At 37.3% G+C, this 72,089-nt stretch overlaps 3 protein-coding genes and 1 pseudogene across 4 annotated transcripts; 2 read left to right on the top strand and 2 right to left on the bottom strand.

Annotated features, from left to right (window-relative positions):
- Positions 1–18,863: 18,863 nt before the first annotated feature.
- Positions 18,864–34,776, bottom strand: LOC114281918 (zinc finger CCCH domain-containing protein 52). The gene is made up of 3 exons (XM_028224505.2): positions 34,451–34,776; positions 30,556–30,616; positions 18,864–19,785 (listed from the first exon to the last, which is right to left on the bottom strand). The coding sequence occupies exons 1-3, from the start codon at positions 34,521–34,523 to the stop codon at positions 19,038–19,040; spliced, it is 882 nt and encodes a 293-aa protein (XP_028080306.2). The 5' UTR covers positions 34,524–34,776; the 3' UTR covers positions 18,864–19,037.
- A 10,681-nt stretch (positions 34,777–45,457) lies between these two features.
- On the bottom strand, positions 45,458–45,766 carry LOC145803427 (uncharacterized). The gene has a single exon (XM_082896698.1). The coding sequence runs from the start codon at positions 45,764–45,766 to the stop codon at positions 45,458–45,460; it is 309 nt and encodes a 102-aa protein (XP_082752824.1).
- Positions 45,767–52,478: 6,712 nt separating this feature from the next.
- LOC114281917 (uncharacterized) lies at positions 52,479–56,527 on the top strand (annotated as a pseudogene). Its single transcript, XR_014346048.1, has 4 exons — positions 52,479–52,698; positions 52,803–53,336; positions 55,492–55,557; positions 55,653–56,527. The product of XR_014346048.1 is annotated as an uncharacterized LOC114281917 (transcript).
- Positions 56,528–59,177: 2,650 nt separating this feature from the next.
- On the top strand, positions 59,178–59,756 carry LOC114281893 (uncharacterized). The gene has a single exon (XM_028224485.2). It carries the CDS (start codon positions 59,178–59,180, stop codon positions 59,754–59,756), a length of 579 nt encoding a protein of 192 aa, XP_028080286.1.
- The last annotated feature ends 12,333 nt before the right edge of the window (positions 59,757–72,089 follow it).

Below are 72,089 nucleotides of genomic sequence, written 5' to 3'. Positions count from 1 at the left end.
GCACTCCTCCGTATGACGTCGCCTTATCACCTGAAAACACAAACGTGAGCTAGCCGGCGGGTGTGTGCCGGAAACCTCTCCGATGCCTAAGTCAGCAAACTTGACAAATAGACAAAGCTCCGTGTATTTAGAAAAAAAAAGTTGTGTGTTACCTCCTCAAAGGTGATGTTTGTGAGCTTTTATAGGTTTTTGCGTGGCACAATCCTAATAGGACTTTTACTCCTCCAGGCAGAGTCCTCTTAGGATTCATACTCCTGAAAGATAATGCTTATCCTTCAACACCCCCCTCACTGCTTAAACCAAGTGAGATGGTTCTATTACGGCCGAATTCCAATACGACCGATGTAAACCCGACTATGCATAGCCGTAGAATAAGCCGAACTAATTCTTCCTTTTACTTCTCTTACGTCGGCTTCTCATGCACTGCACATGGCACGGTTTAGACCGAACTAACGATTCGCAACCGGTATAACTCCAAGACCGGTCTAACTTCAAGTTGCTTCCAGACCGAAGTAACTTTACACGTATCTTGGGCCGGAGTAATTCTGTACCTCTCTTGGGCCGGAGTAACTTTTACGGCCTTTTTTACTCAGCCCTTTGTATTGTGGGCCACTATGACCATCTTATAGCTCGGCCCAATTTTCACCAAAATTACCCTCTCAATTGCCCCTTAATTCCATCTGCACAGCATGATTGGGATTACCTGTCAATCAGCCGAGCTGAAGTTTTTAAGCCTTTCCAGCCGAGCTAAAAAACCCTTTAGCCTCTCCAGCCGAGCTAAAAAACTCTTTAGCCTTCCGGCCGAGCTTATTTTACTCCGGGCTCTGCTTGTCCAGTCAAAACGTCTCTTCAATCACAGCGACTGTAACGCTTCCCATTCTAATCACACGTGGCACGCTCTGATTGACTGAGGACGGCTGTCATGCCGTCTTCGTACTTCGTGTTTTTTGAACAGTCCCGCCCAATTTTTGGGCTTTCAAACAAAAACAAGCCTTGAGGCCAAAATCCCTCTACTTTTGCCCTTCATCTTCTGCCTTTCCTTCGCGTTTCTTCATTGTTCTTCGTTTTCTGAAAGAGCTCGTCGACTGCTGTCTGTTGTTTCCAACTCCAGTCCTTGCCTATTCAACTGGTTAGTATTGCTCATCTATTTTGTTTTCGTATCTCGCTTTCTATGTTTTTGCGAAACATATTTGTACATTTTTGTTTTGTTTCTGTACTTTTATGAAAAAAACTTTAACAGTAAAACACATGAGTATATGATACATCCTGTAGAAAACTAGCTTTTGATCCAGAATCTTGTCCCAACCGAACTAGGAGACTGTTTGTGCTATATATGTTGATCAATTCAGACAATAACCGAACTAGAACTCATAGAAATAACAGTAGTTTCAGCAAGTTACCAACTCCTGATTCACTTTAGCCGAGATAAGCTCACCGAACGAAGTTTGAACTTAGTAGACTAGGAACCTCGGCCTTCGACCGAGCTAAGCCTTTGGGGCTAAGCCAGCTTTCTTAGTTTCTAAACCAAACTCAGAAAGCTGCCCCTAGAGGCTCAACCGAAGTAACAAAACTCATAGTTCAAACCGAGATAACCAACCTTACTAGGTTTGCACTTAGTAAACTGAGACACCTGAACACCAACCGATTTAGGCCTTTGGGGCTAAACCAGCTTTCTTAGTTTTTTAGACCGAACTCAGAAAGCTTCCCCTAGACGATGAACCGGTCTAACAAAAATTGTTTCCAAAGCCAGTATGCCGAGACGCTTGCCAAGGTCTGGCTAATAAAAACCCTGCTCAAACCGAGCTACCAAGCATTTTGCTGAACCGAGATAGAACCTGTCCACAAAGCCAAAGTAGGGCTCTTTTACCTTGCTTTTAATTTGTAGCACAGTCCAATGATCTGTGCTTAAACCATTTGTTTTCTACTTTGCAGACTTAGGTTGTCCAGGCACTCCTCCGTGCGCTCAACCGAGCTACTGAGCACAACTTTTGCACCGATCTAATTTATTAATAATTTATACAATAAATGGGGAAGTATAGGTATCTAGTAGACACTCCGGGCGGCCTAGCCGAATTCAGAAAAGACTTCAATATACCTGATGACGTCCACCTGATTTTAGCTGAAAAAGATGTCATTCCTTGGGACAATGAAGGCTTTGTTCCTTTCACCCTTTTGTCCATAATCGAGACCGGACTACGATTTCCAGTCCAACCCTTGATGTGTGAGTTTCTTAGAAAAACCAGACTATGCCCAACCCAACTATCCACCAACTCCTACTGCATCATAATGGGAATAGCCGAACTGAACCGCCAAGCCGGACTCAACCTTGGCCTGGCCGAAGTCTTCCACCAATACTCCATTGGTTCAAAAGAAGATGGGTGGGTCTATTATTTAAGAATACGCCGTCGCCGAGAGAAGATAATAAAACATACACTGGATAAAGACTTAAACGACAACAACTTTTTCTGGGTGTCTGGGAATTTTGAGGATCATCAAGCCCAAATTCCTGGCCGACGTATAAACTGGAAAAAAGGAGAACCCGGTATACTTACTTCGGTTTTCTTGCTTGCTTTATTATATTTCGGTTTTTCAATCTTTCAGCCGAACTAACAGTTGTCTTCTTTCACAGATTCCACCCACCTCCATTCATTATACAGCTACCCAAATCTAGCTACTTTGTGCGCCGCACTACGGTATCCAGAACGTAGTTGGGCCAAACTGCTAAAGTTCGAGCCGACCTACAGATACAGCGGTCGCCGAAAAGCCAGAGTGACTGATTTTCTACTTGAAGACGCACCAGAACCGGATCCAACCTTACCGGAAATCAGACTAATCCCACTAACTGCTGAAGAGGAAATGGCCAAAAGAAACAGAGTCAGGGCCCTCTTGACTGAGACCAACAGGGGCGAAGTACCACCATCAAGTCAAACCCAAGAAATGGTGGTGGCCCTTCCTACGCAACAACCGTCCTCATTCCACCGAACCAAGCGCGCCCGGACTACCGAAACTGAACAACGCTTGGTTGATGAAGACGAAACTGCTCTTCCAACGAGCACGCTACCGAGCCCCCAACCGGAACCTTCTGACCGAACTACTACTAGCTGGGTACCAAAACTTACCTTCAATAACCGAGATATCCAAGACTCTGGCTCGATTGTTGCTGATAAGGATCACCAGTTGGCCTTCAACCTGGCCAAGAGTGTGTGCCTCCCCAAAGATATGGAGCACCACCAAAAGCAACTAAACACCGAACTAAAGGCCATCCGGTCTTCAACAAAATCCATGATCCTGGTAAGTAGCTCTGTCCGTTTTTCTGTCTAATTTTTCCAACTTTCACTTCAGCTCAAAGGGAGTCTATGTTTTGTCAGGCCATTCAGAAAAATAACATCACTCACAGGAAAGTGTTAGAGCTCAGGAAAACAACAAGGCAAGTCGTGGCAGAAGCCGAAGCGAAGACGGCCGAGCTAGAGGAGGCCAGAAAGCAAATGGCCAAGCTACGAGCTGAGAACGGCCGACTAGCCGGACTGGTTAGTTCGGCCGAAGCAGAAAAGCAGAAGGCTGCCATTGGGCTAAAGGATAAGTATCTGCATGAGCTGGCAAAGCTCGAAAAGAAGAAAGATACCGAGATAACCCAGCTGAAAGAGAGCGCAAAAGGAGCCGTAAAGCAAGGCTTCAAGAAGGCAGAGGATGCTTATATCCAGCAGTGCGAAGCCGCCAAGGAACTCTTCTTTAAGTGCGGCTGGAGGGCAGCTGTTGAGAAGCTCGGTCACGATCCACAGACCGAGGTTTTTAACCCTCCAACCTACTTCATACCGAACTCCCTGGTGGAGTATGCTGATGCCATTCAGCAGCAATTTCTTGAAGGCTCAGACTCTGACGAAGACTCTGCCTCTGAGGATATTCCGGTTGTCAATGTGGACCAGTTAGTTCGGCTGGAGCCCATGGTGGAAGACCTAACTATTGAACTACCAGGTGAAACCGTGGTTCCGACCGAAACCATCCTTGTGACCGAGAGCGAGCTCCTGCCTGAAACCGGTCTTCGTGTTGATGCCGATGCTGCGTTTGATGCCGAAATTGATGATCTTTTCAACTGATTGTCTTTTTGCCTTTCTTCTTTTTTTTTTTGTTACTTTTTGCTTTTGTAACCGGGCTATGGCCCCTCCTTTGTATTTGCCTTTTGATGAATGAAAATTTGCTTGAACTCTTACTTCGGTTGATCTGTACGTTTGTACTTGTTTATGATATTTCCATGATCTTTTTATTTTCAACTGTTATCTCGGTTTTAGCTATTCAATCTAACTACGCTTACTAGCCAACCACTCTTTAGCCGACATAAGTAGTTCGGCTGAGGAGTACAAAGAGTTAAAAGCCAGCGAATCCACTCTTCAGCCATACTCTTACTTCGGCTGAAGAGTATAAAGAGTTGGTTTAATCCAGCCAACCACTCTTCAGCCATACCTTTACTTCGGCTGAAGAGTACAGAGAGTTGGTTTAATCCAGCCAACCACTCTTCAGCCTTGTTCTTACTTCGGCTGAAGAGTATAAAGAGTTGGTTTAATCCAGCCAACCACTCTTTAGCCGATGTACTTACTGCGGCTAAAGAGTACTCAAAGTTGGTTTAATCCAGCCAACCACTCTTCAGCCATGTTCTTACTTCGGCTGAAGAGTATAAAGAGTTGGTTTAATCCAGCCAACCACTCTTTAGCCGATGTACTTACTGCGGCTAAAGAGTACTCAGAGTTGGTTTAATCCAGCCAACCACTCTTTAGCCGATGTACTTACTTCGGCTAAAGAGTACTCAAAGTTGGTTTAATCCAGCCAACCACTCTTCAGTCATACCCTTACTTCGGCTGAAGAGTACAAAGAGCTTCAGCCATACCCTTATGTCGGCTGAAGAGTACAAAGAGTTGGTTTAATCCAGCCAACCACTCTTCAGCCATACCCTTACTTCGGCTGAAGAATATAAAGAGTTGGTTTATTCTAGCCAACCTCTAAGTTAGTTTTTCCAGTCAACTTAGAAGAAAATGTTTGGTTATTCCGACCAAACGTCCTGCAGCCTGGATCCTTATCCTGGGCTTAGGAGGGGTGTTGGTTTATTCCAGCCAATCTCTAAGTTAGTTTTTCCAGCCAACTTAGAATAAAATATTTGGTTATTCCGACCAAACGTCCTGCAGCCTGGATCCTTATCCTGGGCTTAAGAGGGGTGTTGGTTTAATCCAGCCAACCTCTAAGTTAGTTTTTTTTTTTTTCGCTAACTTAGAATATAATGTTTGGTTATTCCGACCAAACGTCCTGCAGCCTGGATCCTTATCCTGGGCTTAGGAAGGGTGTTGGTTTAATCCAGCCAACCTCTAAGTTAGTTTTTTTTTTTTTTTTGGCTAACTTAGAATAGAGTGTTTGCAATGTACCTAAACTTCACTAAAGCTAACTTTTACAGAAAACAACTCATGCTGAAAAGAATCGCTTGTTTTATTGAGGAAAGAAAAAATTACACATGTTTGAAAGAGAAAAGCTAAAAGTAAAATAACTTGAGATTGGCCGTGTTCCATGGCCTAGGGATTGCTTTGCCGTCCTTGTCTTCTAGGTGGTATGCCCCTTTGCCTGCTAACCCAACCACTTTGTAAGGACCTTCCCAGTTTGGCCCTAACCTGCCATCTCCTAGTATCAAGGTGTTTCCCATTACTTTGCGCAGTACCCAATCTCCAATCTTGAATTGTCTTGGATGCACCGTTTTGTTGTATTTTCTGGATAACTCTTGTTGGTATGAGTCAATGTGAACCAGTGCTCTTTCTCTTCTTTTTTCCGCAAGGTCGAGTTCTAATGCTATGGCTTCTCCATTCAGGTCTGGATCAAAATTTTTGCTTCGAATTGTGGGGAGGCCAACTTCCAGTGGGATTACAGCTTCCATTCCGTAGGCTAAGGAGAATGGTGTTTCTCCTGTCGATCGTCGAGGTGTGGTGCGGTAAGCCCATAAAACATGAGGAAGTTCTTCCGCCCATCTGCCTTTGGCGTTCTCCAACCTTTTCTTCAATCCATCCAAGACGACTTTATTTGATACTTCTGCTTGGCCATTTGCTTGAGGATATGCCGGTGTAGAATTGTAGAACTCTATCTTGTACTCTTCACAAAAGCCTCTGAAGATTCTGCCGTCGAACTGAGTGCCATTGTCTGAGATTAGGGCTTTTGGTATGCCAAACCGAGTGATGATATTCTGCCAAACGAACTTCTTCACATCTTTTTCTTTGATTGATGCCAATGCTTCTGCTTCCACCCACTTTGTGAAGTAGTCTGTTGCTGCGAGAAAGAACTTCCTGTTGCCGGGTGCTGTTGGAAGTGGTCCTACTATGTCCAAGCCCCACATTGCGAAAGGCCGTGGGCTAGTTAATGGTAGGAGTTCTCTAGCTGGTTGATGTATTTGGTGTGCGAATTTCTGGCATTTCTCGCACTTTTTTACATATTTCTCTGAGTCTGCCTGCATGTATGGCCACCAGTATCCTTGCAAAATGGCCCTGTAAGCTAGCGATCTTCCTCCTTGATGGCTTCCGCACACCCCTTCGTGTATTTCGAACAAGAATGCTTCCACTTTGCTGGGATGAACACACTTTAGGTAAGGTCTTGAGAATGACTTTTTGTATAATGCCAAGGATGGGGAGAGCCAAAATCGCTGCGACTTTGCTCTTATTCTGTTGGCTTCTTTTTTCTCTTCTGGTAAGATGCCTTCTTTTAAGAACAGGATGATGGGATCCATCCAAGAAGGGCCTAGTTCTGCGCAACATACCTCTTCTACTTCAGGGTCTTCAATACTTGGTCTAGGTAGGTAGTCGATCAGTAGTGGATGAGAGATGGAGGTATCTGCCATTGAGGCGAAGCCTGCTAGTTCGTCTGCTCTGCTGTTTTCCTCCCTGCCAATTTGTTCTGTCCTTACTACTTCAAATTTCTTGATCTCCGTTCTGACCAATTCTTGGTACTTGGCCATCCTATCATCCTTTGCTTCATAGTCGCCAGAAATTTGGTTTACCACCAGCTATGAGTCGCTGTAGACCATTAGTTCGGTGGCCTTCATGTAGTATACTGATTTGAGTCCTGCGAGAAGCGCTTCATACTCTGCTTCATTGTTTGATGCTGGGAAGCCAAGTTTGATTGCTTGCTCTACAACCAGGCCGTTTGGTGAGATGAGGACTATGCTGAGTCCTGCACCATGCCGGTTGGATGCTCCATCCACAAAGAGTTTCCACATCTCACCAACGAACAACTTCCAGCAAGTGGAGGGGTCAGATGATGTCGTAGGGTCAAGAATGTTGCTGGTGTTTTCTTCAAGGTCCATGCTTGCTGTCTGCCCCTCGTTATCTGATTGTACCAAGTCTTTATTTGTTGGTGAGTCTTGGTTTGGTGTAGCTTGGTTTGCTTCTTCCTTGCTGTCTTTAGTCTGGTCTGCCATGGAGTCTGACTGAGTACCTTTTACTAGGGGTTGCGCTATTCCGGCGTCAACTTCCATCCCTAATTCGGTTGCATCAGTTAGGTCGACTGGGCAGATATGATGACTTCCAGGAGTAAACTCTGCGACAAAGTCTGCCAAAGATTGGGCCTTTACTGTGGTCTTGGGTTGGAACTTGATGTCGAATTGTCCCAACTCTACCGCCCACTTCAAGATTCGCCCAGAAAAGTTCGCCCTCTCAAACAAAGCTTTTAGTGAAAAAGCTGTGAGGACAACTATAGTGTGGGCATGAAACTAGTGTGCCAATTTCCTGGAGGCCATCATTAAGGCCAATGCTAATTTTTCCAAGGGTAAGTACCTTGTTTTGGCCCCTAGCAATGTCTTGCTGACATAATAGATGGGCAGATGCTGGATTCCTTCTGCACGAACCAACACTGCACTAATTGCGTGCTGAGAGACTGCCAGGTACAAGAAGAGTTCTTCACCTGGTACTGGGGTAACAAGCAGTGGTGGGGAAGACATATATTCCTTCAAGCTTTACAGAGCTTGGTCGCATTCTTCGTCCCACTCAAACTTGGCCTTTAAGGCATGAAAAAATGGTCGTAATCTGTCTGACGACCGGCTGATAAATCGGTTGAGCGCAGCCGCCATGCCGGTGAGATACTGCACTTCTTTTACTGAGTTTGGTCTCACCAAATCCTGGATTGCTTTGATCTGAGAGGGGTCTGCTTCTATACCTCGGTTGGTCACAAGGAAGCCTAGGAATTTGCCAGATCCTACTCCGAATGCGCACTTGGATGCATTGAGGCGCAACTTGTGTTCCTTCAGGATTTCAAACATCTCTCCTAGGTCCTTGAGATGGTCATTCTTATCCTTGCTTTTGACCACCATGTCGTCGATGTAAGCCTCCATTGTTCTGCCTAACAATGGTTCAAACATCTTGGTGACCATCCGTTGGAATGTTGCCCCTGCGTTCTTCAGGCCAAAGGGCATGACCTTGTAATAGTATAGTCCTCTTGGAGTTGTAAAAGATGTGACCTCCTGGTCTGGCTCATGCATGGCGATTTGGTGGTAGCCTCTGTATGCATCCAGAAAGCTAAGTCGGTTGTGCCCCGCTGTTAGGTCTACCAGTTGATTTATCCGTGGTAGAGGAAAGCTGTTTTTTGGGCACGCCTTGTTGACTGTTTTGTAGTCGACGCAGACGCGCCACTTGCCATTCTTCTTTGGCACTACGACTGTGTTGGAGATCCATCTTGGGTAGTGCACTTCTCTAATTGCTCCTGCCTCCAGCAGGTTACCTACTTCTTCCGCCACGATTTCGGCATGGTGAAGTGCCGATTTGCGAGTGCGCTGAATGACTAGTCTGGCAGATGGGTGGACATTGAGTTGGTGACAGATGAAGTTTGGATCAATGCCTGGCATGTCGTAGGGCGTCCAGGCGAACACTTCAATGTTAGAGGTTAAGAATTCTAAGACCTCTAATCTCTCAGTGCTGGACAACGATGAACCGAGCAAAAAGAACTTATCCGGGTTCTTTTCATCTATTCTTACCTCTACCAAGTCCTCCACTGCTTTCTGATCAGCCGCTTTGCCAACATCTGTGAATAGCTCATTGCTCTCAGGTTTTTCCACCGAATAAATGTATCCTTTGGCAGCGCGGCTGCCGTTCACCGTGACAAAGCATTGCTTTGACATGATCTGATCTCCATAGACTTCTTCAATTATACCGGTGTCGTTAGGGAACCGCATTACTTGGTGGTAGGATGATGCCACCGATCGCATGGCATGCAGCCACGTTCTGCCCAAAATAATGTTGTAAGTGGAGGGGACCTTCAATACCCAGAACTCCACTTGTTTCGTCACGCTTCCTGCTCTGACTGGAAGAATTATCTTACCGACGGGCCATTCTGGCATGGAGTTGAATCCAATTAGGGGATATACGGCAGGCGCCAAGTCTTTGTCTTGCAGCTTTAATTGTTTAAATGTTTCGTAGTACATGATTTCACATGAACTACCCTGGTCAATCAGAATCCGTTTGACGTCAAAATCCTTGACTCGGAGAGTGACGACTAGGGCATCATTGTGAGGACAGTATATTCGATCTAAGTCTTTATCCGAAAAAGACATGACGTTTGTTGCCTCTGTCTTCCCCTTCTTGATGGCAGGTTGGGCACTTAGCACCTCTCTAAAGTGCTCAGCCTTTTTGATTGATCCCCTGAGCTTGCATACACGCTCAAGTTCAAAGACTCCATGTATCACATTGATAACGCCTTGAGGTGGGGCGTCAATCGGCATCCCATTGGGGTTATTATGGTCCTGGGGGACTGGTTGCGTCCCTCCTTCAATGTATTTATCCAAGTGACCTGCCGCCACCAACTCCTCCAGGTGTTGTCTCAATAGTGTGCAATTTTCAGTGCGGTGCCCCTTTTCTTTATGGAAGGTGCACCACGATCTTTCGTCATAGTCCTTCTGAGCTTCTCCTAGCTTGGCTGGCCACTTGACGAAAGGCTCATCTCTCATCTCGCTCAGAATCCGATATATCGGTTTCTTGAACACCGTGGTTATGGCAGTGCGGATCCTCAACCATCTTTTATCCAGGTCTTCTCCGTTATCTCGTCTGCCACGTCCGTTTCTGTTCTGACGATCTACTGCATTGACCTTTGCTGAGGTTTTCTTTTCTGGTACTACGGTCGCACCAGATTTTGCTTTGGCACGTGCGCCATCCTCTTCTACCCTGATGTGCTAATGCACTCTTTCCATCAGGGCTTCCATGGTGAGGGGTGGCGTCATGGTGATCAAGTCCCTTAGTCTGTTCCCGACTGGAAGGCCTCTTTTATACTGTGCAATGGCGAGATTGATAGGGCAGTCCCCAATCTAATTGAATGTCTCCCAGTAGCGACTGTTGTAGGATCTTAGGGTCTCTTTATCGCCCATGTCGATGGAGAGTAGCTGGTCGATCTCCACCGGGGTTTTAGTGTTTGTTCGGAACCTTGTTACGAACGCCTCTGCCAATTGTGCCCAGGAGGCTATGCTGCCCTCTGGAAGTTTTTCGAACCAAGTCAAGCCTAGGTCGCCAAGGCTTGATGGGAAGAGTATACACATTAAGGCCTCGTTTCGCCTGTACACAGCCATGACTTGGCCAAAGTGGCTCAAGTGTGAGTAGGGGTCCGTCTTCCCTTCATATGTTGTAATAACCTGACCCTCGTCTATGATTCTGGTATACTTTCAGTTCCCTTATTCTGTATATTTATATGCTTATTGTGAAATTCCATGTGGAATTACGGTTAAGTAAGTAAATCTCATGTTTAAAGATGTCTATCTGTTGAACAAGAAAAGTATCTGTTACAAGTAGAATGTTTGAAGCAGAAATTGGAAGCCTTAACGGCTTAATTATCTGAAATTGATTATATATCTGTGATCAGCATAATTTTTAAGTAATATTAAGCATGTTTACGAAATTTCAATTTTGGAATGATTAAACGATTAAGTTTTGTCTTATATGTCATTATTTGTAAATATATACACCCAAATCTCTTGAGCCTTGATTAAAAAAAAAAAGAAAACGTGAGGCATCTTTTGGAGAGAATAAGGGTTGAAAAGAAGGGGAAAGGAGAACAAAGACAAGGTTCAACAAGGAAGGAAATTGAGGTTAAATTAGGAGATCAAGCTTAAGGTATGTTAAATTTAGTATATATGAGAATTATCCTTTCAATTGTGAAGAAGAGTTGTTTATGATTTATGTTTGATGATCTAGGGTTGTAATAGACAATTGTTCATGATTTATGTTTGATTGAAGAGGGTGTTCTCATCATTTGGTTGTTTTACAACCTAATTTAAGTGTGCTATGTGAGGAATTTGAATCCAAGGATGGAATTTTGAAAGGTTGTGATTTGATTAAGCTTCTAAGCATGTTATCTTGTGATACTCAAGTTTGAAGTCATGTATTGGTAATGTTAGATTAAGGATTTAGTTTATGTTTGGATTAATACATGTTTATAGTCTTTATTTACATGTTTTTGAACCACACTTTATCAATTAAAAGGCCTATTTGGAGCCTTATGCAAGCTTACAAAAATGGGGTTTTGTTTGGGAAAATTTCGGACTACACTGCTGGAATCGCCGCACGTGCGGGGATCACTGCCGCACGTGCGGGGCTCACAGCCGCACGTGCGGCCCATGCTGCAAAAATTTGTTTGCTCGGTTTTACGTGCTTAACCCTCTGGTATTTTTAGAATTTGTGTTTGATGTCCCTAAGATGCCTGTAAATTCATTCGAAGTAAACTAAAGCAGGAAAGGAATTAAGAAAGCAAAAGAACTAATGACTAAGTTATGTGTGTGTACAGGGCACACTCCAGGAGGGGCAAGCACTCCGTTGTAGCACTGTGAGTAGTAGTACAAGAATGTACATTTTATATACTATTGACAATTATTGTCACTAATGCTCTGTTCTTTGGAAGTATTATTCAAACATTTATGACAATTGGGAAGCAATGTGAACTTATATGAACGCTGAAAGATTTGCGTACGTCGGTGTGATTTTGGAATCCTTATATTCCGTTAATGACGAATATTAGCCTTTGTTATTTATCAGTATAGTATGTTATTTCTTAAAGAATAAGTGGAACTTATGTTCGTCCTTGAAGAATGATGTTGTGTGAATTTAAGATTATGTTACGAAGGGACCCAAGAACGTTTAGAATCTATGATAGGAATGTAAAGGTTTACCATTAGTATGCAACCCACATAAGGATATGAATCATTCTATTTTGTTAAGTGCATGATAATGACATGATATAACAAGAAAAACTCTGTTTTCTATTAACTTAATGATTATTCATATATGTAGAAGTATTCACATCGTCTCTAGCACAAGGCCCTTACCTAGGGGTAATAATACTGTGGTTCAAATAATTAAGTTACAAGTTTACGTATGTTCTAAGTTTAAGTCTGTTATAAGTTTACGTATGCTCTAAGTCAAGAATGTTACAAGTTTATATATGTGTGACAAGTTCCAATATGTACAAGTTTAAGTGAGGTTACAAGTACAAGTATATACAAGTTTAAATGTGTTACAAGTTTTCAAGTTTAAGTATGTTATAAGTTCATGTATGTTACAAGTCCAAGTATGTTATAAGTCCATGTATGTTATAAATTCAAGTATATTACAAGTATACGCATGTTATAAGTTCAAGTATGTCACAAGTTTAAGTGCGTTACAAGCTTAAGTATGTTACAAGTTTAAGTACGATACAAGCGTAAGTATGTTACAAGCTACGTTACATGCTTATATATGTACAAGTTCAAGTGTACTATAAGTTCACAATGTTGAGGAATTTCTTTATGGAACTAACAAGAATGCTTTTTATTGATTTGCCAGCGCTATTAAAAGGCTAAGTATAAGTAAGTATGAATTCTGATTTCTATTAATGATTCAAGCATAATGCATATGTATGAATTTATTTCCGTTTATGGTATGACATTTATGTATGGTTTGGTCTGTAAGACCTGCTAATTATTGGTATGGAACAAAGTGCTACTTGGAACTAAGTGCTACGTTGTGAGCCACCGCTAGAATCCATGTGAGACACCTCTTGAGTCCATACATATGTGAAAATTATGAGGCTCATGGCCATCTGTATAAGTTGTTATGAAATGAAGCAAAGTGCTACACGGAACTAAGTGCTACGATGTGAGTCACCTCTAGAATCCGTGTGAGACACCTCTTGAGTTCATATATCTATATGTTCAAGGGCTGTAATGCCATTCTGACAAGGGCTTCATGCCATATGTACAAGGGCTATATGCCACCATGTTTAAGGGCTCCATGCCATATGTTCAAGGGCTATATGCCATTATGTTTAAAAGCTTAATGTTAATGTGTTCAAGGGCTTAAAACCATTATGACTCACGATTGGGGCCTAAGGCCATTTAAAATGAAAACAGGAACAGATTAACTACGTGATCTTCGCATTTATTTATGCATTGTTATGTATTATGTTTAAATTGTGCATTTATGTATCATGCTATTCACTGAGCTTGGCTCACCCTATGTTATGTCTGTTTCTGTAGGTAACCAACCAAGTGGTCAGTCCTAAACCATGACGCTTGTCCTCTTTGGTCAACCTTTCCATGTCCAAGCCTAAGAGAAGCGGCTCTTATTTTCATGAAGTTTTGACGAACTTTGGTTTTGCACTTTAGTTGTTGGTCCAAGGTTGAAATGTGTATAATACTTTCTTCCGAAACGTTTTTGGTGTATGCCCAATTATAGAGCTGGGCTTGTATATATGTGCGTATATATCCGATATTCAGGTGTATGTTTTAGATTTTATTTGTCTGTTTAAAGTTTGTGATCCTGGAATGATAGTTGTAGCTCAATGGAGTTTGCTTCTGTTGTCAAATTTTGATATTTAATGCTTCCGTTCAGGCCCCATATATTATATATATAACAGGTTAAGTGTCCGTTTCTGAAGTGGTCATGCCTAAACTTTTAGGGGCGGGTTTGGGGTGTGACATATGTAGTGAATTTGGGCTAAAGGAAGCCTGATGGTAGGGGCGCGTTTTCAATCGCCGAAACAAACGACGAAGTCTGTAGTCTTGCTAATGCTTTGTCCGTTGGTTCGTAGGCAGGGTGCGGTATTGGCATTCCAACCTCGACGCTTCCATGCGTCCGAGGAGCCAACTGCTATAAGGCAGAAACTCTGTGCGGATCCCGTGCCCTGGCATCCTCCTTGCATCGTGCTTTCTCTTCGAGCACGGTTCGTAAGTCGGATGATCTGGGTAATTCCGTCTGTCTAGATCTGGTTTGGTGCGAATGTGAGGGCCAATACGTGCTTCCTTCAGTATATGATCTTTCAGATCTCGTCCTCTCAGACCTGGAGTGACGAGTTCCAGAAGACCAAGATTGAGTATCGCCTGTCCTAAGGCTTCTGCTCTCTCCTTGCGAGGGTGTGGTATTCCTACTACAATTTTCTGAGTGGCGAGGGGTCGTTTTGTTTTTGCGCCCCTCTCCTGTCGCCACTTCTTTTTTCTTCATGTGGCGCTTCAAGGCCTCCATGTCCGCCGCCATCTTCTTTATCAATTCATCTTGCTCCTTCACGCGGTCTTCTAGAGCTTGAGGATCAATCCTCCTCCTTTGCCTATCAGGACTTTGCGAACGAGAGTGATGGGGGCTGTTAGTCTGCCTCCTCCCCCTTGTATCCCTCCTAGGATTTTGCCGTTGGGACTCCAAGTCCGCCATGGGAGGGATAGAAGGTAATCCTTCACGCCTTGTGCCCCCATCTGGAGTTTGTCCATCGATGGCGGAATGTGGCAATTCTTCTATGTGCGCCATTGTTTGTAAAGAGGAGAAGCTTAATCAAGAGGTTTTGTTCTGTCTGTTTTTCCCATAGATGGCGCCAATTGTACGGGAAAGAAATACACTTTCTTGTATAATCCTGTTGACCAAGTCTGCGCTCCTCCGTATGACGTCGCCTTATCACCTAAAAACACAAACGTGAGCTAGCCGGTGGGTGTGTGCCGGAAACCTCTCCGATGCCTAAGTCAGCAAACTTGACAAATAGACAAAGCTCCGTGTATTCAGAAAAGCAAAGTTGTGTGTTACCTCCTCAAAGGTGCTGTTTGTGAGCTTTTATAGGTTTTTGCGTGGCACAATCCTAGTAGGACTTCTACTCCTCCAGGCAGAGTCCTCCTAGGATTCATACTCCTGAAAGATAATGCTTATCCTTCAACACCCCCCTCACTGCTTAAACCAAGTGAGATGGTTCTATTATGGCCGAATTCCAATACGACCGAAGTAAACCCGACTATGCATAGCCGTAGAATAAGCCGAACTAATTCTTCCTTTTACTTCTCTTATGTCGGCTTCTCATGCACTGCACATGGCACGGTTTAGACCGAACTAACGATTCGCGACCAGTATAACTCCAAGACTGGTCTAACTTCAAGTTGCTTCCGGACCGAAGTAACTTTACACGCATCTTGGGCCGGAGTAACTTTTATGGCCTTTTTTACTCAGCCCTTTGTATTGTGGGCCACTATGACCATCTTATAGCTCGGCCCAATTTTCACCAAAATATACTCCCCCATATGTAAATTCTTGTACACTTATGCTTGAATGTGACACTTTAAAAACACTCATAACGAGAAACATTGCCGAGTTGGTAATTGGTGATGTTCACATTAATGTTTCGGAATGGCTATTGAAATGATTATGTATGGAATAGATTGAAATGGATAATGTTATCAAAATATGCTAAGTTTTGCACAAGTGATTGTATCGTAGCCCTAGAACAAATTAGTTGTATTCGGACTCTATACGGCGGTTTAATTTCGCAGGGTGTTGGCCATTGTTTTTGTCGTCCCTTTTGAGGTCCTCGATTGGTGCTACACGGTATATAATCGGGGTAGGCATCCAGGGTAAAGTCTGCAAAGCAACAATGGGGGGAGTACCGAATAATCCGAGTTCAATCATTACGGTTGGGAGGATGAATCTCTTGGGGGATTGTAGTGGTCTACTAACTTTAATTGTACTAAATCTGCCATTATATTACTATTATCCACTTTAAGTGGTTATTTTATGGTTTATCTTTTACTTGTGAATGGATCGGTTATTATATGGTCTCTGGTTGGGCTAGTTATCAAGTTGCTTTTATTCTCAATTGTTGGATTTTTGTCTTACAGACAGCTTAGATCATGTCAGATGCTAGTGGCTAACTTGCCAATCATTGTATTCGTCGGATCAAGTTGATCAGACAACCTTACCGTCTATTAGGCCTGGGTTGTGCTGCATTTATTGTCCTGTGTTTCTAGTCATTGGATGAAACTTAATCCAATGCCCCTTTTTCATTATGCAAATCTTCCATCTAAAGAGTTCGGCCTTTCCTTCCTTTTGTGTTGGTGTTTCATTGATTTGGGCTCGAGCTAATATTTTATCCATCCACAATAGGTATACATAAAGTGTCTAAATTACCATTTTCATTGAATTTAATGACTAAAATATTTTTTTTAGTCGATTTTATTTAATAGAAATAGGGAAATAGTTTAGATTGAAAATAAATCAAAAAGTTTAGGGTTTAAATTGATAAAATTAAAAATTTAACATTTAGTTTGTTATAAAATTCAAACCTTTATGGGTTTTCTTTTTATTTCCCATATATTTTTTTATAAAATTGGGAGATTCTTCGCAAAGTATGCCCTAAAATAAGAAAAAATAGTATTTGTTTGAAAAACATTGCTAATAAAAGCCTAGAGTTAGGAAAGAAAATTTTCAGATGGACTAAATCCATTTTAAACTCCCTTTTCTTTACGTGCATGCGTGTACATATAAATATATATATATATATATATATATACATAAAAAGTTAGAAACGTGAATATTAACACTTTAAATAAATAAAGATATAAATAACAAGTGTTAAAATTATAAATGTGATTAGTCACACTTAAAATTATAACATCAAGGTTGCAAGTATCAAACTTTATACTTACAGTCAAATAAGCTTATTACAATACTGACATCTTTAAATCATTAGTATAACTATTTATATTTTTATACTGAAATTACAAAAATCATCCAATAAAAAAAGATATTTTTATCCAAAAATCCTCTATATATGACTTATAAACCACTAAATCTTTTATATATCCTTATTATATTCTTAGAGGCAGAGAAGTCATATCATCGTCAATCGACCAAAAAATTCATGGGTATACTTTCTTATTGAAAATTAGTTATTCTAATTGACTTTTTAAACTTTTTATAAAGATATGCTGGAAAATGAAGAAAATAATTGACTTTTTAATAGTAATTTTTAAAATTTTTGATTATTTTAATATGTTTTCAAACTTTTCTACTAATTTTTTATAACAAATAAAAATATATATATCATGAGATAAATTTTTCTCTTCCTACTTTTCCTTTAAATTTTACTCTTCCTACTTTTCCTTGAAATTTCGACTCAATTTTGAAAGGAATGTGAGAACTCAACCCACTCCTTACACAACCACTCAATTTATTTCCCTTCACTCCTTACAAAGTAACAAGGCATAGTAATAAATTAACGGCTGTTTGTTTCACTGGATATAATATAGAAGATATATTATGATATGAGATTTAGTCAGGATAATAAGATATAGGTATTGGATAATATATTCTCAATTCATATTTGTTGACTTGATATATAAGATTGGATATATATTATCCATGTTTGTTTTACAAAATATATTGTGGGATATAAATAAGTAATTTTCAAGATTGCCCTCATAATATTATATTATATTATATTCAAAATTTATATTAAATAATATTATATTATATTAAATTCAAAATTTATATTAAATTATATTATATTAAATTCAATTCAATTATATTATATTATATTTTCAAAATTTGTATTAAATTATATTAAATTAAATTAAATAATATTATATTATATTATATTATATTCAAAAAATTTATTAAATTATATTATGTTAGACAAAAAGGTAAATTGGACTTTTTAAATCATATCCCAACAAGGGGATATGATATAATGGGGTGGGGGGAGTGGTGGTATTGTATATCCTCCACTTTTGGAGAATATACAATCCTATAACCCCTTTGAAAAAAAATTACAAACATAAGATATGTGGACCCCACAGGATATAATATCAAATCCCACTCTTTATATCCTAGAATCAAACAGGGCGTAATGTCCTATTTCGTTCATGGAAATGATATGAAATGAAATAAAATCATAATTTCTTAAGTTTTTTTATAGAATAGTCATTCTATTATAAAAAAAAAAGAAGTTAAAAGACGATTTAATTTGTAATGTATTTATTATTTTTCAAGTCTAACCAAACATAAAAACAAAAAATTTAATAAAATAATAATTCCATTTCACTTTATTTCAATAAACCAAACATTAAGGCCTTGTTTGGTTTGTGTTTCTCAAAAAAATTTGAGAAAAATTCTCCACAAATAAGTTTTCAAAAGTAATCAAACCAAACAAATTTTCTCAAAAAAAATTTTCAAAACTTGTTGAGTTTACAAATTTTCCAAACAAATCTCTCTCATACACATCAAATCAATCACTTTTTCCAAAACTCTCTCAAAATAATTTTTCAAAGCATCTTTTGAAAAAAAAACCAAACCAAACAAATTTTCGTACTTTTTATCTCAAAACATGTTTCTCAAATACAAACCAAACAAGGCCTAACTCTTTCCTTCCAAATGGAACTTTTAGTGTGACCCAGCTGACATGCTAAAACAAGCCTGGCATAATATAGCTTCTTCCTTCCTTGGAGTATCCCTCCATCTCCTCAATAGAACACACAAGCAGCTATTAAATTGAACTTACGACCCGATATAACTAGCTTGTTCTTGGTCATAATTCTTTCTCGTTACTTGGGAAACAAGACGCCAAAAAAAAAAAAAAAGAGTAGCAGATAGTACAGTTAAATATTATATAGCTCATATAAGAAACAAAACCAGTGACTGGAAAATGCTACAATGTCAGTCTCAGTTACATTGCCCATGGGTTTCATAGCACAGCTAGATCTCAAAGGTAGTGCTCGCAGCACAAGCGAAACTATGCATAACAACCAGAGAACCAAAACATCTTCATACTCCTGATTTGCGCAACTCGGCAGCTCCATGTGCAAAGTGGCATCTTTCTCCAAATGTGCAGGAGCCCTTTGCAAAATTTTCACACATCTTCGTCTTGTAGTTGCTTGCTGCTGGATGGGATGAGGCTGGGGCTCCAGGGGTCTTTGCATGGCCACCCATTGAACCAACACTCACAATTAACTCTCTTACCATGGAACTTGCTTGCTTGATCTGATCAAATGTACCCTCAAGTTCAATGTTTCTAAGATTTGCGTCTGATTCATGGTCTCGAATAGATAGCTTCACCCCTGTTTGGCGACAGATCTGCTTGGAGTTCACACCACCCTTTCCTATGATTGCTCCAGCAAGAGAAGCATCTACACTAATTTTGGCAGTGGCTGAGTCACCAAAGCCAGTGACAGGAGCTGGTGCAGGTGGCTCTATCCGGCCTGGAAAACGGCTTAGAATAGCTCCCATGGCACGAGAATCATCCTGTGATGGAGCAACAGGCTTGCCAAGTTCCCACTCACCATGGGCAAAATGGCATTTGTCACCAAACTTGCAGCCGTCGGCAGTATTATATTTGTTGCACATTCGGGTTTTCACACCAGATGGGGAAGAACCATCTGGGATGGGAGGAGGTGCAGCCATGTTTCTTGAAACAGGAGCTGGAGCCAGGTTCATCATCTGTGCAACAGCATTATACCCACCAGGCACATAGTGAAGGAAGTGGCAGTTCTCCCCAAATGGACAGCCAGCAGTGCTGCAATCCATAACATGAACCAAAATCAGATCACACACAACAAGACATTGAATCCCATGGACAAACCCCAAGGGTTGGATGAGTTGCTCTGGTTAAGTGAATGAGTAGAAGTAGGCAAGGATCAATTTTGCACATTTAAATATAGAGCAAACTTCACTTTACTCCCTTGTAGTTTGGGCCGGGTGCGGATTACCCCCCTGACATTCGGAAATCACCACATAACCCTCACGTGGTTTGTAGACTAAGACGTACACTAACTTCTGTTAACCGAACGTGTAAATTTACCTTTATACCCCCATCTTTTTCTTCTCTCTTTTAAACCTACAAATATACATATACATATGTATATATATATATATATGTATATACACACAGACAGAAAAGAAGAAGAGAAATTTTTGTTATGTTAAAAAATGCTGCCATAGAACTAGGGAAAACACTCATTTTCAACCTTATGTTTTGTTACTTATGTGACTTATCTACATCTCTGAGTTTGGTCATGTCAATGAAGAGAAGAGCCATTGGAAAGGGTTTTATTTTACAAGGAAAATATGAAGTTTCAAAAAATCAAAGAGAGGACTTGGTTGTGCTGCGTTATGTTTATTGTCATGCACAAATGTTGTTTGGTAATTTTGTTTTGGTTTATTGAAAAAAAAAATTGGAACTTATTTTCAGTAGCTAAAATCACAAAATTGACTTTTTTTGAAGAACTCAAACTCCATTTAGAACACTGTCAATTAAAAAGATAAACAATTAACTACCAAAACAGCAAGAGACAAATTTCTGGTTTACTCTGCCAAAATGTTTTCGAAAAGCAATCAAACAAATAGGTGCTTACTCACTGCTTGTCTCTCTCGCTTAAGAACTTTTGCTACAAATTTGGGTAAAGAAACTGAAATGAACCATCCAATTAGGACAAACAATAGCAACCAAGATGGGTATGGGTTTGGATTTGTATACATGTACTTGGTTTGTATATGATCACAAAAATGGGTTTGAATTTGTGGATTTGTTTACAACAAAAAAGATCTCTCTCCATAGTAGAGACCCATATTGGATTGGCCGAAGATCATGAACACTCTTGATCTAGAGTTGGAGCCCATTGATGGAGATGGAGCATCTTGAATCAAAAAGCATCTTTAGCAGCTTGATATCACCATTTTCTTTGTTGTAAAGGAAGAATGGCAAGCTTTTGTAAATTTAAAGATGTGGGGGGGGAGGGGAGGGGGGGTGTTTTGGTCATAAAACATAGCTTATACTCTCTTCATGGGCATGTGAACCTCATAGCCCGTTAATTTGGATGGAAAAGCTAACTGTGCGTTTTAGTGCACAAACCACGTGAGAGTTATGTGGTAATTTTCGAATGTCGGGGAGTAATCCGCACCCGGCCCAAACCACAGGGGGATAAAGTGAAGTTTGCCCTTAAATATATAGGAACACAATCAAGCTTTGCAAAATGCAAAATTCAATGAAAGCATAAATGAGCAAAATTGATGAGCTCCACAAGTTTGTATGGTTTAGACATGTAAGAAAATAAATTAAGCATCTTTTGGCTGGCTGCAAGACGATGTAGAAGAACATAGACAAAACCAAGCAAATAAGGAAAATGGAGGCAAAAAGCAACCTGATAAAAAAATAAAAAGAAGCATACATCGTTCAAACATCTGATTATAATGGGTGAAAACCTTTCAGCTGCTCGCTTGATGGGCTATTCAAAACCATAATCAGATCAGAGTACAGAACCAAGCAAAAACTGACATTCCCCCAGATAGATAGTAATGGAGCCAAGATTTTGGCTCAGGAGTTGAAACCCAATTGAGATTATTACAATCAACTGAACCAGATTATTATTTGCCAAAGCTACATGTTACTTATATGGTGAAGTTAAACAATCAATTTTTTCACTGATTTTCTTTCTTTCTTTTTTCCTTTTTTTTTTAATTTTTAATTCGACTTTCAATTTTAGTTTCTAAACATGGTGGTCACCATAATTTAAAATGCAATCACTATGCCTCTATAAAAATAAAAATAAAAAAATTAAAGACAAAATTATACCAAGATACACACACGAAAGAAAGGTAAAAAGGGTAGGGACAGAAATGACAGAGAAGAGAGAGACATAAAATAAAATTTATAAGAGAAGATTTTAGTAAAATTAAACAATTAAAGTGACTAATTACATGGATTTTGTTATAAAATTAAAAAAATAAAAATAAAAAGAAGAGAAGAAGAAGAAGAAGAAGAAGAAGAAGAAAGAAAGAAAGAAAGAAAGAAAGAAACAAAAAGGTATAAAAATTTACAGGTTATTCTTGAAACCTAAAAAGAACAAATTTAAAAAAATAAAAAATAAAAATAATTGAGGGGCTTTGGCCCCTCCTAGCCTTAATTAGAGATGGCAATCGGAACCCGGCCCGACGGGAACCCGACCCCCTGACCCCGAATTGAGCGATTATTCCCCGAAAAATACCCCCGACAAGCCGGGGATGGTTTTTAAAAATGTATCCCCGATGATGTTCGGGCCAGTGACGGGGATATATGTTTCAGTCCCGGACCCGGCCCGACCCCGATCCCCGCCCCCGATCCCCACCCCGTATATACCCCGATGTGAAATTACTATTTTGCCCCTCCTTATATATATGTGCGCGTATTAGGGTTTGGTTGAAACACTCTGCTCTCATCTCACACACAAAACACGTTGCTCTCTCTCTCTCTCTCCGCCGTTGCCATTGCCATTGCCAAGAGCTTAGGGTTTCGCCTCCCCCTCTCTCTCTCTCACACAACGAACGACGGCTAACACTCGTATGTCACCGCCAATCCTCCCTCACCGCTGCTTGTTGCTCACCGCCGATCATCCTCCCTCACTGCTGCTCTCTCTCTCTCTCCGCCGTTGCTAAGAACTTTGGGGTTTCGCCTTCCCCTCTCTCTTTCACACAACTAACGACGGTTGCCGCTCCTCCGTCACCGTAGATCCTCCCTCGCCGTTGCTCGTACCTCCCCACCGATCATCCTCCCTCACCGCTGCCTCACCGCTGCCTCACCGCCAATCATCCTCCCTCACCTCTGCTGTTTAGGGTATCTCTTTCTCTCTCTCTCTAGGAATTTCAATCTACTAGCGAGTTCATATTGACAGATTAGCTTGACAAATTATGTTGATAGAATCTCTTAATGGTTGTATTGCCAAGATTACAGATTATGCTATGTTTTTGAAAATATGTATAGATTTTTTAATTTTAAAATAAGTATTGATTATTTGAAATATGTACAAATTCTTTTAATTTTAAAATATGTACAGATTCTATTAAAGGATGTTTTAAATTTTTTTTGATAATTTTGTTGGACAATGGGTCTCATATTTGTAGTTGATTCAAGTTGAAGCAGAGACCATGGAAAGGAGAAGGTTTAAAATATGTACAGATTCCTTCCTCTAATGTTTGAAAAAAAAAAAACTGTAAATTGGGGAATTTGCGAGGTCGGGGATACCCGATCCCCGATCGGGGGTAGGGCTGGGAGGGGGGAGCGATGGGATCCCCGGTGGGGATCGGGGCTGGGGACGGGGAATTTCTCACGATCGGGGATCGGGGCCGGGGAGTGCGGTCCCCGGCCCCGCCCAGCCCCGTTGCCATTCCTAGCCTTAATGTGGCTCCGCCTATGAAGCACGGATACTCCAAAATAGGCCACGTATGCGTATCGGATACGTATCGGATACGGATACGCGCCCGATACGCGAGGATACGTATCGGATACGGGAAATAGAGTATCCGATTTTTTTTTTTAATTTTTGAATTTCGGATACGTCTCGGATACGGGAGGATACGGTCAGGATACGGGCGTGATACGGTATGGATACGGCGGGGGCAAAAAAATAATTTAAAAAACTTAAAATGGGGCCAAAATGTAAAATATGAAAATTAAATCAAATAAAAAACAAAAACAAAAAAAATTATAATCTAACTTACCTTCTAGGTCGAATTTGAGCAGCACCCGCGAAGGAGAGGAGGAGTCCACCGATCTGCCTCTCAGTCGATCTCGAACAGCAGCTCGACGGTCGTCCCTCTCTCTCGATCAGGTTCGTCGATCTCTCTCTCCCTTTCGCTCCCTTTGTTTGTTTGCTTGCATCGATCTCTGTCGATCTGTGTTTCGTCGATCTCTGTATACCATAATCTCGATCTGTTTCGTCCTCTCTCTCGATCGATCTGTTTCGTCCTCTCGATCGATCTGTTTTTTGGTCGATCTGTATCTCGTCGTCTCGTCTCTGTGTTTAATCGAGAGAGAGAGACCATTTTTTGTTTACCCCTGTTTCGTCGTGTCTGTGTTTACATATTTATTTTTTTTTTTTTTTTAATTTTTTTATGTGTAGTTAGTTACTCTGTAAATAAAATCAAATAAATGAAATAAATATATATCCTTCTAAAAATAAATAAATGAAATAAATGAAATAAATAAATAAATAAACTTATGAATTACTTATAAAACAAATAAATAAACTCATAGGAATCTCTCTTTTTTTATCAAGTTGTCTTTTGTTTTAAGTTTTATTTTTATGTATGCTACATTACTAAAAATGCTTGAAGTTTTATTTTATGTATGTTCTATTACTAAAAATTGTTGAAGTTTTATTTTTGTGTATTCTACATTACTAAAAATTGTGGAAAAAAATATTTTTTATGAACGTATCCCCGCCGTATCCGTATCCTACTTTTTCGAATTTTGCCGTATCGCCGTGTCCGTATCGTGTCGTATCCGTATCCCGTATCCGTGCTTCCTAGGGCTCCGCCATTGCAAATAGATAAAACTAGCAAGTTGGCCATGCAAGCATGCAAGGGGAAACAAAAAAAATTGCACATTGCTGTCAGTTTTGCTTTTTCTTTTTCCACAGCAGAATTGATATGCCTTAAATTCACACTGCAGCCACGTCTTTAAACAAGACTAATTACTTAGTTTCAGATCCTTGTTCTATTTTTACTTGTGCATCTCCCCTACAAGCAGGCATGAAATTGAGAATCCAACGCAGTCTTCTGTTTTTTACTTCATTTTGGGCTTATGTGTCTCCCCCAATCAAAGTGATCCCCTCTTTTCGATTTCCATTGATTGGGTTGCCCATTTGTCAGGCCTAGTCTTAGGGATGTTTACTTATTCGATCTTTTAGTTAGTTTTTGTATCCCTCGCTGTATGAGGACATCTTGTCCTCCCTTCGTTATTGTTTTTCTCTTTTCAATAAAATATCTTTTGTTGCTTCTATAAGTAAAATAAAAAAAGAGATGAATTACTTGGTTCAGATCCTCATTCTATTTTGCTTGTGCATCGAACTACAAGGCAGCCTGAAATTGAGAGTCCAAAGCATTCTTCTTTTTTAACTTTTGTTTAGGGGTTGGGAACTTAATCATAGGCTACAGCTAGCATAGCTGAGTTGGTTGAATATAATTGACGGTAAATTACAGTTAGCATCCCTACACTTTCACCAAAATCTCACTTTGACCCCCCACTTTCAACTGTGCATTCAACCACTTACACTTCAAGTCAAATTGCAGTGTCACTATTCCACCAATCTACCATTAATGAGGGTGGCAGAAAAAAAAATTAATTTCTTTTTTTTTAAAAAGGACCAAAGTGAAATTTTGATGAAAGTACGACGACTAAAGTGAGGTTTTGATAAAGTGTAGGGATGCCAATGAGATGGACACAAGGATAATATTGTAACTTAACTTAAAAGGTAAGAGCATCCCTAGCAGTCTCCCTAAACCCACCCCTTACCTATTTTAAGGGATTGAAATCCCAAAATACACCTCCATCAGCTCCCCTAAACAACCCCCTAAATATAAGTGTTGCTAAATATAAGTGTTGCTACAGTGACTCCCTATTTGTGGGGAGTCATTGTAGCTCCCTTATATCTAATAAAAGACGTGCAGGGAAGTCTTTCCGAACGTCCGGGACGTAAGCCCGGATGTCTTGTGATTGCCCTGTAGCTGAAGAAAAAAAACACAAAATTGGCTTGACCGGTAGACCAGCCAGTTGACCTGCCGGTCGACCGGTCTGCTTTCCATGTGCTGCTGCTTTGCTTTCATAATAATTAAAAATATTATTTTAATAAAATAGAGAAAGAATAGGGAGTTTGTTGGGGGAGGTAAATGAAAAAGTGATTCTCAAAATAGGAAATGAATTTTTTAATAATATTTTAGGGTAAAATTTAAGTAAACTGCTGGGATGCTCTAAGGGCTTAACTAACAATAAAAGTTTAGGGATCAAAATGACATTTCGATAAAAATGCAGGCGTGCTAACTATAAGTAACTCTATAATTAATTATGTATGTATAACCATATCATATGCGAAGACACCCGAAAACAAGGTAAAAAAGTCAGGTTGCTGGTGATAACTTTGAAGGTTTTGAACATTATGAGAGAATTATCTCAAGAATGAACAATTGACGATGAGAATCAAATCCAAACAAACTTGCAGGAACTTTTAACCTGGGAACCACACCAAAATATTTTACATCGCTCTGGAAAGGATAGCCATTGATTCCCACCAAAGAAAATCAAGTCCAAGGAGAAAACTTTGCTTGATCTCCTGCAATCACCATAGTGGATTCCTTCCATTCCTTGATATTCCATTGTATCTCAGATGAACATCCAATTTTATGTCTTCGTAGAGAATGAAATATTTTTTATAGATTTTTATTCCCTATGAGGATTAATAAACAATCAAAATTAACAAAAACCAACACTAATTCAATATATTAAGAAATTAAAAACACTCCTTTAAGTTAACTCTTATCATTTATATCTTTTTTATGGATGATCTATTAATTACTTAAAACTAAGCGAAAGGTAATAAGCATTCAACGTCCAACATCTATCAAAAGCCCTAAAAGGGGGGGGGGGGGGGGGGGGGGGGGGGGGGGAACTACTAGTTGGTGTGTCCCTGACATGTTCCTGCCATGTCCCCTAAAAACAAATTAATTAAACTACAACATGTCCCTGTGTTCGACATGGCTATGGCACCTATGTTGGAGTATCGGAGCTTCATAGGCCATACACTTCTAAGGGGGAAAAAAACTACTCTTCTACAGTATCCAGTCCTTTCTTCCAAAGCCAATCCTAACACAGTCTCTTAGTATAGCCTAAAAAATTATAGAGTCCTATGCAATGTCTTTGAAGTGTTACTCCACAAGACAAGCAATACAAGATTAGTTCCTCCAAAGTAGCAATATGTACAAATCTGATAAAGAATCACATTGAACATTTAAACATTTATGGAGGAATTACAACACAATGGCACAGAGAAAAAAATTATAAAAACATGTGGGGTGCAAGTTATTCTGTGGTGACTTGCACCCCTCTATCTTTGTGTAAAAAAAAAAAATTTGTTTCATTGTGAGGTAATTATCCCAACACTTATTAGGTTTTAAAAACACCAAATTAAGCTAACATTAGGTGCAGAAGGTTGTACCCAATGCATGAGGCTCCTGCTTTTGGGAGAGGGAGATAGGCAGCCTTACCCCAACTTTTTCATGAAGAAACTAATTCCCAATAATAATAAAGCTAGACAAGGATTTATCATATACAAAGTAATCGCAACGGTATCTCAGCTTCTTTAAGGCAAAGATAAAGTTCAATTTGTTACATTATTTAGGACTAAAGAGAATCTTTTAAGAGAGCAATAGTATCCCACATTCAACAGAGGAAATGGTGGGAAAAGCAATGAGCAGCAGTGACAAACACGTACTCCAATATGTTGAATGACAGCTTTTGTTTCCCAAAAGAGTTTATGCTAATGGAAGTCCAATTAAACAAATATATATTTCATATTCAAACTAAAAATTACCAAAACAAAATAAATTTTCCATTTAAGTTGAACCTACAAATTACACAAAAATTAAATTTTACATTCGACCTACAAATTACCTAGGAATCACATCTTTTCAAATTTTAAATAGCTATTACAAGTACTTTAATCAACATCATAAGCTTAGTAAATGTCAGAAGGTCCATTCATGTGAAGGTGTTCAATTTCCAAAAACTTGAATTATGCAAAATTAATATAACTTGAACCTCCGACAATTTAACTGTTTATATTTTTATAACTGAGTTAACCTCTATTAACTAACAGTTTTTTTTGAGGAACTAAAATTTATCATGCTGAGTGACTTGATACTTCTATCAATAAATAATTAACAAATTTCTAAGAAACTTGTCTGATTATATTATTACCAGAAAATACACAGGTATGTCATCTATAAATGATTAGCAATGCTTTTTTGTAACTAATAACAAATGGTAATTAGAACAATGCCTTTTTGGGGGTGAAAAAAAGGTTCCTAACCCTAGGAAGTATGTACGTATCCACATGTTGTGTTGAAAATCATGGACTTGTGAGCAAGTTCTCACCTCAATGAAATCAAAGAGAAATTTATTACTAAATAATTTTGTTAATTAATATTTTTTAGATCTCCCATATCACAAGGCTTTTTAAATCTCCTAATATTATTATGTTTTCAGAGGGTCAACATATATATATATATCTCATACACAAAAAAGTAGTATGATTAATAATTAGGGAAAAATCCATTTAACCTCCCTATGGTATAACCCAATAGCACTTAACACCCACCCCCCACCCCTTACATTCAAAAATAGATAATGAACCCCCATGTGGTTTTAGTCATTTTGCATTCTACTTCCTTACCGCCATAAATTGGGTCCAAACTAACAGAATATATACTACACACACATCAATTGAGAGTAGAAATTAAAAGCCTTAATGTTAAAGTCAAAATACACTGATAAGAAGACAAATATACCCTACATCTTCTTCCCCCAAAAAAACATGACTCAAACTTTAACCCTTTCTTCCTCCAAAAACCTAACACTCTTCCACTTCCAGCCACCTCTTACAAGCACCAGCCACCTCTACCACCACTAGACACATCCTCACCACCTCGTCACTCCCAACCACCATTAGACACCATTCCAACCATTCCCTACCACCACTAGATAACTCCCCTGCTTACCCTTACCACCACCAAAGATCTCCCCCGCCACCATTAAAAATTAGTGATTACTTAATGAAAATCACCACCAAAACTGGTTGAAAACTGCTGAATGAATATAGAAAATCCATGATTGCTCAATGGAAAATCAATGAGTGATTTTTTTTATTAGCAAATCAATCATACATGGAACATCAATGAGTTGATCTGTGTTGTTGATATCAACTTCAATGCGTTGATAATATATGTGCAGCAGTGTGATGATTACTTAATGGATTAGTGTATTGAAATAAGGTTAAATTAATTAGGTTAAAAAATAACAATTACGGGTATTTTTGTTAATATGTGATATAATTAGTGAATACTTAAAAATTTTAAAATTATATGTAAAAAGGGGGGGGGGGGGGGGGGAGAGAGAGAGAGAGAAGATAGTAGAAGGGCATTAAGATCATTTTTCATCTTTTGTTAATGGGGTTAGTGTTGCATTTTAATCCAAAAGCATATGGGGCCTCTTTGGATATTTTTGGACAAGGGGGTAAAGTGCTCATGAATCAAACCCCAAGGGGGTGATATAGATTTTTCCCTAATAATTAAAAAGCACAAACGAGACTTCAACAACACAGAACTACATATTTGATGCAAATTGTGCATGGAACTCATAATTGAATGACCATGAACAACCCAATCCACCCCCCTCCCCATCACCACAAAACTACATATTTCATGTAAATTTGCATGGAACTCACAATTGAAGGACCATGAACAAGCTAATCCACCCCCTCCCTCTCCCCAAAATAAAACAAGGGAGAAGTAGCAATTGTGTTTCAAACAATTCTTTTGTTTGTTTGTTTGTTTTTTTTTTTTTTTTGATAGATAACAATTCTAAAAACAATAATAATAAAGAAAGAAAGAAAAAATTAAACCCCAACACGTAAGATGATATAATGTTGCTAATGAACAAAGAATATCAATGCAGGATAATAGTCACACCATTTCAATGTTTAAGAAGGATACATGACTTCATGAAGATTTGCACTGGTAGAGATATTTGCTAGAAGGCATTGATATTTCTAGCCTATCAACGCAATATTATTCTTTAAGCAATGATTTTTATACTAGACAGAAATGGAGGTGACAAACATACTAGGACAGCGACTGTGGTTCTGTATAACATGAAGTCCTAATTAATTCTTTAAATAGTAACTACAATACCATAGTAAGTCCTATGTTGGCCAATTATAGGAGTTTCAATGTTCTTAATCTAATCAATAATGGCTAAATTATAGCATTTATCCAATATATATATATAGGTAAATTATACCAATACCAATCTCCCAAAAGCGTAATAGGATGGCAAATCCATAAGCCAACAAATGGCCAACTAGCTGAAAAATGTTCCAATTATTAGAATGCATACCACATTCCAATACTAATACATAACGGTAAAAATCTATAAGACACCTTCATTCTCAACATCACCATCTTTGAGTCAACTAAAGTCGGGAAAAGGCTATTTCACTGTAGGTTGTTAAAAAAGAACAATCACTTTGGAAAACAAATTGAAAAGATGGCAAAGGCAAAAGGAAAAATAAACTTGTGTAACGGCTTTGATATTCCCAGTTCATTAATGCCATTACATAGCTTTTCTTTGTGACAATAGTAGAGAAGATTCTCAGTACAAAGTATACAATTAATAAATACTATATACTTACCCAAAAAAAAAAAAAATACTATATACATGTTATGATATTATAATTTATATTAGATAGGTAAAGATTTGAACCTGAAAAACTTCATGCAAGGCTTCGATTTGCTTCCTATACCACTTGATAAGGAGTCCATTTCTGTTACAAAACATTAATTACTTTTTCCCAGTTAGAATTTCTGTGGATTCCTTCATTTGTACAATCTAGTGAATTACCTAACAGATGTTATGATTACATCTTACCAGTAAAAACTTCATTAGAAAAAGTTGCTTTAATATATTTGAAGCTATAAAAAAAAATGCAAAATTAAGATCTTTGAACTTCATAGTTATGGAAAAAGAAAAAGATAAGCTAAAGCTAAGTTATTTTCTCCACATGGGTCCACCGATTTCGACAGACACATTTGTTTCGTATTTCAATTTTATTTTTTTTTAATAAATTGTTTCATATTTCAATAAATGGCAGTTTTAGTGGCCCAATTGCTATGAAAAAAATGGTGAGGAATAATTTATATAGTTGCAAAAATAGATGTTTTGAACTCCAAATGTATATGTTAGTATATATGGGTACATATATAACTATACAAGTGAATAAACATATACATACAAGTACAAATGAATTTATATATATGCACATATATACATCTAAAGTGTGTATGCACAAATATGTAGACATGTTTACTTTTTTAACATATGACAATAGAGTATTCACTAAGAAATGACTTGGTTAACATTTTTAACATGAAAAAATAAAACACTTCATGTTGATAAAACTACTTTTTTAAAACATTTCATGTTGATGAAACTCTTTCTCACTTGTGAAAGCTTATATCAAAATGATAAAACTATATAAAAATGATAAGTGTATTTTCTACTTTTTTAACTTAAATGCCAACCAAACCCTAGAAAATGTTGAAAACATTTCATGTTCAAACAAAATAGAACATAGGACACCATTTGATTACTCAAGAAAGGTAGAAAATACTTCACTTATACACGCATAATTGAGTGAGTTTATCAACCATGCTAATTTTCATTATAAAAGAAAACAAGTAATTAGCTTCCATTGAAATAAGTGCACGGTTCATTGTGTCTTCACAGATAATTATTTTTTCACAGTAGCTAGTTTCAACATGAAATAGTCACAAAAATTATGGGTGTATTTGGTTTGTGTTTTGAAACATGTTATTTGGAAGAAAATTTTCAAAAATATGTTTGGTTACAAATTTTCTCAAAAAAATTTCAAAATTACTTTTACACATCAATTAATCACTTTTTCTCTCTCCTCTCTCCTTCTCAATCACTTTTACTCTCACACACATCTACTCCATTACAACAAAATATCAAATCATCCCTAACTCCCAAACTCCACAACTATTTTCAAAATATACAACCAAAAGAAACAAAACAAAACAAAACAAAAACAAAAACAAAAAAAAATTAACTCCCCCCCAAATTTTTTTTTTAAAATTTATCTTAAAACACAAACCAAACATACCCTATATTTCTTTGCATTTATGGCTCACTTTGAGTGTTATAAATTTTAGAGTTTGTTTGTAGTTTAAAATAATTATTGCCCAAAATCAACCAGAACGTCGAATACAACCCTTTATTCATGTCCGCCATTTGCTTAGGTTTTGTTGTTCTTCTGATTATTATTATAATAGTTAATATAAATACAAAGGGATACAACAAACCCTTCAGTCATTTCAGTGAATGGGGCATGTTAGGTTTATTTTTGTAATTGAAAATTAAGGAAGTTGCTTACTTCAATCCAGTAGAAAACCCCAATTGACAAGAGGGGAAAAAAATTCAAGTTTCAACGGGGACAAAAAAAAAAACATAAACCCCTAGAAAAAGCACAATCAAAGAAATACTGTTAAAGACCATGAGTGACAAAAGAACGGAAAATAATATAGAAAAGAGAACACATAAACATATTCTAACACCAAGCCCAACTTGGGGGTAGGCCATCAAGGCAACTGCATTGGGTCCCCAAGTTTTGTATAAAAATGGGGGCCACAATTCATATATGCCTTCATAGTAGTATCAGAAAAATTAAAAAAACAAAATAAACAAAAGCATGACCAATCTAACTATTAATTCTGCCTCTGATTTTGTATAAATTAAGTGCTTGTTTGGCATCATCTAAAAAAGTCAAAAAGCCAAAAAAATTTATACTATTCACAATGTTTGGGCAGCAAATGGAGTTGAGTACTCATAGGGCAAAAAGATATTTTCGCCCTTCACTGACATGCATAGCTCACGGCTGTTTAAAGGGGGGGGGGGGAAAAATGGTCAAACAATGCACCAGTGTAGCTCAGTGCACTATGAGAGAGGGGAAGTGACAAGTGTTCAGTGCACTATCAGAAGAGTAGGAAGGTAATTTTGGTATTTCATACAATATTTTAATACACATTTTTTGTAAAAAGTCTAAAAGTTATCCCAAACAACTATCTTTTTTTCTCTATTTTTTTAGCCAAAAAGTCAAAAAGTGCACTTATATAGTTCATCCCGAACAACCCCTAAAGAACCCCAAACAATTCGGAGGAAAATAGAATATATTAGCATTGACATATTCCCAGTTTCAATATTTCTTCTTCCTAATCCTTGTTGCGTCTGGCTGTAAGCAAGAAGATGGCGTCAAGCGATTTCTTCAGTGTCTGATGAAGTCCTATCTTTATTTCTTTTACGCATTTTAATTGAAGAACTTTTACATTTTCCATTTCATTACAATTAAATCGGTCAAAGAAAACTACTACATTTCATCATGAAAGGAGTACAGGGTAAAGGAAATATACAAATGAAAACATTTCTGACGCCTAAAGAAAACCAGATGTTATAAAAGTAGTTCCATTGGATGGGAAGTTGTTTATTGTTTATAGGTAGGGGAGATAAACGAACCAAACAACTTGAGCTCGACTTGTGTTCAGCTTGTTAAAAAGTTCATTCAAGCTTAATTCATTAAATAAACAATTTGGGAGTTCGTTAAAGTTTTCAAACCAAGCTTTGAATAGCCGATTGCTCGTTCAGCTAAGTTCAATAAGCCTAAAACTATATAAAAAAACCAAACTACTCGAGCTCGAGCTCGAGCTCAAGCTCGACAAAAGCTTGCTGGGGATCAGCTCAAAAGTTTAATGAACTAAACTTGAAGATATTTTGAAACTTGTTTAACTTATCAAACCAAGCTTGACCAGTTAATTTTTTGGCTCATTCGGCTCATTTATCACCCCTATTTATAGGTAATGAATAGGTGGTTGTTTAACCTCCAATTTGCAGAATATCTATATCTATATATATATATATACATATTTATTTATTTTTGCGGTGCTCTTTGAACACCAGGTTTCAATCTTATTTTTTCTTTTTTTCTTTTTTTCTTTCTGAATCCATTGAATTCTTGGTGTGCTGTTTTGTTTTGCCCTACCTATTTTGGTTTCGATCATTGCAGATATATGGGTTCATTACATAATCTGTGGTTGTGGATCGAATTTTTTGTGGTGGGCATTGAATTTTTTGTGGTTTGTGGTTAGTATAGTTCTGGATACGAAAGGAAGGAAAACAAACAAACAAACAAACAAACAAACAACCAAACAACCAAAAGGCAAAAAGCAAAAGGTAGTAAAATTAACCAAATCTCAAGCGGGAGCTCTTGATTTCCCCTTTTTTTTAGTTGTAAATATATAAAAAGGACCCATCCAAAGAGATATAAACTCAGGGCCACCTTATGCAAACCAGTGACTTGGATATAAACTCACAAATACTATGAACAACATGACGGTATAAAGAAACACGAGCACAGAGTCTCTCCAAAACAAAATCACCCATAATAGAGCAAAATTAAACTCACACCAAAACTCCTACACACACATATCTACATAATATCCATACAGGCCTACACGTGTATATTTTTGTGTGTGCGTTTTTTAGAGAGACACCCAGATTTCAAGGGAAAAAAAAAACAAAAACGAACCTTGCTTGGATTTCTTCACACCGCCATTGGAGTTGAAGCGCGCAACAGGCCTAGCTCTCTTGCGAGTATCCATAGCAGCTTAACAGACAGATCGAGATCCGAAACAATCAACAAACAAAGATTTGAAGAGTGAGAGAGAGAGAAATCAAAACAATTGGCCCTGAAAGTAAAGAAAACCAGAAGCCCTAGTGTGCTACAACAAAAATCTATGGTGGAGGCAAAAACCCTAGCAGGGTTTTGCACAGAACGACCTCGACAGGAGAGAGCAAAACACGAGGAGTAAAACTTTTTTTTTTTTTTTTTTTTTTTGTGTGTGTATATATATAAACTAGTGGGTGGCACCATTTAAATAAGTAGAAATAAAAAATAATAATAATGAAATTAATATTATAATATGTACTTAGTTTAAGTGGTATGAGTTTTTAACTTTTTTTTTTTTTTAAAGATAAAAAATATTAACACATGATATGAGAGCGTAAAGTTTCAAGACACCATAAAAAGTGTTCACTTTATAATAATATAGATAGATAGATATATAGAGGGCTCACAAATCAGAGTTGAAATCTAGTTGACAGCGTGAATTGGATTCCGCGGATACAACGTCACCACCACCCCCACGGAAAAATTATTACGCGGTGCAGGGTCAACATGTCTCCCTACCCCCACTCACCCATCATGACGGTCTGGTTTCACATCTGGTTTCACAACTATTTAGCATGTTTGGTTATCATTTTTTAAAAATATTTTTTAAAAAATTTTACTTTATTATTTTTGCGTGTTTTTTTGTTTTTATTGAATTTTTTTAATATTTTGAGCAATTTTTTTAATTTTTAAACATACCTAACATAAATATACCTAAAAAGTAAAAAAAAAATTGAAATTTTTTTTTTAAAAATTCACTAAATAACAAAAATACAAAAAAATACGAGAATTCAGTACATTTTTTACATTTTTATGTATTTATTAATTTTTAAAAATATTTTTTCACAAATTTTTTACTTTTCAGATACATCTAAGTAAAGTGCATCTAAAAAAGTAAAAAAAATGTTTTAAATTTTAAAAATATTCACTAAAAACAAAAAAAATGAAAACCAAAAAACTCAATTTTCAAAAAACTTAATTCAAAAAACTCAAACCAAACACACTGATTAGGTTTTGTTTATCGTAATCTAAAAAAGTTAAAAGATTAAAAAGTTATTATCTTATATAAGTCACATTATCTTATTTAAGTCACATTACATCTATATCATATCACTTCAAATCTTACTTATACACAATTTATATTTCATAAAAAGTTAAAAAGTAAACAATCCCTTAATTTGAATAAAAAAATCATTATTAATTATCATAATATTCTCTGTATTTTTTTATACATTTTTTATAAATAATTAAAAAATTATTAAAATAACTTATTTCTAAATGAAACTTAAATATTAAATGAAAAATTACCAGTTAATAGTTGTTTCAAAATTTTAGGGTTGGTTTGGGATGTCCTAAAAAAGTGCACTTTTTGACTTATTAGTAGGTTTGGGTTGGGTTTGATGTGATGTGTTAGAGAGGTGATGCGATTTAAATAAGATGATGTGACTTAAATAAGATAGTGACTTTTTGACTTTTTGACTTATTTAGTACATGCCAAACTAGCCCTAACTATTCATTCGTGATAAAAGTTCATATCTTTTTTTACATAACTAGCTCAACCGTGTTGTTGTTGGCAGAGAATAACATATACCACAATATATATATTATTAAGTTGTCTTTAGATAGTTTGAAGATTGTAATATCAATTAATAAATAGACTTGATTAGATACAAAATTGAGTTTGGGAGCGTTCAATTCAAATTAGGTATCATCTCTATGTAAGAAAAAAAATTGCAAATCAAAAAAATCACATGTTAGATTGTCTTGTTTGACAGAAGGCTTAACCATAAAAATATGTACCTTGTTTGAGCGTTGTTGTTCATTGGTTGCTTGCATGAGTGATTAAGTTCAATGGGTATAATCAAAGCAATTGTTAATTTCTTCATTGTGTTAACCACCTAAAAAATATTAAAATAATAAATCCAGCTAATACATATTCAGCTTGCCCATGTTTGATTTGATTTTTAAAAGCTTGTTTCAATTTTTTTAACTAAAAATTAATTTGATAAAATAAATAAAATATCAAAAATACTTATCACTGTTATATAATTTTATTTTTTGGGAAGTCAAAATTAATTTTTTAAAAATATTTTTTATATATTTATTTTTATCAAATTAGTTTCAACTTTTTCAATAAATTTTTTTTTTTTTCTGAAAATAAGCCAAACCACCCCTTGTTTGTTACAAAATATCTCAATTAAAAACCAAGTATCTAGACAAACGTGTACCGAACAATAGTAACTTTGGTAGAAAGATATGGTGGCTTTTGGTTGGTTGAGCCAACATGTATACTCAATACGGGTGGCTAAATTTCAAAAAAGATAATATTTTTAAAATGATTTTTTGGAGAGAGTTTAGAAATTTTGAATTGTTTGATTATATATTTTGAAAATATTTTTGGAGTTTGGGATAATTTGATATTTTTTTGTAGTTAAATAGATGAGTGTGAGAGAAAAAAATGATTGAGAATGAGAGAGGACAGAGAAAAGTAATTGATTGATGTATAGTAGAAAAAAAAGTGATTTTGAAATTTTTTTTCTCCAAAATTTTCAATCAAACATGTTTTTAGAATTTTTCTCCAAAAACATATTTGAGAGACAAACCAAACATGTCCGTAATTTCTCATATGAATGAACACAAGCATATTCAATTGCTATAAATCTATAACTCATATATAAATCACAATAAAAACACTACAAAGCAAAAAAATAAAAAGACCATGCAATCTGAGACACAAAGCAGCCATACAAGCTATTGTTTAATTGTTAACTAACCTTGTCTTCACCTAAGGCCTCGTTTGTTTACAGAGGTAGAATGGAGGGGATTTATAGTGAAGGAATTAATAGTGAAGGGATTGTTAGTGAGGGGATTAAGTAAAATTGTGTTTGTTTTGATGATAGTTATTAGTATAGGAATTGTTAAATTATTTTTATATAAAATAATAAAACAAATAAAAAAATATAAAAATTAAACATTAATATTTATAAAAAAAATTTCCAATATATAAAAAATAAAAATAAATAAAAAAATTTCTAATCCCCTCACTATTTTTCTAATACCATCTCCCCAACCTCCATCTCCCCAACCTCCATCTATATCACCTCCACCATCCTAATCCCCTCCCTAACTCTACAAACAAACACAACACTAAATAACACATCCACCATCCTAATCCCCGTCCATCTACATAACCCAAAACAAACGGACCCTAAGGCTCTTCCTCAACTTCATGGTCAATAGGAATGGAGCTAATCACAATATAGAATCTTTTGCTCATCCGAACTATTATTTCCAATGGTTATGTGTATGTAAATTAAATGACTAAATAAAATAAACAACAAAATAAAAATAAATTAAATTCTGAATTAAATGCTTACATAAATTATAAGTCAAGACTTGTGTTGGACACAATCTCCTTAAAGTAGGTTTCGCCCTCGCTCTGATGTTTCAAAATTTAATGGCGTCTACTTCCCAAGATATAATGACTAATACTTGATTTGCAGTACTACAAACTCAAGTATGACAAACCAAAACTATGTTGTAACTCTCTCTTTCTCTTCCTAAGATTAAATGCAGAATAGATGCAGAAGATAGGAGGACGATAAGAGGAAGAAGAATGAAGAAATGTTGAAAAAAATTGGATGTAATGAAATGTTGGAATTGTAGGCTGTTTATAGCTAACCATGCACTTGTTGAGTAGGCCTTGGTGGCTATTCAGACATGGCCAGAAAGTTGCGAAACAGTACCGGTTTGAAAAGGAGGCGACCTGAAAATTCAGAAATTCAAATTTGAAAATTTAGCGCAAAATTTGAATTATTTTCATAAGGAAAAAAAAAATTCTACCACGAATTTGAAAAAATTCAAACGAATTTTGTCCAAAAAATTAAAGTTAGGACTCGACCTAACCCACAACCCACACTATGCACTCGCTCCTATGTAGTGGTTTTGGGCCAAGCCCACTCTGTCCATAACCCCCATCCTTACAAAACTTGGGGTGCCCCTTGGGACCCATCCCGAGTGTGGCAAGCTAGATTATATATACTCATATAAATCCTTAAGCCTTTCCTATGTGGGATAAGCACATTTCACAAATGTATAGGAAACCCACCTAAACCTATTTCCATGAACTCGAAAATGCATGTTAAATTCTCATTCATTCGAAAATGGTTTTAAGCAACCAAATACACAATGTTATACACTACGCGACATTAAACATTAACCCAATTAGAAACATTAAAATTAACGCTTGGGTCTTACCTTAACTAATGCTCACAGTTAGCAAAAAATAAGTTTTTATAAAGTCATTTTCCAACAATCCCTTACATGAATGGAATTCACGATAAGGACATGCAACAAAATGCAAACAAAGAAAAAGTATATAAAGAACATACACCACATCGAAATAAGTAACTTTTGGCTTTGAACCTCCTCTAATGAAAGCCTATCGGACTAACTGGCTCACCAGTGGATGTGATGTCTTGAACTGTTCAGCTGTTTGTGTAAACCAAGACAATAGACTATACTTAGTGTATCCGCAGACACAGTTTGGTTCTCACAGTTGTGTTCATTTTAGCCTTGAACAACACTTAGTAATTCATGAGGACCCTAGAGAATTTAGCCTTTTCAATTCTCTCATAATCGGCCCAGTTTACACTCATATAGGTGAATTCTTATTAAGAGTATCCTAACATACCTCACTTGGATGCCCAAACTATAAGTGTCACGACCCAAACCCGCCCCTAAGGGGTTGTTTGGGATGATCTAAATATAGCACTTTTTGACTTTTCATGAAATATGGGTTGGATTTGAAGTAATGTGTTAGAGAGATGATATGACTTAAATAAGATGATGAATAGAATAATGACTTTTTAACTTTTTAACTTTTTAACTTTTTTTAAACATGTCAAACTAACCCTAAGAGTCATGACCGACCAATAATCCTAGATTACCTTCGGCCTCAAAGACAGCAATGACAAAATTCAAAATATTTAAAGAATATCGGGGCCTAAAGCGGAAGCAAAACAAAAATAATAATTTCCATTGAGCTTGTGCATGTATGATGACTAAAATAATTAAAACATTTAAACACAATAATAATTTATATACATATACAAATCCTATATATTTCACACACATATACATTTGAGACTCAGCAAAATACCAAACTTTGACAAAATTAAGTGGCTGATTTTCTTGGCTCTACTTAAGCCTAACTTGCTCAATTCCGGAAGCTCTTCAAAAGGCTGACACCAGTAGACTGTAAGACTTTTTCTATCCTGTTGCTCATTTTGCTCACCTATACATATATATATATATATATATAAATAATGAGTAATGAAGAGGTTAAATGAATGAAGTTTGACGATAGTACAAAAACATGTCTTACAAATTCGAAATGAATCTTAAATCATTTTCAAAGTGAGGCATTTGCCACATTATATCAAATTTATAACAATACACTTTCTATGTCTAATCCCATATCAAAACATATCTTTCATTTTTCAAAGCAATCCATTTTAATAGGAAGAACATTTCGATTAGCAATCATGTCATCTCTTTACAATAACAGAAGCCATTCGTATCAATATATGTGGTACATCCATGAAACAATGATATTCCAATAACAATGGACCATAAAGGTCGAGCCAATGGACCATAAAGGGTCAAACCAATGGAGATCTCTGTGTTTCAATCAATCCAATAGCCATGGTCTACCCCCAAGCAAGGGCCTATAATCAATGGCCATGGTATTGTTACCCCCAAGCAAGGGCCTACGGCCATGGTATTGTTACCCGCAGGCGAGGGCCTATGTTCAATGGATGCCACAATACAGTTTCGAAAGTGAACTTCATTCATCGATAGCAAATAATATTTTAATAAACCATTCAATTGATCGCATATTGATTTCAAGAACAATGACAATTTCAAAAATAAATATTACTTGGACATATCTTTATAAAGTTACTACTCACAGTAGGTTAAGTCGATATAAAGCCTCGAACGTCCACCTAGACAAATCACATAACAAAAACACAATAGAAACACCATTCAATATCCATTTCATTTCAATTCAACTCTCTTTATATGTTTTTCTAACTCATTCCATGACTATGTGATCCAATTGGTGCCTACGAATACTCAGCTTGTCACGAGGATGCAAATAGGCATTTAAAAGAATTATTCAAAAATTGCTGAAAACGGGGTCTTCACTTGAGCGTATCTTTGGTCGTTCGAGCGGTCTGCAAAGCTCTGTAAAAATACTGGTTGGCCTTAATGTTCGCTCGAGCGGTCGGTAAATTTTCTGTGCCTTTGAAATCAACAAAATAATTTTCAAACACATTTTCAAAACTTAGGCTCATGCTTGACTCAATTTATATGTGTAATTTCATTAACAAACATGAACCCATGGCTAATTTTTTCAATTTCTAATACAAAAATATCTTTGATTGTTAAGATTAAAACGAATTGCTTCATGAGTATAATAATTTCAAAATTTTTCTTTCTTTATTAATAAAATATAGATTGAAGCTATAAAGCCTTTTCAAAAATATTTACATGTAAGAAATTTAAATCAAAATCAAATTAATTTTTGATTCTTAAATATAAATTATAATTTATTCCCAAATTTGTCCACATTTAGATTTAATTCATTTTCTCCATATCAAACCCAATTTCAAACCCAAAGTGATTAATTTCTAAGTTAATTTCCATAAATTTGAACCTAACTCTATTGCATGGATCAAATCTTCAATACATCATTGTTGCATGTAATTTATATAACACAATTCAAGAATAATTCTCAAAATTAAACTCAAACTCAACAAATTTAAAGAATCGTAACTCATATTCTTCAACCTAACTTGATTTTACATGCAAAACCCAATTTCTATCAATTTATATAATTAATCTTCAAATCTTCATTTTTAATCCTCTCAAAATCCATCTTGAATCAATTTATGTCTAGATCATTTAAACAATACTAGAAAGAGGATGAAATTTCTTACCTTAAGATGATTTTTCCACAATTTTTAGCTTGAATTTTGGTATCCCACAAAAACTTTCTCTCTTTTGTTCTTCCTTTCTTCTTGAACTTAAACTCAATTTCTCATCCCTTTCTAACTCCCAAATTTCCAGCACACTTGCATTAACCTTGTCTTTGACTTCAACTCTCACTCCCCCTCTCTTAGTTTTTTTCGAAGGCATTCCCTCAACATAATACATATATACTCGCACCTTCATCTCTTGACCAACATAGATTTCTCTGCACACACACATACTTCTCAGCACACATACCCATATATATATTCAAACTCTAAATCATTTTACAATTTAATTTATGGTTAAGAATAATTTAATTAAATTACACTTATTCTTAATAACTCTTGATTAACACATAATTAAATTAATCATGACTAATCACAATCTCAAATAATTAATTAATCTAATTTGATTTCCATTAGAGCCCAATTAATTATATTTAAATTTATCAGTCTGAATCAAATTTTTAATCAAGCTCCCAAAAGGCTCCAAATATTGAATTAAACTTATTTTCATCATCAATTTTGATTTCTTAGATCTTTAAGGCCTTCAATTTCTAATAAAACCCAAAATCCTTGTCAATAAATTTCATATTCAAGTTGGATACCTCATAAATAGATTTAATTTATAATAATCATAATTTCTCAAACCTTATAATATCATTAACATAATTAACTCCAATTTAGACCCAATTAATCAAATCTTGATTTTATTAAACTGAACCAAATATTAATTAAACTCCTAAATGGGTCCGTATTTAAAATTAAATTGATTCAACTTATTACTTTCACTTCCTTAAGCCATTTGGACCCTTAATTTCAAATTCCAAAATAAATCATTACTAAAATCAAATGCGAATCAGACTTCAAAATTCTCATAAATCCCAAATTACATTAGAGTAACAACTAATTAGAATCCAAATTTCCTTAATCAATTAAATATAAAATCTTATACATGATGTGGTTGGCTTAATCTAAGGTTTATACTAATTAAACTCGATTTATTCATTAAGAATCAAATTTTGCCAAATTTCACTGCAGGCTCTAAAAATTATGCTAAACACAGATGTAAAATTGGTTTTGGTTTCTGGCACCTCTAAGGCTATAAATTCTCAGTTCACAGCCCCAATTGCAATAGATTTTTCTACAGTCAACAGATATAAATTCCTAATCGCATAAATCACATAATTAAACATAGAAATTCATATCAAATACATAACCATATGCATAATTTAGTATATTACGGGTTGGGTCATTACAATAAGAATCATTAAAAGCAAAGCTTATCCTACTAACGCTGCAGGTATCACTCTTTTTATCATAGAAATAGGTAGGAGAAAACCTCCTTAGTGATACGTGAAGTCATCCATAATTTGGTTGTTCCTTTGAACCTAGATCTTGGGATCTCTAGTTAACTAGGTTGGATTGCCATTATGGCGACTTTTAAATAATAGGCTTTAATCTTATTCCCCTCGATAAATGGTACATTTGCTCTCTAGCTAACCCTTTAGTCAATGGATCTGAAATATTCTCTCTTGACTTTACGCATTCTATGGAAATTATTCCATGTGAGAGCAAATGCCTAACGGTATTATGTCGTCGATGAATGTGTCGAGACTTATCGTTATATATATGATTCTGTACCCGTCTTATTGCTGCTTCATTATCACAGTGAATGCATATAGCTGGCACAGGTTTAGGCCATATCAGAATGTCTTCCAAGAAATTACGAAGCCATTCTACTTCTTCTCCTGTTTTATCTAATGCGATAAACTCAGATTCCATTGTCGACCTTGCTATGCATGTTTGCTTGGAGGATTTCCAAGAGACTACAGCACCTCCTAGGGTAAAGAGGTATCCACTAGTGGATTTTGAGTTTTTAGTATTCGATATCCAATTTGTATCGTTGTATCCCTCGAGTACTGCTGGATATTTGGTATAATGTAAGCCATAATTCTGGGTATGTCTTAGATACCTAAGTACCCTAATTATCGCTTTCTAAAGATCAGACCTTGGATTACTTGTGTACCTACTCAATTTGCTTACAACATAGGCTATATTCAGCCTAGTGCAATTCATTAAGTACATCAAGCTTCCGATTATCTGAGAGTACTCTAATTGTGATATGCCTGCACCTGTATTTTTTGACAAATGAAGACTAATGTCAACAGGTGTTTTAGCAGGACAGTAGTCACGTTTTCCAAATTTATCCAGTATTTTCTCAACATAATGAGACTGAGATAAAGCATATCCTTCAGATGTTTTAGTAATTTTTATTCCTAGAATTACATCTGCTACTCAACCAACATATCACATAAACATATACACACATTGAAGCTTATTCCTTAATCAAATCATTCTTAACTTATTCAATTCTCTTATGTCAAGTTTTACTTATTATTTCATTCATGAGGCTTAATTCATCCCTATGAATGCTCCAAAGGAAAGGAGAACGATGATATGAACAAAATATTACTTTTCAAAACATGCCGAACATGACACTTTGCCCGAGTACACTTGTCGCTCGAGCTGACCACATGGTTTGCAAAAGTACTGGATGCTAAGATTATAGGCTCAATGATCACTAGAGCCAATGCGGAAAATAAATTGAGGGTGCTCGAGTGGTCACTTCTCGCTCAAGCCATGTGCAATGCTTTACAAAAATACTAGAAGCCCTCATTGTGCGCTCGAGCGGTGACTTCATTGATTAAGCAATAAGGCCAAATTCTGGGTTTTCAAAACAGAGTTTTGAGTTTCCAACTTTAAGTTCCAAATGTAAAATCTTGCATGATGCATACCAAACCATGAAAACACATCTAAACACATGAGTATAAAGCCAATTCTAAACTTATAGCTCAAAAGCTTCATCATTTTTGCAAAATTGAAGCTTAAAACTTCATGCATGAATAAACTTGGCTCAAATTCTTCTCCTACAACTTCAAAACATGGAATTGAGCTTCAAAACAATATAATTCATGGATGCATGTATGATTCAAGTCTCAATTCAAGTATAGGTAACAAAATCATGCTCAAATTGATGATTTTTCACACAATTATATATGCATGTATGCTCTAGCTCCCAATTTATCAATTTAAGCTCAATTCTTGTGTTTAAGTTCATTATCTTCTTGAATTCACATACTTGGTGACTTTAATTCATGAATTAAGAGTTAAACACTTACCTAGAGTCTTCAATTAAGATCAATTTAGCAAGAACTTGAGTTCCTCTACACAATTTTTCAATTCCTTAGCAAAATCTCCAAGTTTAAACCTTTCTCTCTCTAGATAAAGTCACACACTCTCTCTTTCTCTCTCTAAATGCTCCCCTCTAGTAGATTTTGAGTTGAAAGATGAGCCTAAATTCTTTTATTAGCATATATATATATATATACATGTTAGTTAACTTAACACACTAATTAGGGATTAAGCTAATTAATTAGAGCTTAAGGTTAACTAAAACTCAATTAATTATACTGAATCAAATTTTAATTAAACTTCTCAATAGGTTCTGAAAATTATGCCATCCTAATCAAACTCACTAATTTGGTTCTTAAAGTCATAAAGGCTTTCAATTTCAGATTTAAAGGAAAAATCACAACAGATTCTTCATCAATGAATAGATATATAGAAAAATACTCATCAAACACATAATTATGATTCAAAATTAAATAGATATAAACATATTACGTGATGGGGTTGTCACAGTCTTCCCCCCTTAATAAGTTTGGTCCTCCAAACTTGCGTTACCTTGTATCGAAAACAACTTGGGATACCTTTGCCTTATTTCATCTTCTCTTTTCCACATGGCTTTTTTACTGTAATGTTCCTTCTATTCTACCTTAGCCATGTGAATTTCTATATTCCTCAATTGTTTTACTTGCTGGTTGATGATTTGGATCGGATTCTCTTCATATTCCATAGTATCGTCGAAAGCTATCCAGTGATAATCAATGACGTGGAACGAATCATGAATATAACCCCTCAACATTGAAACATGAAACACATTGTGCATTTGTTCCATTCTCGGCGATAAAGCAATTTGGAATGCAACTGGATCAAGCTTTTCTAAAATCTGAAATGGACTAATATATCGAGGTGATAACTTGTCTTTCTTGCCAAATTTTGATTGACCCTTCATCGAAATTACCCTAATGATCTGACTCTGACACAACAGACTAAGTGGAATCAGATTCAGACTCGGACTTATTATCCAAATCAGAAATTTCAATGGAACCCTTTTTGAATTGCCAAACCAAATATGGAACCTCGGTTGCGTCCAGAATGAGCTTGGTGCTATCTACTGCTGGTCCATCCCCGATCATAGAAATAGTAACCCTATCCTCCAAGTTAGTAAGCTCACCCCCGGTGCTGAAATCCGCTAGGAGGTCAGCCAGTGTTGTCTCTAGAAGTTCTTCTTCACTACTCTTCGAACTAGCACTTCTTTTCTTTCCCACATCAATGCTTGGATCAATCCATTCTTCCTCGCTATCTGACAACTGATGATTGAAGAAAATCTCGAACCTTGAGTATCTCTTCCTTGTCTCTTGTTTAATCCACGGCTCGGGGAACCCACAGAATGGGAAGTCTCTCCTTGACAAACAAAGCGTTCATTTAGAGTGCCCCTGATTGGTTTGTGGATCAATTCAAACTGCCTTCCGGCTTTTTTTTCCTTGATTCTTCACTTTATCTCCTTTCCTCTTTCAATCCTCTTTAGTCGGTTCATATCCCAACCCAAAAGCGTGGGGTTTTTTTGACTTCTGGGTTGGGGCGACACTGGTCATGATTCTTCAGTCCTTTTTAGATTGTCCTCGATCTTACAGTATTGCTTTACTTGGTATCCCTTATAGAGAAATATGGACACTCATCTTCTCAGCGTTCCTACAGACGACTCCAATTGTGGAAGGTGAAATTATCCCCACACGAAAAGCAAGATGATGCACTCAATCCTTTATATTCTACAAAGAAAAACCAAACGTCAATGATCACTCCTGACCAGGGTTGTCCTGGAGGACCCTCCGACGATCAAGTCAGCATAATGATCGACCATAGTATATAACATAAAGGAAAAATATTGCCGGTATATAATTTGATTGAGTTTTGGTTAGGTTAGGTAGAACCCACTTACTTGTCCCTTATGCCTTGTTTGCTTACCCTTTTTATACCTATTCTGGTTCTTAACTCATCCGTTGGATCTTGCTTTGATTAAAGGGTTCTACCCAAAGCTGGCTTTGGTCGAACAATTTGCCAAGTATGCTTTGTCTTTAATCGTTGGATCATTAATATATAGATGGTTTAGATGATATTAGATGTCAATGGCCAACTTGTTGAGCATCTCGTCCATACGATTAAACTTGATCGGACGATTCTGCTTCTCATTAGGCCAGCCTATATCCTACTTTTATCTGTTTTATGCTTCCCACCATTGGATGAAGGTTTATTTGACGCCTCTTGTTTACTTAGTAGATTTGGTCTTTTAGAAGGCTATCTTTTATGATTGCTTTGTTTTCCCACGCATCTAGATTTGATGACAAGTTGTTGCCAACTGTCTTTTGTGGACTTTAAGGGATGCATTTAGGCTTATCGTCTTGGCTTGGGCTGCTATGACTGGGCTTAGGCCTGGGCTCATATTTTTTCCCTTCACAATAATCATCTGATATTTCTCCACAAATCTTCAGGAATGGTAGACTAAAATTCTAAGGCACAAGGTATGTAATATTTGACAAAATCTACAACTCATCTTTAATAAAATTGATGACTCTCACTCTAAATACTCCAAATTTGACCGCAAAGTTTTGATCACAAATGGAAAAAGAGAAAAAGAGAGCCAAAGCAAAAAAGCTAAGGCAAAATAGAGTAATAAGTGAGAAAATTATTCAATTTGTGATTGAAATAAAGGAAGAAAAATAGGTTCCAAGTAAACTTGGAGGGAAGAAAAAATAAAAGAATAAAAAAAAGAAAATTTGCTTGGAGGTAATGAAAATTTTCTTGGAGAGAAAGGATTAAAAAAAATGAAAGAGAAAAGAAAGCATGGAATGGTGCATGGCATGGAAGAGAATTGCCCGCCACATGGATTTTGATTAAAGCCCAAGCAAACTAAAAAAAAATAAAATAGGTGAATAATGATAATAATGAAGTAGAGATAAAACAAATAGAAAAAATAAGTTCGGCTCATATCTAAATATCTCACCACCAAACTACTATCTAAAACAAAACACCAATTCCTCTCATTAAAATATTGATACCTAAAAAATACGGGATTTCACAATGACTACAAATAGTGATTGGCTATTGATAGATGGCGAGGGAGTAGGATGACCAGCTATTGACAGATTGCGAGCCCTAATCTTAGTTTGCTGAACACACTCTTCTTCTTCTTCCTACTTTCTCTCTCTAAAAATTGCCAAACTCACTTAAAAACTTCTTTCTTTCTTTCTTTCTTCTTCTTCTCTCTAAAAACTATCAAACCCACCTAAAAAAAACATCTTCCTCCTTCTTCTCTTGAAAAACTACCAAACCCACCATAGCTCTTCACTCTAAGATCCACAGTCACAATCAACAATTACAGTTGAGCCAATTGAAATCTCTCTCTTCGATACCTTTTTTTCTACTTACCCATTTTGATTCCTTTAATTTCTTTTGTGTTCCTATTTCTTTGCTCCAATTCAAGAGCAACATTTTGGCACTAAAAGAAGAAGAAGGAGGTGAGATGGGAGGAGGAGGGTTGCGGTGGTGATGCCGTGGCTTGGTTGGACAGGGCGGTGAAAGTTAGGGTTGTGATGGTGGTGCCAATGGATGGAGAGTGGGGGTGGAGAAGGGTTTGGGACATAGTTCTAAATCGCGGTATTGGGTAACGTAACGGTATCGATCGCGGAGTATCGGTATCGGGAGTATCGACCGGTACGTATCGGGTATCGGGCGTCGCGGCTGTGAAATTTCAAAAATCATTAGCAATCCCTCTAAAACTCAATTTTATGTATTTTTTCACTCTTTTAGCCTTAATTTATCATATTTTAATCAAAATTTTGATATGTAAATGCACTTTTGACTCATTTTCAACTAAATGATATGTATTTATATTAACCTTAATTAACTAATTTATTTTATTTATTTATTTTTTTGATCGATTTTAATGCAGTTTCAATCAATAATCAGGGTGACTCTAGTCTCATCCCCCGTCAAGCAAACAAAAGCTGTTAAATTTTTTTATTTGTATTATTAATATTTTATTATATATAGTTTGGTTATTTAAAAAAATCAAGAAAAAAACCATCCCATACCATAATATAAATGAAAAAATAACCAAACACAACTTACCAAGGAAACAAATTATAAACCATTATAAACAACAACCAGAAAAAAAAAATAAAAAAAATAAATTATAAACAAACCAAACGCAACTTACCAAGCAAAACCATCCCATACCATAATATAAATAAAAAAATAATCATAAAGAAAAGAAAAGAATAACATAATATAATATAAACAAACCATTTGAAGAAGAAAAAAAATAACATAATATAACATAAACAAACCAAACAAAGCAAACCGGACAGCAGCAAACCCATTTGAAGAAGCAAAACCATAAAATAATATAATATAACATAATATAATATAAACAAACCTATCAAAAGCAAAACCATTTGAAGTGTTCAGCCAAAGCAAAAAGCAGAGCACGAAACAAATGTAAACAGAGCATGAGAGAAAAACCTTCAATGAAGGAACTTGAAATCGGTGATGGTTTGGGTTCGATTCGATGCTTCTCCTTGCAACACTTTACAAGATCGATGCCCCTGGAAGATGGATTTGGGTTTGATTGGGGAGTTGAGTTTGGTCCGATTGAGGAAAAACTTTGGGGAGTTGAGTTGAGTTTGATCCGATTGGGTTTGATTTGGGTTTGAAGTTTGGTCCGATTTGATGCTTCTCCAGGTGATTTGTTTTTCCATGTGACTTGCTTTCCTCAATTATTTTTCCATATGCTTTGCTCGTTTTTCAGCCGAATCGGACTATATCGGAATTGGAACGCTCACGTATCGGATACAAGCCGATACGTGTCGGGAATCGGCCGCTACGGACGTGAAATTCGTTCTCACCAGTATATCGGTGAGTATCCGACTCGGCACTCTCATTTTCCGTTATGAATCGGCCCGTACCGGCCGATATTTAGGACCTTGGTTTGGGATGGCAGCGGATGCTAGACAGGGAGTGATGGTAGGGGTTGCCAGCAATGCGTTATTAGTTGTATTCACTGTACACTATTTTTTTTCTTTCTGGTTATCGTTTTGGAACATTAGAAAGAGGCACGCATAGGATCTAGACTTACAAAGTCTCTGTAAGGGCTGAGTTTTTATTTTATTTATTTTATTTTTATTTGTCTTTTAGTGAGTTTGGTTTGATTGATGTGGCATTAGCCACATCATACGGGGTCATCCTGTTGGTTTTAAAAGTGTGGGGCATTTTTTTTTGTTTAAATTCTTAAATCAACTTCTTGCTCATTAATTTGGACAATCATTTTAAATTAAGCTTAGCCAAGCTGAAATAAAAAATATATATATATATATTAATGACTGAAATGATGAATTTAATAATTAAAATTAAAAATAATAATTAATTTTATTTTTATTCCTTAAACTATTACTGATTTTGTATTTCAATTCTAAATTATTGATTTTCCTATTTAATCTCTAAAGTTTCTTTTTTCTATATCATGGTAAAAAGTTTTACAACAAAATAAGATAATGTATTGAATTTTTGTATTTTTCTATATATATTTTTTTGTATTTGGTGAATTTTAAAAAAAAAATTATAAAGTGTTATACTTCTTAAGTATATCTAGATTATGTGTATTAAAAAAAAATTACTTAAAATATTAAAAAAATAAAAAAAATAAAAACTTAATTTTTTGTGTGAGTTAAACCAAAGAAGATAATTATTATTTTTTTTGAAATGACATGAATAAAATATCTATATTATTTTATTATTTTATTTGTATAAATGTTAATGGACAAATATGTCATTTTAATTTGATAGGAGAGTGAGTGTAATTTTTCAAACGTAAAGGAAAATTTGTATTAAATAAAGAAAAAATTAATCTAAGGTCCCCCTCCCATTTTTTGTGATTGAAGAGATCCACAATATTATTTTGTGATGTCTAAAGTCCCTTAACCCTACACCCATATATCACAGAGAAAATTCACTCCCTCTTCCTCTTTCGTATGCAACAATTTCTTCTTCTCTCTATGATTCACTGACCTGACCTCTATGATTACTGTTCACCGTTATTTCAAATGGATAGAGACTGGAATTATAAGTATATCCAGTGTCTTCTTCACAGAGTTGCTTTGAAATGCAAGATCTGTAACGCTACAAATCTGAGATTTCTCTCAGATTAACGAGAAAGAGGCTTGAAAACACACGGTGATGATGATAATTTGCATGTTCAAGTCCGTATTTGATTAGCAGTGATCAAAACCAGAGTTTGGAACGAAGAGAGAGAGAGATGCTTTCATGGCCGATCAGAGAGGTCTGATGATATGCTGCAGAGATTTAGAACGCTCCAACACCCAAACGATGCCATATGTATATGTAGAGAGAGAGAGAGAGAGAGAGAAGGAAACCTGCATGGGAGAACCTAGAGCTGAGCTTGGTGTAAGAAGAGAGCTTGACGTCGAGATCCCCCTTGATCTTGTGAGCCTCCTTTCTCAATCTCCCAACCCGACTTCTACAACAGCTCTATAGTCGGATCCGACATTAACTTTATTTGCTGTCATAGTAGGTATGTTCCAACACATTTACATATGATGGTTTTTGAGTTGGTTAAGAACTCCTTGGAAACCATCTCCATGGAAGGACCTGCAAACCATCTCCATGGAAGGATATGGTAAGTTAATTATTGTATTGTGTTGCACCGTACATAAATACAAGGATCCCTAAATGTATCAAAATTAGCATTGTGCACATATAATGTGCCTCTATGACTATTGTTGTCTTGTTGTTTTGAGTTTACCACAAAATGCTTGTTATTGGACATCCAAAGTTAAAGTTACAGTGTTTAGTTGATATCTGGACCTGTAGTAGGAATTCTCTCTGATCCACAATATTATTTCTCTGGGTTAGAAGGAATTTTCTTTGGGTTGATCACAAGTTGTTTCCACAAGTGGAAGAGGTGTTTTAGGACAGAGCGACAAATTCCCCTACAACTGTTTCATTTTTTTATTTCAAATATCAAATCTTTATAACTTCTTCACTCAAACCCAGAGAAAATTCAAATTTCTCTGGATTCATTTTGACCAATTTTTTCTGGGTTTTCAAATTTCTCTAGATTTATTTTGACCAATTGAAGATCGGTGAAGTCAGAGAAATTTTCAAATTTCTCTGGAGTGTTGAGTCCATGAGGAGCAGAGAAGGCAGAGAAATTTCTCTAGGAGAGTGGGAAGTATATGGAAGGCAGAGAAATTTGGAGAAGGGAAGGGTAGAGAAATTTACAGTGAGAAGTTAAGGAAAGGTCAGAGAAATTCTTTGGACCAATTTTCTCTGGATCAACTTGAGGGACCTTAGACATTATTAAAATATTGAATGTCCTTTATATTATAAAATCTTAATACTAGGGACCTTAAAAAAAAACCCCTTAAATAAAAACGTCAAGGGTGTCAGTGTAATTTATGCTAAAATTTTAGGGATAAATAGATAAAATTGAAAGCCTAGGAGTTAAATAGAAAAAATGAGAATAGTACAAGAGATAAAAGTGAAATTAATAATAATAATAATAATAAATAAATAAATAAATAAGTTAAAGGACAAAAAAAAAAGTGAAATTATTTTATTATTTTATTTTTTGTGTGGATTGATAGTGAATTGAACCTTAAAAAGTAAAAAATAAAAATAAAAATAGAAAAAGGAGGCGAAGAGGAGAAAAACAAGAACAGACTAGAGTCTCTCTCCCAAGCTCTCTCACCAATGGCAGAAACAACAAACAAAGAACCGTCTAATGAAGAAGAAGAAGAAGATTATATGGGCGACCTCTCTCAGTTCCTTCCTCTCGAAACCACTGCCCCCTCAAAATCTTTGGTACAGGTTAGTTCCAAGTTTCATATGTATATGTATATAGATATAGATATATCTTCACAATAGATATAGATACATACGTTTTGAACAACAACAACAATAATTATGTTCAGGTCTCTGCCAACAATACCCAAATTTCCCAACCTTCAGACAAGAAACCCAAAACTCAAAATTGGCAAGAACAACGAAAACTCAAGAGAGAAAATAGGCAAGAAGAATAGGAGCGAAATACCCTAGCAAGCTTAGAATCAGCGATTCCCCAATCCAACATTGGTTTCTAGTTGTTGAAACAGATGGGTTACACACCAGGGTCCACGCTGGGGAAGGAGGGTTCTGGTCTTGCTGAGCCCGTGGGGCTTGAGATTCGGTGGACTCGAGCTGGGATTGGTCAGGAGGACCCGAGAAAAAAGAAGAGGAAGAGGGAAGATGAGAGGATGGAATGGGAGAGGGAGAAGGAGGAGGCATTGATGGAGGATTTTGGGTGCCGTCACAAAGAGCAATGGCAGAGTCGGAGGATTGTGGTGAATTATCACAAGGTGAAGGCGACATTGGAGCAGTTGGAGAATAAGGAGGTGGTGGCAGAGGCTGACAAGGACGAAAAGGATGCTGAATATGAAGAGAAGGAAGAGGAGATAACAACCGAAGAGGTACAACCATATTTGTTTCTCACATATGTACATGATTGTGTTTTATTTGTGTGTACTTTAGCTAATTTTGCTGCTCCTATACATATAGTCAAAATAAATATGTTTTGATTTAAATTGTGCATATTGAACATGAACTGGTAATCAAGTTCCAATCTTCAATGTAAATGATGGCAGGCTTAGTAATATGTCAGACTTTTAATCCCACAAAATTGTGAGATATTCAATACCATATGAGGTAGGCATTCATAATCTACACATTTATCCAACTAATTGAGTTGGACAGTCAATCCAATGGTTAATCTCATGGATTATTAATCCTATCCCTATTACTCTAACCAATCAAACAGGCCCTAAGGCCTAATCACAATGGGTTAACATAGATTAATTTTTTCCTTTATTATATGTCATATATATGAATATTTCATTCAAAGATAATGAAAAATACAAACACAACACTAGTTTTAAAGTTTAAAATTTAAAGGAAAGGGATTAATAGATATAATTCTACGTAGTATTTTTATCATTTGAGCTACAGTTATTTTGTTTAAACTTGTAATATGTTTGTCCGGGTCTAAACAAATTTAAAAATGATAGGATGTGTTTGGACATGTGTCCTACCAGTGGAGGTGTTTGACCCGGACACACCACGATCTTAGAAGTGTTTGTACTTCTTTACTTTTCATCGTGCAGGAACTCCATGGAACTAGAAATCTAGAATTAGGTAGGCTACAACAAGCAACCTTAAATTTCGAATGAAGGTCAGGAATTACAGTTTTCATTGGTATTGCATTGCTTCTCTCCATGCCCTCAACACACAAGGCAATCTGGGTTCTCAACAACATTTCCTCTCCTAGGGCTCTCTCTCTCTCTCTCTCTTTTGATTTCTCTTTATTTTATTTTTGTGCTTGGGGACAAAGCAAAACAGAATGTCACTTCAATGAATGAATGCTTGAGAGCTTTATGAAAGTTATTGTTAACAGATTTAGGGTTTGACCTGGCACTTAATGCTTTGTCCAGATATTTAATCCAGAACCTAGTTCTATCAATTTGATCCAGTGCCTACGCTTGATTCTTTTACAAAACCTCCAGTTTAGTTGATGAGGATATTCAAGTGTGATTCTAAAGTGGCCCTCCTCCTACAGGTTCCCCTCTTCTCTACAATAACACAAATATTTCCTCCTCATGTTCAGTTTCTGAACTAGTAGGGTTCTTACATATTTTATTTTATTTTTGTGTTAAAGTGTATATCTCTTGACGAAACAAGATTTTTTTTCCAACTGTTTATTCCAATTTTTGTGTCATCCAATTAATAGCATCGCATCACACCCCAGTTTTAAATACAATGCAATTGGAATTGGAGGTATAATTCTTGACTTTAATTCCTGTTCTTCAATAAGACCATTATAAAGATATGGTTTCGTTTTGCAAATGTCTTGTGTTTTCTTAGGCAGGCAAAAGGATATTTTGTGATGGCTGCCTCTTTTTGTCTTTTTTTTTGGGGGTTCTTTTTTCTCCTTTCTCTCCCTTGGTCCAACGATTGCGGCTCTACATGACTAATGTTAGCCTCCCTTTACTATGAAGACCCTTCAAATTTTAACCAAATTGAAAGTAGGACTTGATGAGCTAGCTGGCATCTTCAAGTTGTAGCATTTTCTTAATAGCAAACTAAATGGCGGGTTGGCGCCCAATGGTAAGGCTTGCCGTTAGCGCCCCTATGGTGCAAGTTCGAGTCCCGAAAACACTCTCTCTAGAAATAGGGGTTAGACTGCATACACCTTGTCCTCCCCAAACCCTTCTTTAGTGGGGGCTTCGTGCGCTGGGTCACCCTTTAATGAACTTAATAATTTGGGCGATATCCTCCCCTCCCTTTCTATGTAATTTGCATTTTTGTAACTCCTTTTTTTTAGCTGTCTATTCATTATATGCACCAGTCTGCATATTGAACTGGGTGAAAGCTGGCTTAATCTATGTGCAAACCAAGACAGACCTACTTATACAAACTGATTGAGGTGAGCAAAAGTAGGAAATTTATGCGCTAACAGTATGACAGCAGTGCACCGTGTCTTTATCTTTCTCGTCATTGTTTGCTTTTGATTCTGAAGCTCATTCCCTATACATTGCTGGTGGATGTTGATCAAACCATATACTAATGCAGGATTTGCAAGATATATTGATAAAGCTGAGAGAGGAATATCAATATTGCCTCTTCTGTGGATGTCAAGTAAGTAGTGACAATAATGCTCTCTACCACATAATCATCTTTGCCAAGGTCGCCATATTTCTTGTACTGATGATAGTTTCTCTTCCATTTCTCAGTATGAATTAATGGAAGCACTCTTATCCAACTGCCCAGGAACAAATGAAGATGACCATTGAAAGATTGTTCCTAATAACACAAATTTGTTCCACTACACAACTTCCAGATGAAGATGCTACTTTGCCTAAGTTAGGTGTGGATCAATTTGTCCTCGATGGAAGGTTGTTATTTCAAGTGGGTGATTTTTAACTGGCCTGATAGTCTCTTTCTGAGAGTGCTCAAAAGTGGAAGGCAACTAAACCAAACTTTTAGACATCAAAGTGATCATCAGTTCAGTTGATATAAAGGAGGAAAAAAAACACCATGCATATGCATTTTTCGGTTCAAACCAAGCTTTACAGGGGAGGACAGTGTTTGCTGGGCTCTCCTCACAACACGAGCAATTTTTGTACATCAAAAGGACCTTGCATGTTTAATGGCAGTGCCTTGTGTTAAAACTTTGGCAAACGTGGACTTATCTTGGTGTTTGACTTGAAAGAACTTAGAAATTCACGAACTGGTATTATACAATGTTTAGCAGATTCCCTATTAATATATGCAGTGTTAATTTTGTAATTCCTCAGTGGGAATGGATGGCGGAGATTAATGTGTGGAATGATTGTAGCATTTTTTTTCACTATCGTGTCATTACTATTAAAATCAAAGATTGATGGTGCAAGTAGACATGTGGGAGAAGGCGTGTAACCTAGCCTGGTTGTGGGCTTATGTCTCTCCTATAAAGGGATCCTTCATTTTTATTTTGTTTTGTTTTGTTTTTGTTTTTTGTTTTTTTGTTTTAAAAATTCCCAAAGATTGGGGAGCCATTTGTCAGTCCTAGTCTTAGGTAGAATTGTGTACAATATTGTCTAATCTATTAAAATCACATTAATTTGTACCATTCAATCCGTTAATCATGGATTAAATTTTGAATTTATAATCCGTTTTCGAAATTGTTCTATTTCACTATAGTTAATATATATATATATATATATATATATTTAAACCTCTAATGAAATATCAAAATAAAAATGAGAGAAATTTAAAATGTGAATTTTGTTACAAATTAGTGGTTATATATATGAAAAATATTATGTAAAATTAATTTGTATTATATATGTGGGGAAGTATTTTGAGAATGACGCTATGTGGCCATAGTGCCTTTGAGATGTCAGCCGAGGTGCTACGTGGGTTGGTCATGTTTGCCAAGATGATTGCAACGTTATCGATATTCGATGCGGTAATGCCTGAATTCGAGATACTTGGATAAGGGACAAGAGTCCTAGATAAGAGGAGGCTTTTAGTTCAGATAAGGATAAAACTCTTGAGGAGTTTATCCCTATCTAGCTAAGAGTCCGAGATGAACATTGTGCTTGAGTCCTATGAAGTGAGACTTCTAGGGGACTAGAACACTGCTATCTATAAAAGTATGGCACCTTGGGTTTAAGATACGCTTTATTTTTTGATGAATTCAGTATTTGTTTGATATATTTGAGAGATAACTTAACTGACTTGATTCTCGGAGTGCCCCCATGTTGATGAACTACCGCGATATTCTCATCTTCTTGTTGGCAGGTGGTTGGCTTAATTTATTCTGCCACGTGCTCTCTAGCTAAATTCCCTATTTGGTTGTGTGGTCGAAAATCAACACCCACAATTTGGCACCATCTATGGGAACTTAGTATAGAATAGATGCCAAACAACGGACAGGAAGTGACGATCGGGGATTGACATTTACAGTGAGGAAGAGGAACACACGGGTCCTAATATTGGGAACAATAGTGAAGAAGTACAAGAGGTCGACCCCAAGGGAAACAATGTTGCTAAGGGCCAAAACGGGAGCAAGAAGGGTAGTCAAGATGAGTACTACCATGAAGGCGATCTCCAGGTATGAAAGGATAGGTGCCTGAGAAGAGATAAGGAACTGAAGGACATGGCAAATAAGTTGACAGACTTATAGACAGTGGTCAACTTCATGATGCAGAACAACGTGATGCTATCAACGTTTTCCCTATAAGACACACTGGCACCAATAGCCAAGGCCGATGTCCAAAAAGGAGGACAGAAGGCAGTACCAGCTATTCCACAACATGTCAAGGGAAAGGGAAATTCACATCGGCAATCATGGAATGTCGGGTGGACAGAGTTAGAGGACACCACGGACCAAGGGGACCTATGTCAGAGGATCTCAATAGATCCAAGGGCAAGGCCTCTGTTTTGATGATGCAGTGGATGTGGAGAGATCTAAGAGAATGCACCCTAACATCGGTCGTAGCGTGTCAAAAAGGCTGAGATCTACTAACAACTGAGCTCCCTGACGAACAACTGAGCTCCCTGACGAACGAAGGAGGACCTGAGAGATTACCTCCAAAAGAAGAGGCATGATGCTGAGATCACATCCAACATCCAGCCAAATACACCGTTGTCATTAGAGTTGGATGCGTTTGAAGTGCTGAAAAAACTCAACATGCCAAGGTTTCAGATCTATGACGGTAAGTCTGATCCAAACTTTCATGTTAGTTTATACTTAAATTCATTGGCTTTGTGGAGTAGAAATGAACAACTATTATGTAAGGTGTTCCTATCGTCATTCAGGAAAATAATATCAGATTGGTTCCACAAACTGTCAAAAGGATGTGTGAAGAGTTGAGAAGGCTTGACCGAGATGTTTGTGGCCAAGTTTGTTACAAACAAATTGCAGCCACTAAAGGTAGACTCCCTTTTAGCTTTGAAGATCAGTGATGACGAAGGTCTTAGGGCCTACACCAACAGATACTATGAGGTTTACAATCGGATTACGGCTTGTAATCAGGAACTTGCAGTGGTATGCTTTAAGAGCAGCTTAGATAATGATTGCCCACTTCGGCAGTCGCTTGTGAAAACACTCCTGAAGAGCATGAAGGAATTAATGGTGCGAATCGAAAAATAAGCCAGGGCAGAAGAAGATAAGAAAGCGAAAAAAATGAGTAGCGAAGCAAGAGAAGAGAAACGGTTTGCTGAGGTGAGGCCAAGGAAATAATGGTGTCAACAAGCCAGAGTTAGGATTGAGATCCATGCATGTAGTGAGTACAGTTTTTAAGATCCCCATCTATAAGATCTTGGAGAAAATTAGGAATCAGTCATACTACAAGGCACTACAGAAGGTCCCAGGAGAATACATGGGCAAGAGCCTTGAGAAGCGCTATGTCTACCATGAGAAAAACGGATACATGACCCAAGGATGCCGAACTCTGAAGTCGCACCTGGAAGATTTGGTTAGACAGGGACACTTGAGAGACCTAATTGACTAAACAAAAACAAGATAAGAGCATGTGAAGCTGGCCCAGGCGCCAGTAGCACCATCGCTACTGCCACCGCCACCGCCACCACCGCAGGCAAAAGGACCACGGATAATCAACGTGATTCATTCGAAGGTCAATGAGAATGAAGTTTGAGGAGAGATTCAAAGGGTAAGGCATCTACAACATGTCTACCAGGTTCAGCAGAAGAAGCCTAGGACAGAAGGATGTCGGGGGCCAATAATATCTTTCATTAAAGAGGACCTAGATATGGTACACCATCCACCTAACGATGTTCTGGTGGTGACATTGAAAGTTAGAGATTGCCAAGCGAGGCATATCTTAATTGATCAAGGAAACTCTTGTGACATCATGTACGTTAGATGTTACAAGGAGCTCGGCCTCCATAAAGATGATCTAAAGCAATCTGATAGCCCTATGGTTGGATTCAATGGCACACTGACATGGCTGCTAGAGACCACAAGGCTAGAGGTGCAAGCAGGGACCAAGAAGGTAACTATAGAATTTACTATAATAAATACCCCCTTTCTATACAACAACATTCTGGGAAGACCTTGGCTGCACGCAATGAGGGATATTCCTTCAACGCTACACCAACTATTGCGATTCCCAGCTGAGCAAGGGATTAAAGAAGTAAGGGGAGACCAAGTACATGAGAAAAATTGCTCCATGGTAGTAATAAGGTATACTTGCAATGTGAGGGAAGTAAAGACATCAGAGATTGAAAGTGAAGATTGGGAGGTCTTGGATGATGTCGACAAAGAACCAGTCGACAATAGTGAAGAACCCTTGAAAAAGGTTCTTGTACAGGAAGGCGATGAAGAGTGATTATTCCTCATTGACTCTGGCTTAGCCAAGGATCAAGAAAGAAAGCTCGAGACTTTTTTTAGAGAAAACATAGAGGTGTTTGCTTGGACACCCAATAAGATGTCGGGGATCAGTTCCGAGATCACCTGTCATTGACTTAACGTGGACAGGTTGGCCAAGGTTGTGATTCAAAGAGCAAGAAGACCAACTTTGATCCATGTGCAGGCAGTAGAAGAGGAAGTGGAAAAGCTGCTAGAGGTACAAGCAATTTGAGAAGTGAACTACCCCACCTGGTTGTCTAATACGATGGTGGTAAAGAAGAAGAATGACAAGTGGAGGGTCTGTGTAGACTTCACTAGTCTGAACAAAGCATGTCGAAGGACTGCTTTCTCCTGCCCAAGATTGATCACCTTGTTGTTGCCATATTGGGACATGGAAGAATGAGCTTTCTAGATGTATACAAGGGATACTGCCAGATAGCAATGTATGCCCTAGATGAGACGAAGACAACACTATATCATGTGACAACCCTATTTTGTATTAAGCTTTTCATTCATTAATTATGTATGTGTTTGTATACCTAATATGAATCTAAATGCTAATTATGTGTTCTATGTGATTTTTGGATGCATATCTGTTGATTGTAGAAATATCTGTTCTGAATTCCATTATAATCTAAAATTGAGGGTCGTAGAGGCATCAGAAACCGAAATTGAATAGGTCATTGTGATTAGTATAATTTTTAGAGCCTATGGTGAAATTTAATTGAAAACTAATTCGGATCAAATTAATTAGATTATATTGATTAAACTAAGTGTAATTAATTAACCTTAAAGCCTGTTTGCTTAGTCTAAGCTAATTACCTTATATAAATATGAAGAGTGATGAGCTTAACTCATCTTTAGAAGCTCAAAAATTTGCTGAGATTCATTCTACAAAGAGATTGAGTCAATTTAGAGAGACAAAGGAACTCAACTTGGAGGATTGCTTAGTATATTGAAAGATAGTGAAGATTACTCAAGAATTGCTTAATTTATGAGCTCAAGTCAATAATAATGTGTATTCAAGAAGATAATGAACCAAAATGCAAGAATTGAGCTTGGAATGAGGAAATTGGTACTAAATCATACATGCATGCATGAATTTGTTTCTGGCATGAACTTTGTAATCCATGTTGAATTGGGAGTTGTCACTTACATGCATTCATGAATCATAAAGTTATGAACACTAATTCCATGTTTTGAAAGTCTTGGAAGGGAATTGAAGTTGAATTGATGCATGTATAGAAGTTTTGATCTCAGTTTTGGAAAATCATAACACTTTTGAGCTCATGGTTTCAAGTTGAGCTCATGCATATGTATTTCCATATGTAGACGTCCCCGAACGTCCCGAGAGGGAATCCCGTTTTGTTCATTTGGGGCTCACTACAGTTCAGACTCAAAAGTCACGGTCCTGTATCTAATCTCGCAGAGTGCAATGCAAGACCGATGAATCATCAAAGAGTCCAAATCTGGCAAATCGTTTTGGAAAATAGATTTTTAGAAAGAAGTGCCAAACATGGATTACTTTGCCAGATACAGAGTCGCCACCTAAATATTTTATTTTGGGGAAATTTAGGAAACCCTGACTCGTGCCGAAGGCCACATGTCCGTCATCACCAAAGTTGCCTCGGCTCGGGAACTTGGGTACGATTGGGGAAGGTCACTTCGTGAGCACCCCCGCTCGCCCGATCAAAGATTGGTCTCTACTAACCATGATATCGAGTTTTGAAAACATTATGTGCTCTTATTCCGGTTATTAGCCTAGATTTACTATGTGATGCGCACAGCATATAAGTATAGACTGGATTGCCTAAGTTGGAACAAAGCATCGCACATCCGTTTGTTTTGAAAATGGATTGAAGTTTGCTACTCGCAAGTAGGCTAAAACATGGGTTTCGACGAATTATTCCAACTCAAGCAACCCAACCTTCACTCACAGGCATTCAGGCAGGCATATCACATAAGCACATAGCCTCATGGTAAGCATGCTATCATGGCAGTCACTCACACACATGCAAGGATGCTAAAGCATAAACACTTACCGAGTACTCCAAGCCAAAATAGAAACTAGTTAGTAATCAATGCATGATCCTAGTTCATATTAAGATGGCTGATGCAACACAAGCAAAATGCAAGTAGAAATAGGCTCGGCTATCCTAAGAATGGCATATGAGATGCTAAAGCTAACACGTATTCAATTTGGAATTGGAATACAATGCAGTTAGTATGATGCGCCGAGCCTGGTGCATGCAGTACAGATGAATGATGCAAACATGCAAGCATGAGTATGCTAATTGAAACATGCCCTAATCTAACCATCATAAGTTGGTAAATAAAAGGGAGAAAGACGTGGGGTTGGAAGACATACATCACACACACGCACACTTATTACAATTGTGCCCTCGCTCGGAGGGTCTGAATAAATAATACAGTCCGAATAAATAATTAACTACTTTAGCTAATTAAATATTACAAAACCCTAATTAATCAACAAATTAGCTAGAAAAGCAAATAAATTAGCATGCAAGCTAAATGGACTGCCTCAGCTCTGTTCCGAATAATGAAAGGTGTATGCATGCTCGAGTCGCCTTGTCGGTAAATTCCATCGCGATGCCTCGCCTCACCCTTGTTTGCAATTGATCTCAGAAACTTGCACAAAGCTCCAGAAGGCTGAAACTCCACCTTGGGAAGGCCACCGACCAGTTATTAGCATGGAAGACCACCCGCCGACCACCCTTTGTGGTGGAGACCAAAGAGGGTGGTCGGTCTGCCAGAAAATCTGGTCGGCCGACCAATTTCCACCTCTGGTTTCTTATTTTTCTGCAACAAAGGCAAGAGAGAGAAAAGGCAATGTATTTTCAACAAATGTGTGCATGACCACTCTCCCTATCATTGCACAAGCTCTAGGGAGTGTAATCCTCGATCCTCGTGCCATCAATCATGCATAATGGCCTAGGAGTCGAATTGCACGACTCAGTGGGACATGAATGCACATATAAACAACTAAAGCCAACGACTCTATCATGGATAGTCAAGAGTGTCGGCGATCGAGAATCGAGGCATGATTCGTCACTTGGAGTACGAAACGTCCCTCGTTTCCCGTGTTTGGACTAAACCCTACTCCAAACACGATGCAATATGCATGACATGCATGAATGCAACTCTAACATGCATCCTAGATGCAATGCCACTAAATGACGCAAACATGCAAGGGATGACATGCAAACATGCTACTAGCATACACAATGCTATCAAATAATCAATGGCATACTCAATGCAAGATGATTCTATATGGCATACGCAATGCATATGAAGACTAACAAATACAATGAAACGAACAAGGCATACACAATGCAATGATCAAATCATGCAACAACGTGAACTAAATGGCATACACAATGCAAGATGGACTTAAACCAACATGAGTGGACCTCAGCCACACCCAAATCAGTGGCCATATGATGAAAATGAGACAACCGAAATACATGCAAACATGCACGGATGCAAAGGACTGATCCTAAGGCACAACATGCAACTCTAACAAAGCATGGAAAATGATGAAATATGGCATAGAATGGCACATGATCCAGCTCTGGAATATGATACACAATGGTCCCGAATCATGCAAACACTTCACACGATGCATGCTAAATAGCCCGAATACCGAAACTAGTGAAGTGCATTACACTAGAGGTACACAAAGCAATGCACAAATGACAAAACCACCCTCAAACAGACCCTAGGTAGGTCCAAGACAGTGGAAAAATGGCCTAAAATGATGGCTCAAAGTGCATGGAAATGAAGCTCATTCAATGGTCCGAAAACGAGGCATTTATGCACAACTCTCAAACGCATTTAAAGAGTGAAAATCATGACAATATGGCATGCATGTAAGCTCTGAAATATGATGTGCAATGGCCTCAAAACATGAAAACGCCTCAGCATATGCATGTAATAGACCTCGAAACTCAAAGCTAAACATGGATATTGAACTACAAGCATGCAAAATAAGCATCATTCGACCATGAGACCCAAAAACAGAGCTAAGGCAGTCCAAAATATGCACAAAATCAGTTTAAGGCATGGCCAAAAAGTGCTAACATGAAGGGCCAAAACAACATGCAACATAGGCTAGTAAGCATGGTTTACACTATATGTATATGAAGCACATGAGGGACCACCAAACCACCTAAAAACAGAAACATGGCATGCCAAAATATGACCAAAAACCCACTGAAACTCAGTCAACACATGTTAGAATGAAGTGTTCCTTTGAAAGGCCAATGAGAGGGTTGTTCTACACATGTATGATGGACACACAAAATAGCAAAACTACCTGTGGACAGAGGTTATGAGGGCCCTAAAACTTACTAAAAAGGGCTTGAAATGAGTCTAGCAAGCATGCAAGTAAAGGCCCCTTTGGAAGGGCTTGAAGAGGATTACTCTACACATGCATAATAGACATTTAACATGGCAAAAAGGGCTCTGGACAGAGCCTATTCAGGTCACAAAACTCATAAAAAGTGGCCTAAAACATGGCTTTGAAACGTGCAAATAGGGGCTCCTTTGTAAGGCCAACAAAGCTAGTGAACAAAACAAGGGGTGAGAGGGTCACCCCTCTCTGATTTTGAGGCTCAAAAACACATGTTAGCCACTGAAAAGGCCAAACCAAGGCCAGCACAAATGCTCTAATGCATAGCTCGAAACAAGAGGAAATGAAGCATGCAAGGGGGTAGATGACCCCCAACATAAAAATGGCCTTAAACAAACATGTTTAGAAGCTCAAAACAAGACTTTTTTCAGTTTATGAAAAATCCTAAATATGCTTGCAAATAGAGCTAAACTATGAAGCAAAATAAGGCTACAAAGAGGGAAATAGAGACTTACCCTTGTAGAGAAGAAGGCCAGCAGCTTCTGGACCAATGTAGCAAGCTTTCAACCTCTGAAAAACAGCTCTAAGGTGCTTAGAGTGATAGTGGAGGTGTTGTGCTTGGAGGTGTAGGGCAATGGTGCAAGAGCTATGGAGTTTGGAGCTCAGGTGTAGAGATATAGGGAGAGAGTTGTATAAGCTTTAGATACAAAAATCTCAACCTTGGCTCAAGAGGGAGAGGCTCCCTCTTATAGAAGAAGAGGTCCATAGCTTCTCTAAGAAGCTTGGAGCAAAGAGGCCAAGCTTCTAAAGGAAGCTAAACCAAAACGGTCAAGCTTTTTGAGGAAGCTAGACCAAAGGGGTCAAGCTTCCTCAAGAAGCTAAACAAAAGGTCAAGCTTCTCTTAGAAGCTAAGAGTAAAGGACCAAGCTTCTTTAAGAAGCCAAAACAAGAGGGTCAAACCTCAGAGGATGGAGCAAATGCCTCCCAGCTGGCACAGCTGGATTGCATTCAGTAAGACAAAAAAGGAGAGAGCTGGCCGACCAGTTCAGGTGGTCGGCTGACCACTCCCCCTGGTTAGCCGGCCAGGGGTCAAAAGGTTCAAGTTGAAAAGGTGGTCGACCTACCCATATTGGTGGTCTCCCAGGTGAATGCAACTCAATAGTGGTATGGGTGACCAGAAATTGTGGCTCAAAAGTGAGGGAGACCACTTACTTGTCAAGAAAAACCGCCCGACCGGGGAAAGGTGGTCTCCAAGAAGAAAAGGTAGTCTCCCATCCTACTACCACCTTCCTAACAATGAAACTAGGGTCTATGCCAAAAATGAACCAAGACGGATGCAAAACGAGGGTTTGGGGGCCAAAACGCGCAGCCGGGTGCCCCGAAAACTGACTGTTAAGCATCAAAGGTGGCATGTGACCAAAAAGGTGGTCTCTTGGGCCACAATGTCCCTCTAGGGAGAGGAAACAAGGTGTGTGCCAAAAACCAGAGCAAACAGAGAAAGTTAAGCGGTCTCGAATCGAGGCGCACGTCCGACGGCTCCGAAAACCAGAAACTGGTCTCCAAACGGGAACAACGGCCTACGACCACGAAACGTAGCCTACATCCACTGAGAGATGATCTACTAGACCTTTCCCTCCTTTCAGGAAGAGAAAATAGAACCTGGTTCGTAAACCGAGGCAAAACACAAAAGGGTCCTGAGGTCCGGGGGTAAGGCCTTCAACCGAAACTCCGAAACCTCCGAACGAGCACAACATGCGCAATCACCGAGCGCTCAATCGATGACGTCTAAGTCTTAAGGTCGGTCAAAAATGGGGTGTCTACACCATGTAATTTCAAGAGTTTGGTTCAAACATGCAAGCCTATACACTTTGGAGTTGAGTTTTGAGAAAAGAGTTTGAAAATCTTGCATATATGAGAGTTTTAAGCTCAATTTTGCCAAATTGACGAGATTAAGAAAATGATTTTTTTGGGTCATGTATATATGTTTTCTAACGTAATTTTGTGTTTTTGAATGAGACATGCATGACCCAAGGCTTTGAATTTGTGTTTGGAGCTCAAACTTTCTGTTTTAAAAACCCATAATTTCACAGATGGCTCGAGCGACCAAGTGATGGCTCGAGCCAACATTGCGAGCTCCCATTATTTTTCACTTTGCAAAAGTTGGCTCAAGCGACCAAATGGTGGCTCGAGCGAAGATGGCTTTAGCGACCAAAAGATGGCCGTAACCAACAGCTAATTTCAACATGTTTTCAAACGGCATTTTGAATTCATATCTTCATTTACATCTCTTTCTGGGCATTCTTAAGCGTGAATTATGACCTATTAAGGATTAATAAGCTAAGAAACAACATAAGTAAATGATTAGGAAAGAGAGGAAAGATTCATTCGGTTCGAACATTGAGTTTCATCCTTTGAGCATGAACCTTGTAATCCATGTTTTTGAAAGAATTTCTTAGTATACTTTGAAGTTGTGGATAAGCCATGTAAGTTCATGATTTGAAAATGTGTTTGAAGTTTAACTCTGTTCTCGTAATTCTAGAACTCTACCTCACCGCTTGAGCGAACAATCTATCGCTCAAGCGCACTTTCCATGCATCCAGTACTTTTGCAGACCAAGGGGCTACGCTCAAGCGACCAATGTTGCGCTCGGGCAAAGTGCCCTGTTTCAGGAAACTTTGAAAAGTTGTTCTATGTTTCAACTTCCATTTTATTTCATTTCTGAGCATTCTTAGGCATACATTGAGCATTCCAAATGAACGAAAGAGTTAGAAAGATAAACGAATTAAAGAATCGATTGAATTGTATTGTGACCCAATTTCAGTATGTGTTATGAATTGTGTAAGGTCAACTCTGAAGACAAATCAGCCAACTGAACACTGTGAGTAATATCTTAGTAAATATATTTTTATGTATGTTATTTTCTAAATACTGCCTATGTGGTAAGTTTTTTGAACCCATGAATTTGTAATATGGATGAGTATTCTACTTGTCTGATTTGTTAAGAATCTATAAAGTGATTGATAAGTACGAATATAAAATGGGCCTAAGGTCGTTTGGTATATTTGATAAGAATATGAAATGGGCCCAAGGCCATTTGGTATATTTGACAAGGACATGGTATGTTTAATGAGAATATAAAATGGGCCTAACGTCGTTTGGTATGTTTGATGAGAATATGAAATGGCCCCAAGGTCATTTGATATATTTGACAAGGACACAGTATGTTTAATGAGAATATAAAATGGGCCCAAGGTTGTTTGGTATGTTTGATGAGAATATGAAATGGGCCCAAGGCCGTTTGGTATATTTGACAAGGACACGGAATGGGCCTAAGGCCGTTTAGAATGTTTGACAAGATAGACCTGTGGTCATCTTATATTTGAATTAGACTGAAGGTCGTTTTGTATGTTTGATAAATGGTCCAAAGGTCATTTTGAATAAGGAATTGATTGGACCAAATGTCATTTTGAATATGAATACGAATGTGAACATGATTATGATTATCCAAATGACAACTGAATTGATTGGACCAAAGGTTGTTTGAGTATAAATACGAATGTGAACATGATCATGACTATAAACGTGCGCTCGAATATGAATTTGAAAATGATGGACTTGAGGTCATTTTGTACATGTGTTTTGAAGGACCAGATGGTCATTTGCGCATGGATCCATTAGACCTGAGGTCGGTCTACGAATGAGTATTGGACCCGAAGTCTTTTTGTATAGATGGACCCAAGGTCGTTTTGCATATAATGGACCTGAGGTCGTTTTGTATATAAGTTGGACTTGAGGTCGTTTTGTGTATGGATATGATGTACTGGATCCAAGGTTGTTTTGCTCTGTTATGATCTATAAATCTAATAAGAATGAGAATAACATATTTTGAATTTGGTTTGACAATACCACTCTTAGAGTGAGTGACCATGGGATGAGAATTGGAAATTAATTCAGTGGAAGAATTGACATCACCAAGAGAAGTGGATTGAGAAGGAGCATGTGGAATATGAGATGGAACGGAAGGAACAGGTTGCATATGAGATGGAAAGATAGGTTCATGGACAAAAGGCATTCTATTGTCCATGAGACTACGATCCACAATCTGTACTAAGGGTGATCCACCATTAGTGTCATGGGTTATAGAGTCTTGAACAGATTTTACATGGGAGTGAGTAGAATTTGGACAAAAGTCTTGACAGGGACCAACATCTACGTGGCTAGAAATTTGATTAGTAGCAACAACATTAGGATTGAAATTCTCCCCAAAGGTATTGAAAGTTGTCATTTCACCATCATTTTGCTTAACAAATAAATCTGCAGGCTTCTTAAATGGAAGCAAACTTTCATGAAAGACTACATGTCGAGAGATGAACACACGACCTGTTGGTGGGTAAAGACATTGGTAGCCTTTGTATTTTTCACTTGTAACCCAAGAAAAAGCATAGTAAAGATCGACTCTCAAATTTGTTTGCTACATACTAACAGAGACATGGAAAACATCTTCTTCCAAAAACCCGTAAGCTTGTGTAATACCATAAAGCAAGCTAAAAGGACTTTTCATATGCAATTTCTAAGATGAAGATTGATTGATAAGAAAGATAGAGGTGGCAAAAGCATCCACCCAAAATTTCTTTGGCAAACTGGCATGAAAAAGTAAAGCTAGACCATGCTCTCTATGCTTATGTTCCACAACACCATTTTGCTCCAGAGTACCCGGACAAGATGATTGATGAACAATTCCATGAGCATTCAAATAGTCTAAAAATTTCTTTTCGGAAAATTCTCCACCTTCTTCAGATTGGAAAATTTTGACATTATGGGACAATTGAAGTTCAACCATCTTGTGAAAATTTTTGAAGCAATGGAAGAAATCTGATTTACATCTCAACGGGTAAATCCGTGTATACAGTGAATAATCATCCACAAAAAGAACAATATACTTAAAATGTTGCACAGATCGAGTAGGTGCAGGAACCCATAGGTCATAATGGATTTTATTTAACGATTTTACGGATACAGAATCAGAAGCAAGAAAAAGCAACTTAGTGCTTTTTCTCATTTCACAATTAGAGAAAACAAAAGACCTTTTGTTCAAGTCACTAACATCAATCACATTGTTTTTATGAAGAAAATTCAACGCCTGAATTTGAGAATGACTAATCCTTTGATGCCAAATATCTTTAGAAGCCTTCCAGAAGTGAATAGAAAACAAGGCTTGCTCTGTTGCCCCATCCAACGCATATAGACCACCTTTTTTAATTCCTTGTGCGAGGATCTTGCTTGTCTTCTAATCCTTGATGACAAAACCGGTGGATGAGAATTCAAAAACACATGAAAAGTCTGATGTGTGTTGTGATACAGAAAGCAAACTCTCTGTCATTTCAGGCACAAAGATGACATTATTCAATTTCAAGTTTGAGTCTTTAGTAAATAAGACAATATCACCACAATGAGTAATGGGCAATTTTCACCATTCCCTACCATAACAATGTCATCACCATCATACCGAACAAGATTTTGAATTTTTCCTTTATGTCTAGTCATATGGGTTGTAGCACCAGTATCAAGAAGCCACTCATTTTCTTGTGGATCTGTAATAGTCACGCCAGCAAGGGCTTGAGGGGCATTGCTAGACTGATATGAATGATTAAAGTGATTATAACAATGAAGAGCATCATGATTTTCTTTCTTGCAAAGTTGGCAAACAAGAACTCCACCACTATTAGTTCGCGAACCTTGGGTTCCACGATCTTGCTAAGTTAAACAATAACTATTAGATTGGTTGCAAGTCTCGCTATTATTGATATAGTTTTTGTTGTAACGTTGTGAACTAGTGGGAGCAAATCTTTTCCCTTTGGAGAAATTTTTTTAGCTTGAACCATTATTTTGATTCCCTTTCTTGTTGAACTTTCAGTTACTACCATGTGTTCTTTCTCCCACAAAAGCCATATTTGAGACACATTTGAATTAGAGATGTCCTTATTGCGAAGCTCATAGCTTTGCAATAATGACACAATTTCACTGAAACATGGTATTGGTGGTTTTAACATAGCAGTGGTGAAATTGTCATACTTGTGACCAAGACCATGAATAAGTTTGAATACCTACCAAGACCATGAATAAGTTTGAAGACCTTATTGTTGTCTAAAAGTGGCTTACCAATAGCACTTAGCTCATCACAAATGCCTTTGAATACTCAGAGATACTCAGACAATGAGCGGTTGTCTTTGTTCAAATATTGGAGTTGTTGAATCAAATCATATTCTCTAGCTTGAGAATCCTGGGCAAAAGCATTCAAGAGTGCATCCCAAGTTTCTTTTGCAGTTATACAACCAACGACCAAGCCTAGCACATCTTCTGAAGTGCTGGTTGGTCCAAGCCTTAACCAGACGATTTATGTGGCGCCCCAAAAATTGGGAACATCAGAGAATATATTAACAAATAAATACAGAGTTTATCTAAGATTACAAAATAGGAAACATCACTAATGAGTCATTTGGTTAATAATCAAGTAAGATCCTAGGAAGGTCGGAGGAATCAATATAGCCTCCCTTCAAAATCCAACTGTAGACGTCCCCGGAGAAATCCAGTTTTGTTCATTTGGGCTTACTACAGTTCAGGACTCAATGTCACGGTCCTGTATCTAATCTCGCAGAGTGCAATGCAAGACCGATGAATCATCAAAGAGTCCAAATCCGGCAAATCGTTTTGAAAAACAAATTTTTAGAAAGAAGTGCCAAACATGGATTGCTTTGCCAGATACAAAGTTGCCACCTAAATATTTTGCTTTGGGGGAATTTAGGAAACCCTGACTCGTGCCTAAGGCCACGTGTCCGTCATCACCAAAGTTGCCTTGGCTCAGGAACTTGGGTACGATTGGGGAAGGTCATTTCATGAGCACCCCCGCTCGCCCGATCGAAGATCGGCCACTACTAAGCATGATATCGATTTTTTTTGAAAACACATGTGCTCTTATTCTGGTTTATTAGCCTAGAATTACTATGTGATGAGCACAACATACAAGTATAGACTAGATCCCCTGAGTTGGAACAAAGCATCGCATATTCGTTTGTTTTGAAAATGGATTGAAGTTTGCTACTCGCAAGTAGGTTAAAACACGGGTTTCGACGAATTATTCCAATTCGAGCAACCCAACCTTCACCCACAGGCATTCAGGTAGTTATATCACATAAGCACATAGCCTCATGGTAAGCATGCTATCATGGCAGTCACTTACAGGCATGCAAGGATGTTAAAGCATAAACACTTACCGAGTACTCTGAGCCAAAGAAAGAAGCTAATTAGAAAACATGCATGAATCCTAACTATGCTGAGATGCCTAATGCAACACATGCAAGAATACAACTAAGATAGGCTCGGCTATTCTAAGATGGCATATGAGATGCAACAATCGATACATGTATTCAACTTGGAATTGAAATACAATGCAGTTAGCATGATGCGCCGAGCCCGGTGCATGCAATACAGATGAATGAATGCAAACATGCGAACATATAAATGCTAATTGAAACATGCCCTAAAACTAACCATCATAAGTTGGTAAATAAAAGGGAGAAAGACGTGGGGTTGGAAGACATGCATCACACACACGCACACTTATTACAAAGTTCGTCCTCTCGCGGATGGTCCAAATGAATAGTACAGAATAAACTAGCTAATCTAAGCTAATTAAACTAATTATTACACAACATTAATTAATTAACGAATTAACAAAGTAAGGAAGGAAACTAGCATGTAAATTAAACAAAATGGACTGCCTCAGCTCTGTTCCGAATGATAGGGATGCATGCATGCTCAAGTCGCCTTGTCGGGAAATCCATCGCGATGCCCCGATTTGCCTTTGTTTGCAACTGGTCCTAGAACACTGTACAAAGCTCTAGAAGGCTGCTGACCAGTTTTTGCTGCTGGTTTCCGGTTTGC

The sequence above is a fragment of the Camellia sinensis genome, chromosome 12, assembly GCF_055761805.1.
Source record: "Camellia sinensis isolate YWXY chromosome 12, ASM5576180v1, whole genome shotgun sequence".
Taxonomy (NCBI): Eukaryota; Viridiplantae; Streptophyta; class Magnoliopsida; order Ericales; family Theaceae; genus Camellia; species Camellia sinensis.
This window is presented reverse-complemented; position numbering and strand designations above follow the sequence as displayed.

Excerpts from the sequence above, each read along its gene's own strand:
- LOC114281918 (XM_028224505.2), bottom strand. The coding sequence starts at position 34,523 with ATGGATACTCGCAAGAGAGCTAGGCCTGTTGCGCGCTTCAACTCCAAT. Across the intron at positions 30,617-34,450 it reads TGTGAAGAAATCCAAGCAAG|AAATGGACTCCTTATCAAGT; the intron begins GTTCGTTTTTGT and ends GTTTTGTAACAG. Across the intron at positions 19,786-30,555 it reads CCTTGCATGAAGTTTTTCAG|CACTGCTGGCTGTCCATTTG; the intron begins GTTCAAATCTTT and ends TATGGATTGCAG.
- LOC145803427 (XM_082896698.1), bottom strand. The coding sequence starts at position 45,766 with ATGAAGGGTCAATCAAAATTTGGCAAGAAAGACAAGTTATCACCTCGA.
- LOC114281893 (XM_028224485.2), top strand. The coding sequence starts at position 59,178 with ATGGTACACCATCCACCTAACGATGTTCTGGTGGTGACATTGAAAGTT.